The sequence below is a fragment of the Cryptomeria japonica genome, chromosome 1 (genome assembly GCF_030272615.1).
Source record: "Cryptomeria japonica chromosome 1, Sugi_1.0, whole genome shotgun sequence".
Lineage (NCBI taxonomy): Eukaryota > Viridiplantae > Streptophyta > Pinopsida > Cupressales > Cupressaceae > Cryptomeria > Cryptomeria japonica.
In genome coordinates this window covers 275,828,786-275,900,874 of record NC_081405.1, presented here as the reverse complement: position 1 = coordinate 275,900,874, position 72,089 = coordinate 275,828,786, and the positions used below count along the sequence as shown (strand labels likewise).

Below are 72,089 nucleotides of genomic sequence, written 5' to 3'. Positions count from 1 at the left end.
AATCTATCCCTAATCACAACTAACTAGAGTAGAGTGGTTGTCGTGGAAGAGACAGAGTGTCGTGGTGGAACATAGAGTTCAATTCAAGGGAATCTACAGGTTGCATGATTGCATCAGACATTTCTAGATTCAAGGAGTTGAAGTGGGCACACTCTATGAGTGACTATATTGTATAGTTTTGGATTTTGTCAATAATTTTGGTTCGCACAATTCCGATTAATTGCTAGCTTTGTATGTGTTGATGTATCTGAATCGCTGATGATGTATTGAGAAAAGCACATATGGTACATGGAGTATTTAATTCCTAATACCTGTGTCTCTTTGTTCATATTTTTATATTTACTAGCAATTGCATCTTAGTGTGCAATGGGTATGTCGAAAGAGGTGTGTAAGGTGAATTAGGAAAAACATTGGTCTATTTTTTTGCATATAATTCGGTAATACATGAGGTCACTTGTTAGGTCATAATGTTGTTTTTGCAACAAAGTTCTCATTAGAGAAGTGATAGCTTTTGATTAAATATATGCATCCACTTATAGAGATCCAATCATAATTGAAACAAAACCTTTAAATTGAGAAGAAAATCAAGTTTCATTAACAACAACACATGGTGAGAGTGAGAGAGAGGTTGATATAGTGCTAGGAGGGAAAGATAGAGGGGAGAAGAGTAAGAGAGAGATGGAGAATAAGGAGAGGAATATGGAGAGGAGAGAGATATGGAGAGATAAAATAGAGAGGGGAGAGGAATAGATAAAATTGGAAAAGAAAAATAAAGAGAGGGAGAGATATAGTGGTAGAAAGAGATAATGATAACTAGATAGAGTTAGAGGGATAGATTAAAGAAGTTATAGGGAGAGATAGATATAGAGAGCAAAAGAGATATAGATAAATAGAAGTCTAAAAATAGGGAGGAGAGACAGAGAAGGAGAGAGGGAGATGGATGGATAAAAGAAGACATGTCTAGAGATATAGGGGAGAGAGGAAGATATAGGTAGAGATGAAGATAGAATGAAAGAGGAAGATATAGGTAGAGATGAAGATAGAATGAGAGAGGAAGAGGGAAAATAGATAGAGAGATAGAGAGAGGTACAAGGAGATAGAAAGATAGAAAGATAGGCAAATACAAAGGAAGAGATAGAGAGAGATCTGTAAACAAAGAGGGAGAGATACATATAAATAGATGGTAAGATAGACTGAGAGATAGATATCTAAGGACATATGGAGAGAGGGGGAGAGCGAGGGGAGAGATATAATGAGATTGACAAACAAAGAGATCTAGGGATATACAAATAGAGATGGAAAGAGGGTGAGAGAAATAAGGGGAGATAGAGGGAGAGATGCACATATAGTGGAAGAGAAATAGAGAGATGTAGATATATACACAAAGAGAAAGAGAGAGATGGATAGAGATAAGGAGATAGATAAGGGGATAGGGAGTGAATGAGGGATTGAGAGAGAGAGAGAGAGAGAGAGAGAGAGAGAGAGAGAGAGAGAGAGAGAGAGAGAGAGAGAGAGAGAGAGAGATCATACAAGAAAGATAGAGTGAATAAGAAAGGGAGGCAGAGATAGTGATAAATAGATTCAAAGGGAGATACAAATGTGTGGAGATAGAGATAGAGGGGGAAAGACCGAGAGAGAAATAATGTGATAAAGACAAGTAATAGATAAAAAGGTTTAGACCTTAGAAAGAGGGAGAGTGATAGGAATGGGGGAATATAGAGAGATAAAACTGATAGATATAGGAAGGGAGAAATATGGAGTGTATGTTTAGAAAGAGTAGAAGTAGAGAGATATAAAAAGAGGGAGTAATAGGGAGAGAGGAAGAAAGGGAGAGACAACAAAGTTAGATTTACCTTTTGTTTCACTGAAATCAAAGATCAAAAACTCAAGTTGCAAACAAAATTTAAAAGAGTGCTTATAAATTATAGCTCAAATTTGAGGCATTTTGAGCACAAATAGACCTTGTTGTTGTGTTTTGAAGGCCCCAAAAAATCCATTTTTATATAAAGATTGTCCATATTTGGACATGAGAGCCTTTGACAAAAATATTTTTCTAGAGTGGTGTTTTTGCTTTTGGAGCATCATTTTTCATCATATTTTTGATGTATTCTTGTTGTTCTTAGCCACAAATAGTTGTTCCACAACCATACGATGCCCCAAGAATCTTTTTACCAGGTATATTGACTATTTTTTGATTGATATAAGGCACTGAAATCTAGTTGTTTTTTTTCAAAACGTTAAATGCATTTGCAACAAGCTTTCATTCCTCCCATTTTAGAGATTTGGCTTCATTTACTTTGCAGAAGGAGCATTAAATCAATTTGGTGAAGGATCTATTGTTCATCATTGTCTACAACCTGCAATCAGTCCCAAAACATGCCATCTTACCTCCTTGTTCAACACCATGGCAATTTCAATTTTGGCCAATAATAATTTTTTTGCTCTCATATGATGCCAAAATAGTTTAGTTTATACAAAGACATTATTATTTTCTAATTTGTGTAAGAGAAAATTATTTATTTTGAAAAAAAAAATTGTTTTCAAAGTTAATGGTGTAATTAAAAACCTTTTTTTGTTTGTCTATCGAAGACAAAGGGTGAGGCCTAAGTTGGCAAGAGATCAAATTCCCCTCACAATTAACACCATTGGATTCTATATTCCAACCCAATTCCAAATACTGGTTGGAAGGCCATCTTTATTATCGACAAAGTGCAGTTTTTATTGTTTAAAGTGCTAATATATTAAAATAGGCCATTTTATGAGAATTTATTTTTGCTATAACTTTTGATCGGTAGCTTGAAATTGAGTGTCATTTTTTACAAAAGAGCATATTTTTTCATTTCATATATAGTGGTCCTATTTTCAATTGTAAACACACTAACTTATAAAGTGTCAATTTTGAGGGGGGGTCATTTGATTGAGTGAAAAGGTGGGGCATCTAGTGTGCTCCTTTGATCTTTTCTTTCTCTTTCTCTACACAACAACAAACAACAATATTACTTTTTTCATTAAAACGGGACAATTAAAAATACCAATACTCACACCTTACAATTATTTTGATTGGAAGTCTAAGATGACTTGATCCAACTTAAGAAATTGGGGCTACATAGGGTTACAATGGGGCTTGAAATTGAAGCAAATTTAATTGCAGAAAAGCCTAAATGTTTTAACAAATGTGATGAAGCTTATGGTACTTTATGTATGTCTATATCTCCTGAGATTCTTTTTCACATTGAGTCTGCAACAACTCATATGAAGTTTGGACTACTTTAGAAGGATTGTTTGGTAAACAAGATGAATTAAGGGGACACCAATTGGAGAATGAGCTAATAGGGTTAAATCCATGTAATTTTGATACAATTCAAGACTTCACAAAGTTGAAATCCATTAGATTGCAGTTGAATCTGGGATTGAAAAGAAAGACACACAATTGATCTTAAGTATTCTCTAAGCTTGGTCCTAACTACTCAATATTTATTTCTACATTTCATGCCACAAAATGTGCTCTTGGGTCTACTTACAAAATGCATTCTTCATATGAATTTGTTTTTGAACTCACTAAGGAGTAGGATAAACTAATTCGCATGGGCATAGTTAAGATTTATGAGTCTCGTGCCTTAGCCACTAATAAGGGCACTAAAGATTAGAAAGGAAATGAAAAGAAAAATAAGAAACAACATAACCGAGGAGAAAAGAGGAAAGAACAGAAACAAGCTATTCCAAAAGAAGCTAATGTTGCATCTTCTTCAGGCGACAAGCCTAAGAAGAAAAAAATGAAGTGTTCTTATTGTAAGAAACCTAGACAAGATGAACATAACTACCTTAAGAAATGAATTGATCATTTGTCTTATCTTCTTGAGAAGAACAACATCAAGGTACCTGTTTCTATTAAGAATAATTCATCTCAAGAATCTTCAAAGGACATAGATAAAAGTAAGGGGAAAGGAAAGGGCAAAGCCCTAGTTGTTGTTGTTTCACAACCCAATTCTTGAATTATTGACTCGGGTGCTTCACACCACATGGGTTCATCACAAAAGATTTTTTCTTCCTTGGAGTCATGTACTAAGCCATCTATTCTATTAGGTGATGACACTCCTATTGAAGTGCATGTGAGAGAATTTATTGGCGTGGATGTAGGAACATTTTATGATATTATTTGTGTTCCATCTTTGTCAACTAATCTCCTATTTGTCTATCAAATCACTCACACTGGCACTTGTAAGTGGGTTGAGTTTACTCCAGACATAGTGGTCATCAATGAGATACACAATGGGTATATAGTTGCTATGGGGAAGGATGATCATCAGTCTAGATTGTATCACTTTTCTCATTTTAGGACTTTCATTGATGATCTTTCTAGATACAGATGGGTTTTCTTTCTCAAAAATAAGTTTGAGGTCTTTGAGTCCTTTTAGGACTTCAAATATTTTGTAGAGAAACAATATGGGAATCCCATCAAAGTTCTACATATAGATAATGGGGGAGAATATGTCAACCAGAGGTTTGAGCAATTTTGTGTTTTTGAGAGCATTGATCTTTAGTACATCGTTCCCTATAGTCCACAACAAAATGGTGTCACAAAATGTAAGAACAATTCCTTGAAAGAGATGGCCACTTGTATGATTCACTCCAGGTTAATGGCACCCTAATACTCGACAAAGACCATCAACTATGCATGTTACATCCAGAATCAGGTTCCTCGCAAAGTTGTGAAGGGGGTCACTCCTTTCAAGCTTGGACCGGTTATAAGCCCACACTAAAACACTTTCGCATGTTTGGGTCTCTTGCATGGGCCCACATTATAGTAGAGAAACACAAGGCTATGGATTTGCAGAGCAAGCCTTGCATATTTGTTGGGTACCCAAATGGTGTCAAAGGCTACAGGATCCTTCACCTTACCACTCACGAGTTTTTAATCAAGAGAAGTGTTCATTTTGAGGAGGATACTTCCACTTCTCCTACCACTATCAACTTTGAGTCTGTGTGGCATGCTAATAGTTCTTCTAAGGATCTTAATCTTCGTGCTCTTCTAAGGAGTCTTCTTCCTCCACTTCACATGGCGATGATGATAATGAGGATTCAACTTACTCCCCTCCTAGTCATCATTTAGAGGGTGATGATTCTTCTCTAAAATCTCCTAGAGGGCCTCTTTGGGCTCGTCAGACATTGGAATCAACGGTTGATTAGGTTGGTGATCCTTCAAAAAATCGTAGAACAATATCATAGGTTGAGAAAGCTCTACATCTCTTTATTTCTTTAGCTTTTGATCCATAGTACTTTCAGGAAGCTTTTGGTGTCCTCGAGTGGAATGCTGCTATGTAGGAAAAGTTTAGTTCCTTAGAGAGGAACCACATTTGGGATCTAGTCTATCTTCCTAAGGGAAGGAAACTTGTTCGATGCAAGTGGTTCTATTAGACAAAATTTTCCATAGATGGGTTGGTTGATAAGTATTGTTGGGAAAAATGGTGTCTCAACCTTGCATTTATGCGAGGTTACTATTTATAGTAAGTTTTCATTTGAGCACGAAATGGTGCGAAACTCTCCCTAAAGCTTTTGGTTGGCTAGATAAGCATTCCGGTAAAGTTGCGTCGTAAGGCCACAGCTAGTTTTGAAGATATTAAAGTTTTCGTCTTGGAGGGGTGCGATAAAATGTTTAGACTTAATTTTGGGGGCTTTAGAGGCTCCGAAATGCCCTGAAAAGTGGCCGTAACCAGCGTAGCTTGGTTACGAGGTGATAGAGCACTTCGCGAGCTTTCCGACGCTTCAAACGGTTCGTCAATCGGACACTCGGTTCTCAAGTTATGGCCTCCGGAAGTTTGTACTCCTGAAATAGGAAAAATAATTTGTATCGGATACATAAATGAGCTGTAAAAGGGAGCGACACGTGTTGATGTGTGCTTCAACATGTCATAGGGCATCTAGAAGGGAGATAAGGTCGGCTACACCTTATTGGGTGGTTTTAGCCCATGGTTTTGTAATACCGTTTGACGGTTTCTTGTATTGTATCTCCTATTTATGAGGTGTGTGAGATAGAGGTTGGGTGTAAGAGAGTCTTATGGCTATTGAGTTGCCTCTGAATCTCTGATTAGTGGTACTCCTGCGAAGAGCTTTCTCTGCAAGTATGTTGTAATCTGTTTTTGATTGCTGAATAAAATATTGAGCTGCTTTTGGAGTGTGGGGTTTTTCTCCCGAAAGGGTTTTCCCCACGTAAATCACTGTGTTGTGGTATGAATGCTATTATATCTATTTCTATTTTTTTGTAACTGTTGTAACGATCTAAAAAAGTTTTGCATTACCCTCCTCTCAAGGTTAGTGTAGGAAGTTGTTTCCGCTACTTAACTTCCTTACAAGTATAAGGCTCACTTGGTCACCAAAGGATTCTCCCAAGTACCTAGGATTGACTACTCTGAGACTTTTGCACTAGTTTCCAAATGACTTCCATCCGACTTGTTCTTGTTATTGCTGCAACCCATCATTAGGAAGATCATCAGATGGATGTGAAGAGTGCCTTTCTTCATGGTGACCTTTAGGAGGAGATATATATGGAGCAACCATAAGGGTTTGTACAAAATCCTTCACTTTTTTATCATCTTCGCAAGTCTCTTTATGGCCTTAAACATGCCTCTTGGGCTTGGTATGCCAAGATGGAATCCTTCCTTCTAATAGGTGGGTTCTCTTGATGTCATTCTGATCTAAATGTGTATATTATATAGCAAGATGATACTCTCACATTCCTTTTTTTGTATGTTGATGATTTGTTGATCATAAGGAGTTCCTCATCTTCCATTGGAGTAGTCAAAACTTTTCTTCACGATAGGTTTTTGATGTCTGACTTGGGTTTTCTACACTACTTTTTGAAGATTGAGATGACTCAGTGTTCATCTGATATCTTTTTGGAACAACACAAGTATGCAATTGCCATTCTCTCCAGGTTTTTCATGGCTAATTGCAAGCTTGCATCGACTCCAACTATTTGGTTTCAAACTTGAGGCTCACAGTACTCCACCATTGGTGGATGCTACCTTGTATTGCCAACTTGTTGGGAGTCTCATATACTTGATTCACACGAGGCCTGATCTATCATATGTTGTGGGCCTGGTCTCTAGGTTCGTGAAAGATTCGCATGAGCTGCATTGGAAGGAAACCGAGTGGATTCTTCACTATGTATAGGGCACTCGCAGTTACAGGATCCAATATGCCATAGGTGTGGATATCAACTTTGTGGGACACACAGATTTAGATTGGGCAAACAATTCTCAAGATCACAAGTCCACTTCAGGGTATTGCTTCTCTCTTGGTTACAGTCTTATTACTTGGTCAAGCAAGAAGCAATTTGCTATTGCTCTTTCATCTACTGAGGCTAAGTATCAAGGAGAAATTAATGCTTCTACTAAGGCTATTTGTCTTTAGAACAGTCTCACTAAGTTAAAATATTCCCTTTCGGAAGCCAACAATCATCTTCTACAACAACCATAGTGTGATTTAGATCTCTCGCAATTCGGTCCATCATCAACAAACCAAACATATTGAGATCCACATGCACTACATTCGAGAGATAATTTAGGAGTAGGTAATCGATCTCTGGTACTGTTCGACATCAGAGTAGATCACATACATCTTTACCAAACCCTTCACTAAGAGAAATTTCCTTCATTTACGAGATTTGCTTGGGGTGCAGTTGGTGTCCAATTCTGGGGGGGCTTCATGGTCTCTCTTTTTTTCTCTATATATTTTGGGGGGTTTTTTCTTCCTTGCTTTTGGGGGGGGGAGGGCTTCTTATTTATGGGGGTAACTCTTTGTACATGGGTACCTCACCAAGATTGATTTGTCGAGACCCATCTTTTTCACTCACCTAAGCTAAACTTAACGGGGGTGTTAGTGTAAGTTTTCTATTTCCTAGTTGGGTTTTATTTAACCTTTTGTCATATTTTTTTTCTACACTTTTATTAAGCTTGCTTAGGTTAATAAATCATGTTTACTTAATTCAAGTAGGTGTTGAGGTGGCCTCATGCTATGAGGAGGAGGTGCATTTACTATGTTTAAACCATTATGGTGGTCTCTGCTCATTGGCTGGTATTACCACCTCAACCCCTTGCTTGAGTCTATATAAACATGCTACCTAGCTTGTATTTTTAGATGTTGGAGCTATAGATCTCTCTTGATTCTATTGTTCCATTCAAACATTTACATCAAATCTCTCGGTATCACTGTTATGCTATTTCATTTCTTTTGCATGTACAGTTTGATTCTAACTCTTTCAATTCAATTTTGGATTGTAATTTGTTTCTTAGATTATAACACCAATAGCATTAGCATCCATTGGGAATATGAGACTCAATAACTTAGAGCATTGACCATCAATAACTCCCTACCTAACAATACTGAAAACTTGTGCACTAGCACTTAGGGGAAGGGAAAACTAGACTAAAACATTTGTTGCAACACTTAGAGGAAAGGAAAAACAAAAAATAATGTTCCCAACACTTATTTGACAAAACAAATCTATCCTAATCCTAAACTAACCAACAAGATGGCAACTCAAACAAAACCATTGACTAGTTTTTGAAAATAACTTCCTTTGCTTCCCAAATTAGGATGCTTCACATGATTATGGACAAATGCAAAAAGATGAAGAATGAAGAGGTGCATTACCAGTTGTTGCAATACTTCTTCAAGAATGAAAATAAAGTCTCCTACCTCTTTGAGGCAATTGCACAAGCAAACCTCTTGAAGTGGATAGGTGAGTGGAGCTTGGTCCTCTTTAGGTACAATTTCATGCTTAGGCATAAGCATATGGGTTCTCCATTACTGGCCTCCAACCTAATAAGATGTCTAATAGAACATCTTTTTGAAATGACAAAGTTCAAGGCACCAATGTTGATCTCACATTTATGTTCTGCTACTTTATTGTCCTATTTATTTGTAAGTGAATTTTCTACTACCTCATTTAGAAACATGATATCTTGCCCTTCTCCTTAATGTTGTTCATGAGATACCTCTTTGAAAGATGTTGGTTTAGTCCCCAAGCTCAAACAAAATCCTTCCAAATAATCCTACGAAGAATCTTCCTCCAAACCTTCTTTACTTTTTTGCACAATAGGTTTGATTTTGACTTAGTTGCAACTCTTTTCAAGATTTGACAAGGCATCAAAAATATCTTCTTGAAACACATGATTTGATTTGGGAATTTTTTCAACTTGAGTAGCAACCTCTTGCACAAGAGTATCATCATTCTTTGCTTCATAGGACAACCTTTGATCTATCTCTTCTATATCTCCTTGCTTTTCCAAACTTGTCATTAATATTAACATGGGCATATTCTCTTCATCATCAACAACACACAAAGGAAGCTCATTAAACAAATCAAGCATTATTTTATTATTTTGTTCAACAAAGCCAGGTAATTCATTGAACAAATCAACTTCCATACTCAACACTTATTTTGTGCTTACAACCGTGTTTCTCTAATTGGTTATACTCATCATTCACTTGCAGCAGGTCTAATTTTTCATTTTGATCCCCTTGCACAAGTGTATCTTCATTCCTTGCTTCATAGGTCAACCTCTCATCAAATGGAATTGTCAACTCCTCTTTTGCACTACTTCCTTTAAATAAAACAACACTGTCTAACTCAAAGCTTTGTTGTTCTTCCTCTTTTCTATCAAGGTTTTCCTTCAGTAGATTTTGGTCATTAAACTAACTCTTTTTCCAAACAACTAGTCCTCCCAAGAAAAATGAAATGGTATTAGGACAAGAAGGTCCAAATCGTTGGAGAAATGGGTATGTTTATAGGTTTTCTTTAGGAGGAGTAGGTGCTTGGTGCTTGATTGCTCATGGGGAATAATGGACTAATTTTTTTCATGTACAGGTTCTTGCAAAGGAAAAGGTCCTTTGAAACTTGGAATGGGCATGACTAAAGATTTAGGAGATTCACTTTGGATGAAGCTTAGTATTTTGAACATGGTAACCTCTTCTTCAAAAAATGGATTTGGAAAGTAAAGTGTAGATTAGGCTTGTAGCTTTTGGGCAAGCAAAACCTTTCCCTACCCAAGCTTCCTTTGCTCTTCTTTTATAGCCACCCCCTAGCAAGATCTTCATCATATTGCCTCCTTTGTGTATCCAACTCTTGCTCTCGAAGATAGGCTTGGTAAGCCCACTCATCCTGCTGCAAATTTTGAATTCTTGTTGTCTCTTGATATCATTCAGTTGCTTGATGAAGTTCTGTAAAAATTTTTGCATCACTTGACACATTTATTTCAACTCTCTAAGCTCTACAATTTTTTGTTGGGATTTGAGAACACTAAGAGGGGGGATGAATCAGTGTTCTGCCGGAATCAACAATATTTAACTTTCTAAACCATGCATGTATGTACTTGTAAACAGATAAGTATATAACAAGAAGCAAACAAATCATCCACATAAATGAACACCATAACACAAAATTTATACGTGTAAAACCTCAATGAGGAAAAACCACAATGGGATTTGTGACCCACAATATCAGTTCACTGGTCATATGAAAAGATATTACATAAACAAGGGCCTACACTTGCAGGAAGGCATACTGCCTAGAGAATACTACTCACCACTAAAGAGCCTCACTAACTACAAGCTTTCTGCTAAAGTAAATTACTGAAAATGAACTCAAGAATGCATCTGCAATGCTAAATAGAGTTTTGATTCTGGTTCTGCTTTGTACTGGTTCACAATTTTGAACTATTACCGGTATTGCTTCTCCTCCAAGAGTGCTTTCCTAGCTATCTATAGATCATTGCATGATACAATGTTCTCATACAAAAATGATCTCCATACACATATTTTGCATCTCACAGTTCTGCTATATATCCATTTCTATACCATCATCATTATATCTAAATTGACCTAGCAAACTAACTTAAATACCTATTACATATGATATGTCTTATGTCGGCTTATAATGTATTTACAAAAGATATTCAATGTCAGCCTCGACAATAATTACAAAATGATTTATAAATTAAATCTTCCTTGATGTCGACTTCTTGAAGTACTAATGCGGTGTCGGTGTTGATGCCGGTGTAGCCCTGAATGCTTCCAATGTCAGTATCTGTAGGTATATGCCTCCTAGTGCTGGTTTGTGACTTCCATCAAGTCTTGTTGCCTTCTATCTAATCTCGTTCCCATCAATGACAACAAAATAAATCCAATGAGTGTCAATTGCCAACAATCTCCCCCTTTGGCATTGATGGCAACACTCATGTGAAAAATGGATTCCTTGTCGGTGTGCTCCCCCTGAGCAACACACTTCATCTAATAACATATTCCTTGATATTTTTCACAAATGTATATACTCCCCCTTGACATTAATGCCAAAGACTAGTGAAAGAATTAAAAAATGAAGGAATACAGTTAGAGTCATTCAAGCTTAGTCATCTTCAGAATTTCTGGGTATGCTTTTTGCAGCAACTGAAGATATGTGTCCCATCCTGATTTGAAAGTGTCTGATATCGATGCAAGTCCACTGAGTAAGTGGGCAAGTGATTCCTTTTCCTAGGTATCTACGGTGTGGGCTTTGCTAGCATATCCATGCATTATCTCTTGTGAACACCCAAAGAGTCAAGTCTTGGACTCACCAGTCCTCTTAAATTTCTTCCTCTCCTCAATATTTTATCTTTTTCTTTCTCAAATGCAAAAACTTGGTTCTCCAAGGAAAAAATTTGTCCATCAACAGATGTAGTTAGTGTAGTTAGCCCATCAAAAGAATTAGCAATAGTAGCCATTTTGTCATATAATTCTTTCAATCTATCATCTACATTAGTTGTTAGACTTCCTATATTACAACATACTCTGTAAATATTGGTGCATTGCTTCAAACAAACCTTAATAGAGATAAGTTTGTCCTCTATCTTCTTCTTCACAGTTATTATAAGCTAATCAAAAGTTGCTCTTTTTGCAGCAGAGAAATTGTCCAAAGCTTGTCGGTCTGCAATCTGTCTCAAGGATTGATAATTACTTGATATGTGTTATGTTAAAGCTTCAAGCTTATCGAAAGGGCTTGCTCCATCCTCTATCTAACAATCAGCCTTCAGAATCAGAGGTTTGTATCATTGCTTTGATATTTTTGTCAAGTTTTTGGCATTGATGTCAAAGGGGGAGAGATACTGATGTGAAAATAAAAGAAAAGTTGTATACATTGGGGAGAGAGATTTGTTCAGAGCCTTACAGAGATATCATTCACTAGGGGAGAGCTATTGATTGTTGGTTGTCTTCCACAGGGGGAGACTTGTTTGGCATTTCTTGGTTCTTAGATGTTGTTTGGCATTTCTTGGTACTTAGATGTTTTTCACATCTAGTGTTGCCATCAATGCTAAAGGGGGAGATTGTTGGCACTATGGATATGTGTGGCATTGATGTTTTGTCATTGATGTCAACACTAGCTGTTATCGATAGATAGAGCTACACTGACTGATATAGATGGTTACCGACAGATAGGTTACCGGTATAAGCTCTAGTGTTATCGGTAGAAGAGATTATTTGTTGGACACTTCCGACATGTTTGGATCAGTGAAGTATATTGGATTTCATGTGTTATATACTCCATAAGCATGTTTTGGTCAGTTGGTATTGGCTTGGTAATTGGATGTTATCATACACTCTAGTAAACCCTTACCGACACTGGTTTATGGCTTTACCGTCAAAGCTTTCATTGAGGAATCATGATAGGATGCACAATTGGTGTTGGTGCAGCTTCTTCGAGGATTTCAGGATACTGAAGATGTTCATTGATCGTGCTTCAATCGCTTGAAGACATTGCTTTGGCGTGGTGGACCCAGAATAGGTCTGGTACCTATCTAGGCTATGGACTAGTATCTTGCTAGCGTGTACTCTACATGTTACCTGGATGATTCGAGATGTTTTATGGATTTTTTATTATTGTTTTGATCTTAAGCTGACATGGCATATCATTGTAATAAGGAATTATGTAATTGCAATATCTCTAGGTGGCTGACCTAATTGGTTTAGGCCTTAGGGTTTGTATAAATAAGAGGTAGAAACTCTTCGTAAAGTATCATGGTTATTGGAAAGGTCATGGTCAAGAAATGTAATGTGCGAATATTGTAATATCATTTAGGAAGAGGAGTTGATCGATCATTGGTGATCGGATTGGTTTCGGAAGAGGATTTAGTCCTTCAACATTGAGCTTAATCGAGACTATAATCAGGCATAGTAGATGCTATTTCCAACAATTCACTCTATTGGATTGTTGTCCATTTATCTTGAGAAGGTTGTAGCCTCTCTGTAGTTAGTGAGACTCCTTTTGTAATGAGCAATACGCTCTAGGCAGTGTGCCTTCCTACAAGTGTAGGCCCCTCTTTGTAACACATACTTTCTGCAGAAGTATCATTTGATTGTGGGTAGGCTTCCCATCGTGGTTTTTCCCTTTCTGATTTTTCCACATACAAATCATGGTGTTATGTGGTATGGTTGCTTTGCATTGATTATTTGGTTAATTGTTAAGTTGTATTGTTTACCGGTATATGTTTCTACCGACATCTATTTGTGCTTTACCGATACTTGATTTGTTTAAGGTTATATTGTGGATTAAAAGTTATAATCTGTTAACAACTAATTCACCCCCCCACCCCCCCTCCCCCCCTCTCAGTTGTTCACCGATTATCCTAAGATTTTTAGTATTTTGAGGTTGGTTAGGAAGGAAATAGTGCTGATTTGAAATAAAATATCCCTCTTAGGGTTGGTTTTGCGCATATATTGGTTGCCAAAAAGGTTGAGCAAGAGGGGTGGGAGGCAAACATGATGAGCATGCTAGTAAATTGCTATATCAAGTTTGTCTTGGATAAAACCAACATCATTTTTGGTTTGATATGGATAATATGAAGGCTCAAAGGTTGTGTTTTGGCTAAAAGGTGGCAATGGAATATAGTTTACTTTATGATTTGACATTCTATAATTTGAAAGAAGCTTTGAGTTCATTAAAAAATACTTTGAAAAGAGAGAAAATCAAATTTGTTCCTTGAGGAATATAGCATACCAAAACTTTAAATTGTTTGAACCAGTAGATTTGAACTCACAGTCGCTAGGTATGTGAAGATATTGCTTCCAAAGGTAGATATCACTTATATACACACCAATATCAATAATTTATGGAAAAGCCTTGGATTGAAATAGTACAAATTGTCCCATCAGGCATGCTAAAAACTATTGTTAGAAGGATTGCACCCAAGTTGAGTTTACATATAGCATTTTTCACTTAGTTCAATGACAGTTGGGGCTAAGTAGGCAAGTTGAATTTTGACTATCATTCAATCAATTGTTGTTCATCATAGGTGATTTCAATAGCTATTAAGTTATACCCCTACAAATATCCTCCCAAGTTTAAGTAGAGCTCAAAGTGTAGGAGATATAACCCATTTTCATAGTGTTATCTTTGAGTCCTCCATAGTTTATTTGATGAACTAATTTCACTCATTTGTTGATAACCTCGTCCTTGTGAGGGAATCCTATTTTAAGAAGTGGAGCGGTGATTTTGAGACCCAACAACATGCATAACAAAATCATAAACTACTCAACTCATTTCTTAAACACTTTTCCTATCTTGAATAGAACCACATCTATAATTCTATTCCCTAGACTAAATCACATATGTAGTCTCATCCCCAACTTTCAAAATTTAAAACATTATTTTTCAAGGCCAATTCTTTTAAAATATGACTGTTACCAGCAATGTGAACACTTAAAAGTTTAAATTCTATTCAAGATTTTGTATTAAAGGCATCATCCTAAGAAATTTTAACGTCATCGAGAACACATGAATAGAGAGATCACATAAGTATCAAAAGATTATCTTTTTGGAAAAATCTATCATTGACTCACATTTGACAACATCATGCATCCACAACTATCACCAATCAACAATCAACATTCATTATCAAAACATAATATAAAAACATCTATCAAACATAATCACACTTCAATTTATATCAAGCTGAAATAACATTCAATGATTAATTCAACAATATTCATGTCCACCCCACATTGACATCCATTACCACTTATTACCCTTTTTTAATTACTCTTTTACTATTGTTGACTCAATCTTAATAGCATGATTAAATTTTTAAGAAAGTTGCATGTTTCAATCCCTACACAACAAAATTAACACCACTACCACTTTCATTAAATATATTAAAATATATATTAATATGAACACATTCTTAAATATTAAAATCTATTCTCAGAAGAGACGAATTAACATCAATCCAATTTCGAACTACCCTTTAAAATTTTACTTTAACACGTCTAATTCCCATCTCAATCCATTGTTATCTCTATATAGAAAAATCCACGGAACCTAATTATACCACCTATTTGAACAATTTATATATAGACGTCTCCACTTTATATAATAAAAAATCCTTCTAGCTGGCATTGCCACTCATTTTCTGTGGATTTTTCTCGCCATTTTAATGAACACCGAATTTGTAAATGCATAAAATCTTACTGGTTTGCAGGTGCCGATACCCTACATGAATAAAAACCTCTCAGTATTAGATGGATATAGTCTTACGTTCAATTCCAGTGCTCCACATACCCAAATATTTACCCAGGTAAATTTAATAATCTAATCAAAGAGGAAAACAAATACAGAGATTTTCAGTTCAAATAAATTAGAAACATGGCTATAAAAAGTTAAATAATATCCAACTCAAATGCTTTTTGGTTGTTTTAAGTTTGATGAAAAGAGAAAAGAAAAAACTATGAAGCGGGTAGCTGAATTTATGTGTTGCTGAGTTGATAACACTTTCAGTTTCTTAGGATATGTAAATATTGGCAATGCATTGAATCTGTTTTATTTGCTTTCAACTCAGTGGGAAGAATTCCTTTGTTCTGTTCAAAGGATTGCAATCTTCGTCGTCAGTGGCGTTCACGAAGAAATCAAGGTATCCCACGACGAGGTGTTTATCACCGAATAGGGATATCGGGGAAGGCTATGAAGATGCTGATGTTGTTAGCTCAAATCTAAAGGGGGAGTCCCTTGGATTTCAGACTGTGTCAGCAGAAATCACCCCAGTCACTGATCAGTTCTTTTCTAGTGATGCTGAAGGAGACCCAGATCGTCCTTCAGAAGGTTTTTCTTCAATTGAGCACGCTCTTGATTCAATTCGTCGAGGGAAGGTCAGTCTCATGGCCATGTTATATCTACTGTGCTTGTTTCATGTTATTTCAATTGAAAGCATGATTTTTGTATTTCTGCACGATTCATGAATACACATAGGCAGCTCGCAGCAGCTTGGAGAGTAATGATGGTAGGGAAACGAAGAAGTTGTTTAATCTTGGTGTTGAAACATACTTAGAGGCAGGACTGGATTATCCCTTTAAAGCCCTTGTTTTAGTTCCTTTCTACCTTCTTTCTAGGCTTTATGTAAGGCTAAACACATTCTAGTCATAACCGAGAAGATTAAATGCTTAAGTTTTGCAAAATGGTGGGTACAGGAGTATGGAGAATTGGGTTTTAAGGATGGAGAAACTACACATTACCCGGGGACGCGTCCCTGGACAGGGGACTCCTAGGGGACGTCCCCATAATTTCTGCATATACACAGTGAATTTTGACAATGAATTCTATAAGCAATTTGACTTTGACTCTCAATTTGACACAAATTTGCTATAAGAACTCTGCTAGTTCTTATATGTTAAGGTTCTATAATGTATATGTGCATGTTTTATCCATGTTTTCATAAGAATATTTTAAATTTTCCTATATATTTTAATTTTCCCTATTTTTATATAGCCGTCCCTAGCCATCCCCAAAATTGGCAAAAAAAATTACCGTCCTAAAAACACATACCCATCCCGGAAACTTGGGGTAACATAGTGGAGAAACAATGGAGCTCTCGCCTTTTCAAAAGATTAGTTTTGAATTCCACCTTTCTTTGGCCTCTTCAAGTTGAATTTCTAAGGGAAATGCTAGAATATATAAAACCATTGTTTGGATCTTGATTTCAATGTTTATGGTATACCATTGGGTTATATGTATCCTATATGGGTTCTATGTAACTTTCTATGAAGCCTACGCATGTTAAATGAGCGTCATTTAATGATTGGTTAACATGTGTAAGTCATTTTATTATCATATTGGGTTGGCCTACCGTTATGTCATATTTTCGAATGATATATAAATAGAATCTATGCCTCTCACCACTTCACCCCATTCATACTTACCCTTTTTGTTGTGCTTGTGCTAACTCACCTTGAGGTCTTAATTTTTTATATCAAATATTTCATCTTCTTAAGACATCAACATGTCCAAGCTCTGCCACGATAGATACAATCCTTGTGCTGCTTTTTCTAGCCCTTGTGTCCACGTTTGCAATCACTATAATAACTTTTGCTTCTCATCATTACTGTCTCCTTGGTTTTTCTTCGGATGCAAACATTTGTTATGGTCACGGTTTTCCTAGGAATTTTGCTTTCCCATCATGGCAAGCTTCTTATGTTTAGCAACTAACAGAGAGCATATAACATCAAAAGACATGATCTTTCCATTCTATCTCATAGCAGCCTTGGTAGAAAAGAATGTAGAAAAACACATCAAAATGTGACCTCGAGTTAGCAAGAACAATCTCAATCACATCATGGTCCTTCTTGTACTCCTTGTACCACTACAACTGAAATAAAAGATCATTCACACATGACAAATAGACTAATAGTTGTCAATCCTCTCATATGATATTGGATCAAGTGTGGATAGCTTGTGGCTCACATGAAAAGTCTTGACTCATCAATGTTTTGAACAAAATTTTCAGCTTATCGAACATATCTGTTGACCTTTTTTGTCAACTTAGCTGCAGATCCATTCTGAGAAATTTGGGGCAGTTTCGCATAACCTTCGTGTTATGTGTACCAAATTGTCTTGCATATTTTTTGTGTTATGCGCATTCGTGTAGATAGGAGTCTTTTTGCCTTAGCAGCTTTTCCAAAGGCTCCTTTTTCTAATTTTGAGTTGACCGGCCGGAGCGGTCTTTTTTCACTTAGGGTGACCAGCTGATGAGTCCCTCATCGTTGGCGGGCCGGTCTCTTTGTTTGCTTCTACCGGCTGGTAGTTGATGGGCGTGTCGGCTACTCGGGACTTGGCAGGATGAGCTTCCCTCTCCCACTGAGTGCTGAGTTCCCCTTTTTGCGTGTGCCTCGGTGGCGGTTGATGCCGATGTGGCTTGATTCGAGCGGTTGTTGTGTCCTACGTGGCTGGGCGACTCATGCTACTTGAGACTCGGCAGGGTGAGGTTTTTGATTTGCTCGAGTGCTGAGCTCCCCGAGCTCCCTCTGTTTGGTGCCGACGTGGATGCAGTGGGGCCTGGGTGATGTGGAGGTCTTTGGCCTTTTACTCGGGCCTCGGTGGGGTGATCTTTTGTACCTGGGCGAGTGCCGAGTTCGTCTAGGTGGATTTGCAATCTGATGTGGCGATTTCGTGGCAGTTACTCGGGACTCGGTGAGAGCCCTTTTCTCGCTTGACCGAGTTCTTTTGATGGCTGTATGTTTGCTGACTTGGGCGCTCGCTTGTCTTTGTGGGGTCCGTTTTCTCATTTGACGGTTTGCGTGGCATGATCTCGATCGCCCATTTTCACTAAACTCTCATCGGACGACTGTATTTTAAACTATTGTTGGGCCTAATGGGCGACTGTGTGAGGAGATCTCGCACGTCCATCTTCATGTGAATCTCTTGATCGACAGCCAAAATTCAAATCTGTAGTGGCCATTGGCATTTAAACTCCTCTGTGCGCGGTGGTTGTTGACCTGGTGGTCGAGACGTTCTTTCTGCTCAGTCGGTGCCCGATCTTGGATCCCTTTTGCTTCCAACCACCAGGATTTTGCCATTACTCCGGATGCGACTTCTGCAGGCTGATTTTGAATGCCAAAATGCCCTCTTCAATGCGATATGAGGACTTTTGAGGCTCTGTAGGAGTACTAAGACCCTTTCCATGTAGAGATTTCCCTCTTTCTTTAAGGGAGGTTGCTTTCTAGGGGTGCAGAGGACATTTTTACAGAGATTTTTTGCACACCATCAAATCATTCTTTGATCTGATCTCCCTTTTGAGGATTTTTTGTAACTGTTGTCATTTTATGACACCCTTGGTCCATCAGTGAGAACCGATCAGAGATATGTTCCATGGACCAGCGCTGCCCTAGTTTGATCCAAGAGAAGACGATGGAATCATAAAGTATGAAATGTTGTCTTGTTGGAAGTTCCTTTCCCAAGCCTTCTCTTCCTCTCTCTTTCCCGAAACTTCGGAACCCTTCCTAGGTCTTCAACCTCGGAACTCCGGAACCCCCAGGTTCCCAAGTTCCCAAGTTCCTTATTCCTTAAAGCCAGAACTCTAGAACCCCCAGGTTCCCAAGTTCCTAAGTCTTCAACCTTGGAACTTCGGAACCCCCAGGTTTCCAAGTTCCTAGTTCTTCTACCCCGAAACTCCGGAACCCCCAAGTTCCCAAGTTCCTTATTCCTCAAACTCAGAACTCCGGAGCCCCCAGGTTCCCAAGTTCCTAGTTCTTCTACCTTAGAACTCCGAAACCCCTAGGTTCCCAAGTTCCTAGTTCTTCTACCCCGGAACTCCGGAACCCCCAGGTTCCCAAGTTCCGAAGTTCCCCAACTTCAACGACCCAGGTCTCCGAAGTTCGCCCAACTTTAGTGACCTAGGTCTCCGAAGTTCCTAAGTCTTCTCTTCCTCAACCACGGAACTCCAGAACCCCTAGGTTCCCAAGTTCCTAATTCCTCAACCCCGGAACCCCCAGGTTCCCGAGTTCCTTATTCCTCAACCCCGGAACTTTGGAACCCCCAGGTTTCCAAGTTCCTAGTTCTTCTACCTCGGAACTCTGGAACCCCCAGGTTCCCAAGTTCTGAAGTTCCCCAATTTCGGTCTCCCAGGTCTCCGAAGTTCCTCCAACTTTGGTGACCCAGGTCTCCGAAGTTCCTAGGTCTTCTCTTCCTCAACCTTGGAACTCCGGAACCTCAAAGTTCCCATGTTCCCAAGTCTTCCCAACTTCGGTGACCCAGGTCTCTGAAGTTCCCCCAACTTCGGTTACCCAGGTCTCTGAAGTCTTCCAAACTCCTTCTGGCTAGCGACACTTCCGGATGGCGTGATCGACACTCAAGGCTTTAAATGCTCCAACAGTTTTGGTGACTTATGCACTTTCGTTTGTGGAGCCACAGGGGTGCATTTAATGTTTTTGGTAGGATTTCCATCAAGGAAGGTACGGGGCCATGCTTGTTGTAGTGACTTATGTCATGTCTGCATACTTTGACTTTAGAAGGTCAATCAATCCACCCTTCTCAGGGTTGCCTTTTGTGGGTATGGCTAGGTTGCTTGCATGTACAGAAGTCGAGTGCATGCACTTCTCTGCACTTCCAGACTGACATACAGGGGTCATGATCACTCTTGTAACCATTTTTCTATATAAAGGCTGTTAAGCCTCATTGTAAAGGGTTCTCTCCCTGCTGCCTTGAGCTTTCCTATGCTCTTTCTCTTTTCTTGAAGACTTGTAATTGTTTTTGCATTTCTGCAACTGTAAGTTTGGCCTTTGGCCTTTGAATGAATTGAAATTACATTCTTGCCTTCCTTCAACTTATGCATGCTGTGTATGTTTCCTTACCTTCATCGTGGGTGTATGTTTTGTGGCTCTTCTCTCCATATATGCTGTGTTAACTTGTTTTCTGAGTGTGACTTGTGGGAATCCTTCTCCCCTCTTGACACTTAGCAAATTCTAACTTCCATACATGCATTTGGGTCACTCATGCAATTGAAGTTTGTGCATCTCTTGGGTATTTCAGTTGATTCCTTGTGCCATTTTGGGTGGGGAGAGGAACAGTCTCTTATCTTGGTGCATCACCTCCTTTCATTTTAAGCATTTCTCTCTTCCCTTTTCCTTTGTAAGCTGTTAGAGTAGTCTAGAAGTAAAATTTGAGGTGTTGAGTTGGTTCAATATTTGCACTTAGATTGAGAAGGAAGCCGGCCTTCTCCAAATATTCAACCCCCTTGCGCAGGGTCCCACACTTCGGGGTTGTTACCATGTTTCACAAGGTTGTTGAGTTGATAGCTCAGCAAGGGTGCAAGCTTTTGTGATAACAGTTTTTGGCACGCTCGGTGGGACACAATTTCGACATACATGCTAAGGATTCAGTGCTGTTCTTAGTGTCTTAGCCTTTAGAGGCAGTTATCTTTCAAGCACTTGGTGACTCTGCTCAACAAGCCCAGTTTCTGTTTGTGACTAGTTCCTGACTCTAAGACCCGGAACCCCAGGTTCCCAAGTCACCAACTCCAGAATTTCGGAACCCCCCAGGTTCCGAAGTGCCTAAGTCTGGAACCCCGGAACCCCCAGGTTCCAAAGTGCCTAAGTCCTCAACTCCGAAACCCCGAGGTTCTGAAGTCATGCAGTCCTAAGCCCAAGCCAATTGAAGGTTCGGTGTGTTCTTCAGTTCATCAAGCCTTTGGAGGCAACATCTTTCAAGCACCTGGCAACTCTGCAATCATTTGGTGGATCTGTGGTATGTTATTAGTCTCTGGTTGAGAGGGTCCGTCTGTTCATTTAAGCATTTTGTTAAAAAAGCTCCATCTCTTTCAAATGCTTTAAAATGAGTTCATATCATGGGTGTAACTTCTATTCACCCCCATTCTATGAGAATGCCAACCATTTTTCCCCTCCTTACCAACAGGGCCGAACTAGGACTACTCCTAGTTTCATGCCAAATAACTTCACTTCAGCAGTAGGTGGGTACTTTCCTAATGCTTGCCACCCACGCTCAACCTTCTTGGCAGCCCAACTAGCCCCAAGATGACGAAAAAGGCAAATTGCAGAAATCAAAAGTGTGTTGCTTGATTTCACCAAGCAGCTGGAGGAGTTGAAGAGGCAACAGGAGTGGGATTTGCAACAGGATCAACTTATCAGGCTCTGCTTTAGCAACAACAGATGGGAGCCCAAGGACAACATGAGGAGTTCCTTGCAAGGCAGCTTGCCTTTGCTAGGAAGAAAGAAATTGAGCACCTAGCAGCCATAGAGATGCAACTCATATAGGAGGAGGTTTCTGCTCCTAGGGTTCCTAAGTTTGAAATCCCAAGATTCAGGCAGGGGAGACCTCCCAAGCCTTCAACTAACCCCCCTAGTTTTAAAGTTCCAGGTTTCAAGGGAGCTTTAGTTGTTGTTATACAAGAGCCTTCTCCTCAGTGCCTTTTGCAAAACACCCCACCACCTAGGCCCTTTCTTGATGCTATCTCTCTTTTTAAGGGCAGACCTGTTGTATGGAGGACAGATGGTTCCCATCCCCATCATGACGAAGGGCTTCAATCAGCCATTGGTGAGTCTTCATATGCTCTAAAGGAAGAGGAATCAGCAATGCTGCAGGAGGATATTGAGAACAATCAGTTGCAGTAGCAGGTCACTGAACAAGAGGAGTGTGAAGTAAAGAGGAGGACACTGCCCTCTCATTTGACAATCTTCCTTTCTTTATTGATCATGAGGAGAAGGATATGTCTACACCTCCCCCGGTGGTAGCTCTGGAGCAACATGCTAGTCTTGAGGAGGGCACAAGGGGTAATGTTTTTACTACAGATTGCATGGCGGATGGATCGTGCCATGAACCTAAGGTTGTTGCATTCTGTTGCCAGGAGGAGGAAACAAAAACAAAGAGAGAATCTAAAGATTTTAGTTCTTCTTTTGAGGTGTCTCATAAACTTGAGATTTGTGCTGATGAGTTGGATATCAGCACATGTGATTATGATGTATGTTGGTTCTCCCCTGTCCCCGAAAATGATGATGTTGAATATGAGGTCTTCATTCAAGGTGAAGATGTTTCTTTTAGCATTAGGGATGATGTGCCTAAGCTTGAATTTTTCACTTGGGACCAACATGCCAAGTTTGATGACGTTGAGCAACAACATGTTGGTCATGTCGATAGCCTTTTGGTTGCTCAACTTGACAGTATACCCAAGCTTCAAAGTTTCCAATTTGATGTGTCTGAAGAGCCCCCTTGTGCTGGCCAAGATAGAGATATGGTATACTTTTTATCACCATGTGAGTTCGAGGCCTTTTCTTTTGGTTTCAACTCACGCCAAGAGGAGGTCAGCTATTGTTGAAAAAATGATGCCCCCTTGTATAAAAGAGATGCCTTCTCTTTTGCATGGAGTATTTCTTTTGATGCTAGCCAACTCCTAAAAACTCCCCCCTTGCTACTATGTGTATGCTTCATGCATCCCCGGATGTCTCAGGTGGCTATTTTCTATGGCTTCCCTATGGTGTCAAGGTAAATGGTGAAGTGTTCTTTCACCACATGAGTAGTATGTGTGATCTAATGCATGCATAAAAGAGATTTCAACCATTGCAGCTAGATGGTGAATGTAACAATGGTACGAGGGGGATCGACTCCTTCAAAAGGTTCTTTTTTGACAAAGGCAAAAGCATCAGTTACCTCTTATTATAACAATGTAAATATTAGTTAGGTTTCTTGTTTTTCAAGAAGTGCATGAGCACAGGCTGTTCCCCTTCAGAATGGCTGATCTTGATCCTTTGTAGGTTACAGAGGAGAGAGTTTTCTTCTTTCTTGCAGTTGTGACTCTATGCCCAATAGATTACATAGGCTATTGATCTATATGCTTAGCAAGCAAGCATCCCGCAGAGGTCGCTAAAAATGTTGTCATTTTATGACACCCTTGATCCATCAGTGAGAACCGATCAGAGATATGTTCCATGGACCAGCGCTGCCCTAGTTTGATCCAAGAGAAGACGATGGAATCATAAAGTATGAAGTGTTGTCTTGTCGGAAGTTCCTTTCCCGAGCCTTCTCTTCCTCTCTCTTTCTCGGAACTCCAGAACTTTGAGGTTACGAAGTTGCTTTCCTTGGTCTCTTGTTCTATTGCCCCGGAACTCCGAAACCCCGAAGTTCCCAAGTTGCTAGTCTTCCCAACTTCGGTGACCCAGGTTCCCAAGTTCCTAAGTCTTCAATCCCGGAACTCTGGAACCCCCAGGTTCCCAAGTTCCTAGTTCTTCTACCTTGGAACTCCGGAACCCCCAAGTTCCCAAGTTCCTTATTCCTCAAACCTAGAACTCCGGAACCCCCATGTTCTCAAGTTCCTAGTTCTTCTACCTCGGAACTCTGGAACCCCCAGGTTCCCAAGTTCCGGAGTTCCCCAACTTCGGTGACCCAGGTCTCCGAAGTTCCCCCAACTTCGGTGACCCAGGTCTCCGAAGTTCCTAGGTCTTCTCTATTGCCCGGAATAATCATTATGTTATGTTGTTATATTATGTTTATGTTGTCGTCGGTAATAATGAGTTACGGTGGTCAGTTAGTTAGCCGACGGGTAGGTAGTTGGAGTCGCGACGGTTGTGTCGTACCCCTTCGGGTATTATATATTGTGTACCTTTTCTTCGAAGTAGGATCATGATAGTCGTGTCAGATGTAATGTTATAAGCACTTATTGTACATGGACTGTGGAATTAATACAGAGGCTGGTTATTTAATATATTTCCATTATGTTCTGCACATTTACGTTTTGCATTTAACCGTTTACCCAAGAGGGCAAACATTTGGCGCTGTTGCCTAGACGAACTCGGGAACGGAAGACACGGATGGCGCACAGACACAATGGGTCTACCCGTTGGTGAAGTAAACCCGGAGGCCGATGACGCACGGACAGAACTTTACACAGGAGAAGACACGGCAACGCGAGAATTTTCAATTTTGCTCCAGGTAGCCATTCAGACATACGTTCGACGAGAAGCGGCGGAGGCGGAAATCCCACCAGGTGCCGTGTGGACAGCGCTGGAGGTTAGCTCGACAGTAAACCGGTTGATGAACCACCTCCCCCGGTTGCTTGCACAGGCATCGCTGGCACAACAGGCCCGCCTGGAGGAGATTGCCCAGGAAGAGCGACGACAACAAATCCTGCAACGCTACGAAGAGAAAAGCCGACGGGAAACAGAACGAGATGGCGCCAGGCCAGGAGGAAATTGAACCTTTGACTTATGCCCAATAGACTAAATAAGGACAAAAATAAAAAGATACAGAGTGACGAATGGGAAGTGGCACAAACCGCATTGAATCTCAGACAGCAGATAGAATGAAGGTGTAGGCTAAAGCAGCTTGCCGAGGGACAACCGGCCGAGGGGTTGCCCGAAGGGAACCCAGGAGGTGTCACGGAGGTTGCGGAGGCAGAGATAGACGGAGAGAACTACACTGTCTACACTGTTGTAGGGCTGCCAGAAGGAGTCACGGAGGGTGCCGAAGGAGAACTCTATAGTTCGCCAGAATACCACTGTAGGGTAAGAAGCCGCGAAGAGTTGGTGGAACAAACAAGGCGAAGTCTAAACCTGATCGACGCTACCAGAGACTTGCTAAAGAATTTGTCCATTTCAGAAGACAACCGGAGGGAGACAATGGAAGGTGACGGTATGACCGAAGGTGCCAAGGGAGCACAAGGGTACCGTACGGGAGGCAATTTGTTTGGTTCGGTGTCAACAACTTTTTTCGGAGGACCCACGAGTGGAGGTTCAGTTGCAGGAGGCGGAGGATCGACAGGTACAAGCACACAAGGAATTAGAGGAGAGAGACCCAGCGGTGGGATGGCGAGTAAACAAAAATTGCCAAAGTTCACAGGGGAGGGCCAGGAAGACCCCTTACGGCACTGCCGTACATGTGAAACCATTTGGTCCGCCAACGGAGTAACAGACCAGGATGACTGGGTACAGCAGTTCCCAGCCACGTTACGAGGAGTTGCCATAGATTGGTACTCCGATGTGGACAAGCAAAAAGTGGCCACGTGGGCCAATCTACAGAAGGAATTCACGGGGGAGTTTCGGCTGCTCCGTGACGATAATGAAATTGTAACGGAGATATATAGTACCAAACAAGGTACCAGGGAGACAGTACGGGCATACAGTCGGAGGCTGAAAGAACTCTTGGGTAAAATGGAAAGCCAACCCCCAGATGGATTGAAGAAACGATGGTTCGTTGAAGGGTTGAAATCCTCCCTACGGAGGAAGATGAAAATTGTACCCCCGACGTCATATGACGACGCTTATAATAGGGCGATGGACCTGGAGAGCAAACACAAAACATCAAAGAAGAAGAAAAGTAATAAATCCTCATCCGAGGACAATGACTCTTCACAGGAAAGCAGCAGCGACGACGAGGCTGGCAAACGGGTGCAAGCGCTCCAGAAAGACATGGAGCGAATGAGAAAGGAATTCAAAATAATGAGAAGCACTGGTCGGAATGAAGGGGACATATGGTGCACTGAGTGCAAAGAGGAAGGGCACACAAAGGGTACTTGCCAAAAGAAGGCATTCTGCGAGATTTGCCAAGTGATGGGACACTCCACCAAGGAGTGCCCATACAACATGAAAACCCGAGGTACGCAAATGAACCAGGTGCTGTTCACGGAGCAGGCCACAACATCCGCACCAGCGGGTACCAGCCAACATACTAACACAACGACATCATCTGGAGGATATCGGGACAACAGATGCGACGGCGGAAGGAATAGCAACAATAACAATAACGGAAGTCGTATCCAGTATGACACCAAGGGCCGACCAATTATCCAATGTAGGGCCTGTAATCAGTGGGGGCACTTCGCCCGTGATTGCACGAAGGAAGCCACAGCCACCCCTCAGCACCTCTGCCGTTGGTGTGGGCTAGGCGACCATGAGGATGCAAATTGCCCGCAGGCAGGGGTTAATCTCCTCAACATTGAGAAGGCTGAGAAGACTGGTGAGAAAGAAGTATTGGCGATCACCTGCGCCCAGACGAAAAAAGCCACTTATCCCGACCCCCGTAAGGAGAAGGAGAGATTACGGGAGGCAAAGGCCAATATTGAACGTGAGATGACGACCGAACGACGGGACAACGAGGTGGCAAGTACATCATCCCGTACGGAAGCGGAAAATAACATCATTGGGCAAATATTGCAGATGGAGGTGCCGATAAAGGTAAAAGACCTTCTAGACTCTATGCCACAATTGAGGACTGCCATCCTCACCAATGTGCAAAGCACCGCATCGTCGAGTGCACCACAGGTAGGGGTTCCTGCCACCGCATCGTCGAGTGCACCACAGGTAGGGGTTCCCGCCACCGCTTCGAAGAGTACACCACAGGTGGAGGTTTCCGTCAGCCCTTCGACTGACCCGATGTTACTAGCCGTGAGCAGTGGTAGACACCCAGCTGTGGTAGAAATGGGTATCCGTGGGACCATTCTGAAGGACACCATTGTGGACGGGGGATCTGGGGTGAATGTACTACCAGAAGAAACATGGAAGCGGCTGGGGAAGCCCACCTTGTGGTCACCCACATTCAACCTGGTGGGAGCGGACCAACACGGCATTAAGCCACTCGGCCTGTTGATGGCCTAGCAAGTGACAATTGGTACGCAACCATTCTTGTTAGATTTTGTGGTTATTCCCTTGAAGAAGAAAGGCTATGACGCCATCCTGGGGAGAGCGTGGTTGATCAACGCAAGGGTAAACCACAACTGGAAGAAAAATACACTTTCCATAGAGAAGGAAGGGCGGAAATATACCATTGACCTTCACACCCAAGATGTCGGCGAAGAGCTCGCCTCTTCAGACTCGGACTCAGAGGACTCTAATAAAGGGGAAGGGGGTCCCGATGAAAGCAAGGGCAAAAACGCGATGGAGCCGAACAGTGAAGGGGTGCTCGAATTGGAGGGATGTTCTGAAGATGAGGTATGCTCACTTAACGGGCTCTTCCACTGGCAAATGGAGGATTATGAAATGTTCCAAAGCTACAGGCTCGAAGTAGAGGAACCAGAGCAACCAACAGAGGTGTACCTGCCGGAATACAAAGGATATTGGAAGGGAGACGCCCCAAACCCTGGCGACGTAGATAATCTGAAGAGTGTTGGCCACGATTGGAACCCTGTATGGAAGACCGCAATCTTCAAAATCTTTATTATTCTTCTTCTTCTTATGTACGGGAAGGAGACCGTGGTCCCTGTAGAATTTGTGGTTCCAGGTCTTCGGATGGCCATGGAAAATAAACTTGCCACCAATAGGCCCAAATTGAAACCCTACCACGCGAAGCGTGTAGGGGACCCGAGAGGCCGGACGGACACCCGAGAGCTCGAAGGGGGACCCGAGAGGATGGAAGGGGACCTAAGAGGCCGGGCAAGCGACTCGAGAGGCACGGGACAAAAGAAGGAGACTTTTGGGCGAGGAAAACCGAGAAGGATGAAGGGCAATCCCAGAGACAAGGGACCCGAGCCGAAGACTTTCTAGACAATTTTTAAAAAAAAAAAAAATTGTGGAAAAAAAACACCACTGTATGGGGCCGTACGGCAGATGACCGTACGGTTGGAGGAAAAAAAATATATATATAAAAAAAAAAAGAAAAAAAAGAGAGAAAATGGCCACCGTACGGTGGGACCACCGAAGGTGGCATCACCATACGATGGAACCACCGTGCGGTGGGACCACCGACGGTGGAATCATCGTGCGGTGGGACCACCGTGCGGTGGGACCACCGACGGTGGAACCATCGTGTGGTGGAACCACCGTGCGGTGATCACACCGACGGTGGGGCCACCGAAGGCGGTCACCAAGCAGCCGCGGAAGATACAAACACAGCCGACGAAAAACAAAACACCCCGCACAAGAGGAAGACACCACGCCGCACAGCCCGACCACCGCACAACACCAAACACCGCCGCACAGCAAGGGATAAAGGAGGAAGACGCACCGCACAGCCCGACCACACACCGCACGGCCCGATCAACACGCACAGCAAGGGTTACGACACCAACGTGCAGCAGTCGCAAAAGGAAAAAGAAAAAAAGAGACCAAGGCCGCACAATCCACACAGCCACGTAAGGGCAAAACGATTGCCACAGGTAGACCAAGCAGCCGCACGATTGGAGGTGCCAGTGCTGTTGTTGACCGGAGGTGTGTCCGTACGATAAGAAGGGTGACGACTGCACGGGAAGGTAGCCGCATGATTGGAGGTGCCCGTGCTATTGTTGACCGTACAGGGAGGTTGTATGGCCGGGGTGCCATCGGGGACATTACAGTGCCTAAAAAAAAAACAAAAAAAAAAAACGATGACGACCAGATTTAAAATGATTCGCTGGAGTTTGAAGCCAGGACACTGGAAATTCAGAGTGGAAAAGAAGGGTTTTGACATCATAAAATATCACAGAAATGATGCGCGCCATGGACTTTCGTGGGGTTCTGAAGGTTGCAAATTGGTGTTGGCGGTGGGGGCGCTGCCCCTCGACCCCGCTGGGGTGCTGTCCCAGACCCCGCGAGGGGCGCTGCCCCTCGACCCCGCTGGGGGCGTTGCCCCCAGACCCCCAGTTTATTTTGAGCTACAGAAGACCACGGGAAGTGTTGTGGTTGTCCGTATTGTGAGAGGGAAGCCAAAGCCGTAGAGGGAGACAAATTTGGAGGTTGGGAACAAACAGAGTTTGAGGGAAGGCATTGCAGGTCCGCGCAGTTGTATGACACGAGCGAGTTATTCAGTTCAGTTTTTAGCCTTTGGGGATTGTGATGGAGGATTTGAGGTGTCTCCTAGCATTTGTGCCAGCGGATTGTGGCCACCTCCAGGCATGACTGGTACGCCTTGAGGAACTCAGAGTATGTCTCGGCTGGACGTGAGGTTGCCTTGGTGGATGCACAGAGGGCTCGGGAGGAGCTGACCACCAGGTTGGAGGCAATAGTCGGGTGAGACTTATTTCAGCGTACCCAGGAGTTGGATGCCGGGAGAGGAGCATGGGTGGCTATCGAGGACAAATTGGCTAGGGAGACAGTATCATTTGAGTAGCAGTTGGTGGAAGCTGAGATTGAAAAACGTGTTTTGTAGACAAGTTTGGGTTAGGCACAGGAGGACTGTGAGGACGCAGGAAGTGTGTAAGATCCGGGCCCGACTGGCGTCAGTAGTTTCTGCCGTTCATCTCTATTTTGTATTAAGTCGTTGGAGTCGACTTCTTTTCTTGGGGGGGATGATGTTGCCGGGAATAATCATTATGTTATGTTGTTATATTATGTTTATGTTGTCATCGGTAATAATGAGTTACGGCGGTCAGTTAGTTAGCCGACGGGTAGGTAGTTGGAGTCGCGACGGTTGTGTCGTACCCTTTCGGGTATTATATATTGTGTACCTTTTCTTCGAAGTAGGATCATGATGGTCGTGTCAGATGTAATGTTATAAGCACTTATTGTACATGGACTGTGGAATTAATACAGAGGTTGGTTATTTAATATATTTCCATTATGTTCTGCACATTTACGTTTTGCATTTAACTGTTTACCCGAGAGGGCAAACATTCTCTTCCTCAACCCCCGAACTGCGGAACCCCGAAGTTCCCATGTTCCCAAGTCTTCCCAACTTCGAAGTTCCCCCAACTTCGGTGACCCAGGTCTCCGAAGTTCCCTCAACTTCGGTTACCTAGGTCTCTGAAGTCTTCCAAACTCCTTCTGGCTGGCGACACTTCCGGATGGTGTGATCGATACTCAAGGCTTTAAATGCTCCGACAGTTTTGGTGACTTATGCACTTTCTTTTGTGGAGCCACAGGGGTGCATTTAATGTTTTTGGTAGGATTTCCATCAAGGAAGGTACGAGGCCATGCTTGTTGCAGTGACTTATGTCATGTTTGCATACTTTGACTTTGGAAGGTCAGTCAATCCACCCTTCTCAGGGTTGCCTTTTGTGGGTATGGCTAGGTTGCTTGCATGTACAAAAGTCGAGTGCATGCACTTCCCTGCACTTCCAGATTGACATACAGGGGTCATGATCACTCTTGTAACCATTTTTCTATATAAAGGCTGTTAAGCCTCATTGTAAAGGGTTCTCTCCTTGATGCCTTGAACTTTCCTATGCTCTTTCTCTTCTCTTGAAGAATTGTAATTATTTTTGCATTTCTGCAACTGTAAGTTTGGCCTTTGGCCTTTGAATGAATTGAAATTACATTCTTGCCTTCCTTCAACTTATGCATGCTGTGTATGTTTCCTTACCTTCATCATGGGTGTATGTTTTGTGGCTCTTCTCTCCATATATGTTGTGTTAACTTGTTTTCTGAGTGTGACTTGTGGGAATCCTTCTCCCCTCTTGACACTTAGCAAATTCTAACCTCCATACATGCGTTTGGGTCACTCATGCAACTGAAGTTTGTGCATCTCTTGGGTATTTCAGTTGATTCCTTGTGCCATTTTGGGTGGGGAGAGGAACAATCTCTTATCTTGGTGCATCACCTTTCATTTTAAGCATTTCTCTCTTCCCTTTTCCTCTGTAAGTTGTTAGGGTAGTCTAGAAGTAAATTTTGAGGTGTTGAGTTGGTTCGATACCTGCACTTAGATTGAGAAGGAAGCCGACCTTCTCCAAAGATTCAACCCCCTTGCGTAGGGTCCCACACTTCGGGGTTGTTACCATGTTTCACAAGGTTGCTGAGTTGATAGCTTAGCAAGGGTGCAAGGTTTTGTGATAACAGTAACCTAACCCTAGGTGAGGGTTAGGGTTTCTTAACTGGTGGTTCCATTTTGAGTTATGCCTAAATTATAAAGGCAATTTTTGTAATCTTTCTAAGAATCTTCTATCTTTTCTCTTGCAGAAATCTATTCTTCTGCACTTGTAAGTGTTGCCTTGCCCTCATATAAATAAAATTTGCCCGTTTTGCCTTCATTTAGTTCTTACAATTTGTGTAAGGTCTTACCTCTTTGTATGAATGGTTTTCAATTGTTTTCCTTAGCATAGTTGTGTGTGTTGATCTTTTTGTGAATGACATGTGTGAACTGAATCAATTCCTCTTGCCCTCCTACAAATTTCCAACCTCCACTCTTTTCTTAGGAATCTGATTGGGATAGAATTGTGTGCATACTTTGGGTGGTTTTTACTTGTGTTTTGTGTAGTTGTAGGCTGGAAGATCACATTCCATCTAGGTGCAAAACCTTTTCCCCTCTTTCAAGCATTCCCTGTTTCTCCCTTTTCCCTCTTAGAATCACTAGATTAGATCCTATTTCACTCAAGATTGATAGGAAGTTGGCCTTCTCCGGAGACTCAACCTCACTTTTGCGAGTCCCACACTTGGGAGGTTGTTTCCATGTTTCACAGGGTTGATGATCAAGGTTGATCATCATAGGGTGCAACTTTTGCGACAACAATATCCTTAGAAATTTTTCTCTCTTTTTGATGGAAATGCAAGTCAAGCTACATGGCTCAACATATTACAAATAAATTGGTTCACCTTGTTGTAGAATGCATCATTCCTATCTTGGGTAAATGTCTTTCTCATTATTACTCGTGGATGCATCCCCGACCCTTTTTGACGTGTCCTTGTTGCTGGAATGTCCAGGGACGTCCCCTAGCCATCTCCAAAATTCAGCAGATCTTAGGAAATGCCCTAGAAGTACGGGGACGTCAAGGATTTTCAAAGTGGAAGGCTAGATGTCCCTTGACCGTCCTAGTCAAGCACTTGTTTAAAACAAATAAAAACACTCGAATGATTCAAAAAAAATATTTTATTTGTTTTTGGTGGGCCCCTACTCCTCAAGTCGGCCTAAATGGGGGAAAAAGCCCCTTTTCAATGCATTTGAGTTCATTTTATTATTGTCATACACATATAAAGGAACTCGCCAAAATTGGTTTTACACATTCTAATGTGAATTGGGAGTATCATTTAGGAGTGACAGTGTTGTAAAACATGAGTTAGATAGGAGTCAAACCCAAGTTTTGTAAATAAAAATGCTAGAGACTTCACCACTAAGCTATTGTGTCTTCTGTAATGTCCATAACTGGAAATCTTAGAAAAAATGCAAATTTTCTGATTTGTGCAAACTGAAATATACCAAACTCCAATGAATAAGATGCTGTTCGGTAGTATGAATAGCAGCAATTAAATTTAAGAAACCCTTATTTATCAAAATATAATAGATGAAGCAATAGATCTTCATCTTATAGTCAACAGCACTGACATGAATTTGGACAGCCTCAAATATCAAACATTATCAGCTATGGCAGCAGATTTCAACGTTAATGGCTTATATAAACATGGAAACCATTGCACATTTAAATAATGGTCCTAAGTGTCAAGTTGCCTTAGCGTGTCAATTTATCTTTCTAAAGTGTTGAGTTCCAATTTGCCCCAAAATTTGAGCAAAAATGACGAAAATGTTGCTAACTGATGTAAATTTTGTGTGAAAATGCTAAAGTCCCTATAGGAGTCATTTTTCCACTCCTAGGAGGTGAAGCAGGCTCAAAAATGCACAAAGTCCCGATGGACTTCGATTTTCCACCCTTGAAAACTTGGGAAAATTCACAAAGTTCCGATGAAAATAGAATTTCCACTATATGAATTGATGAAATTGGGTAAGTTTGGACTTAAAATGCATGAAAATCAACCGAGTCTTGATGAGGGACGTTTTTCCACTGAGTAGTTAAGTTAAAATCAGCAAAGTCCCGATGGAGGACGTTTTTCCACCTCATTTTGGGCATCAAATTACCTATTCAATGTTAAGGACAAGTAGAGTCCCGATGGAGGACATTTTTCCACCTCATTTTGAGCATCAAATTACCTATTCAATGTTAAGGACAAGTAGAGTCCTGATGGAGGTCGAATTTCCACTCCAAGACTAAGTTTACAAGCAAATGAAGTTGTTATTGTGGAAAGTCCCAATGACCAAAGAATCTCCACTCAGGACACAACAATGGAAATCAAGACAATCTTGATGGAGATCATTTTCCACTGGGCTCACAAGGTGAAAATGTATGAAGAGAGTGTGAGTTCTGATGACCCATTATTTTCCACTCGAGGGAAAAGTGACCAAAACAAGGTAAGTCAAGCAAGAAATTTGTGTCCTGATGGAGGTCGAATCTCCACCTGGGGCATAATTATATGGATATGACCGAATTTCATTGGGAATGAAGTGTCCCAATAGACCTCGATTTTCCACCAGGCTGATATGACATTATACTTATCCCACATTTATTATGGAGTGGAACAAAATGAGGTAAGAATGAATAAACATGCAAGTGGGTGAGGAAAAGTAATGTAAGTGTTTCAAGGATTGATTAGTCCGTATGCCCATCGAATTTCCACTTGAGACCAAACATTGGAATGATAAAGAGAATAACACAATGAAATCAAAGGAAATTGAATTTGAAATGAAATTCAAAGATGAAGTAAAGGAAAGTCAATATAGATGGAGATTAAATTTGTCCTAATGCTGATCAATTCTCCAGTTGAAGGCATGAATGGGAACGAATTATTGCAAATTTAAATTGTCTCAATGCTGGTCAATTTTCCACTATATCATTTTGAAACCATATTTTATGCCACATTCATTATGGTTTTGCAAGAATTGGAGGAAAACTGAATAAGTTGTGAATGCATTCAATGAAACAAACATCAAATAATGAAATTCAAGGCAAAGTTGGCTGGAAATGGAGAAGAGACTCCACCATTAGGGGTGCCTTGCAGCATATAAAAGGAAGACGCCATTTGCCAGCCAAGGCTCATTTTCTTCGGGGAAAATCACATCAGCCCCAGTCATACAAATCCAGATTGCATCAGCCACTTGAATCGCATAAGGAAAAAAAAATCGGGCTGGTCAAAGACCAAAGCCCTATCGATTGCATTAAGAGGACGATTCTAGACTTTGTCTCAGACCTTTCACACTCAGAAATCAGACTTAGGTAGCGAATTTGGTTGCAGCATCATTCCTAATTCTGAGTTGGAGGATATATTCATACTTACAAATCATAATCGGACCTCAAGTGAATTATACAGGGATCAAGCGAATTTTACAAGGACTGAATTGTCCTTATGAGGATTTATTCTCCACCATTGCATTTGGTAGAGGGAATTCAAGAGTACCAAATTCAAAACAAGAAGTGATCTGTCCCTATGACCAGCGAATTCCCACCGATGAGGACTCAGTTTAACATGAAATTGGTCCCCATAGGATTCGATTTTCTGTTAAGGGTTCAAAGCTATTAAAGATCAAAATGAATTAAGGATTTATGAGTCCCTAAGGAAATCAAGTTCCCATTCTCATGTGGTGAAAAGATTGATGGCACTTTCATTCATTTCATAGATGTTTGATTCAATATTTGTTTGTTTTGCAGGTCTGCTACAAGGAAGGGAAGCATGATGATCAAGGCTTGAGGTGAAAGATGATGCAGATTGCAAGGATACCAAGGGCTCAACACTTCAAAGCAACAAATGATGAAGGATCAGCTCCAAGATGACAAGCAAGTGAAATGCAAGAATGAAGAAACCCAAACAATGCTACGAGGAGGAATCAAGGTTCAAATTCAAGAAAAGTTAAAGGTACGATTTGGAGAAAGGACTCTACAAGCATATTGCAAGGATCACATCACAAATGCGAATGAAGAAGATCAACATTTCAAGGATTGGAAGAGGATTTCAAGACAAGGATTTCCAAAAGAAAAGATGAGGACTAGCTCAAAAATGAAGAAAACTTCATGATGGTGAACAAATGAGGGAAAGACAAATCCAAGACATGAGCACAGTGGATTCCACATTATGAAGTAGGAACTACATCAAGGGATCTCAAAGTCAAAGAACATTAAGGAGGAAATAGTTCAAGGAATTCCCTTACATAAGGATGAAATGCAAATTATCACAAGGAATTTCAAACATCATGAAGAATGTTCAAGAGTTGATCAAGTCTACAAGGCAAGATGAGGTGGCATCCTAGTCACCAATCGTCCAATCAAAGGGTACCAAGTCAGCATTCATTCAAGGATGGAACAGGTGACACTTGGTGCTACATCAAATATTATTTATCCTACCTAACCTCATCTCTCATTGGTCAATGTAATGGTGGTTGTAGAAAACCCTAATTAGGGTTTTATCTTGTAATCTTGGCCATTGATCTCGAATCAATCTGAGCCATTCATTGTCATGAGACCTCTATATAAGGCTCAGTTTTCTCATTTGTAAAGGTTAAGATTTAACAGTTGAAGAGCTAGAAATTAGGAGAATAGATAGATTAGAAGTTAGAAATTAGAGTAGAGTAGGAGAAGAAGAAATTGTTGCTAAGAATTGTAAATGAATATACTCTTTCAATTGAAGATATGGTGAAATGTGTTGTTTCAACAAGTTGCATGGTTTCTACTTCTCATTTGCTTTAATGTTAATTAGATGAATGGGAGATTTAGTGGGTGCTTAATGGTGAAATTTGTATAGCCATACTACTAGCAGTTTGCTGATTGTAAACTTGCCTTGTGTGGTCAATTGGAATCATTATTCAAGCCTAACTTCAATTGTTATTTCTTCATTAATATGCATCGTCTTGATAGTGTTTATGTTGGTGATGGTGATTTGAACACCTTATGCTTGCCTTAGAAGATCGCACTAAACTTTGTGGAGTTGTTGCTTTGCATGACGAAGCAAAGGCTAGTTGAGTTTCACCAAAGATTGTCCATCCTTCTTACATTCCTAGGAGTAGATTAGTCTTCCTAAACCTTTCCTCCTTTTGTCCTTTTTTTTCAATTTAAGTTAGTTTAGGAGAGAAAGCATTACAAGATTGCAATATCAAATGATCAAGTTCCAACAACATTCAAGCATTCATGTACAACATAAGTCCCCTTGGATTACCAACAAATATATTCCCAACTGAGCTAATCCACGAGTCAAGACCTGACAATAGAAACCTTGGATTCATCCCATTTGATCTTGCAGTTTAGCATTTGGGAGGATTTTGTTCAAGAGAGGATAGAATACTTAGTATTTTATTTTGTGTTTGAGGTGCATAAAAAAACATCAATAGGATGGCCAACATGAAGAGTGTATAAACCTTTGCGAAACTTGAACAACATTCTAGAAAGGATTAAACACACCAAAATAATGAAAACCCAATCAAAAAACTTCATATTTCTTCATTTTGCATCAATCCCTTGTCACCAAACTCAAGCAAAACTTTGAAATCTCAATTTGAAATTCAACAACCAGCTAGGGTGGATCTTTCACCACTAGAACCAGTAACTAAAGAGGCTCATTCCAATAGCATCTCCTTATCTATGTGAAATTAGAATGCAAGGATGAGACCCCAAACTCCAATTTATAGAGTTGGAGAGAAAATTAGGACAATTCAAATTTAAAATATTTTATTCCCCTCAAAAAACCCTCACAACATCTTTTAAAAACACCTTCTCTCCCCCACCTTTCCTAGGCATCCCCCTTTTAGAGACATATATTATAAAATATATGTCACTTAAGTTACAAAAATAAAGTTACTTTTTTTCGAACACTTAAGCAATAAATATAAAACATTATTTCCATCACCTAAGAAATTTTGCCAAGGCACTGAAATTGAGAACACAATACACAAAAGCAAAGAGGGAAATGAAATTGAGACCAAGTGTCCAAAATAGCACTTACTAAAATTTACCATATGCCAAATATAGAAATGTCATTGAAACACACTAAAACTGCAAGATCGAGCTCTCCTTAGAACTCTAAGTCCCCTAACCAACTTCAAATAGCCTACAGGAACCCAAAAATAGGCTAATGGGAAGCACAACTGACTAGGTGCGAGAAAGGGACATTACACTTTGGGGTTAGCTAAACCATATTTTCCTTTCCATCCTCTTTTGGCTACAACATTGTAGAAGGTTGAACCTCTTTGAAAATGATAGTTCTATTGTACAAAAGTCTTTCAACCATTGGATCCCAAAACTTGTGCCCTTTAACCCCAACACCATAGATGATGAAAATACGCTTAACTACCTTGTTCTCCAACTTTGATCATTTCTCCTTAGGCAAATGGGTATATGCCTAATAGCCAAAAACATGAAGACGATCATTTGTCCAAGCTTCTTTAAGAGTCTTATCCACAAGAGCTGATGTGGGAGAACTATTAATTAGGTAATAAGATGTAGAGACCACTTTTGTCCAGAACTTCTACTCTAAGATGGCCCCACTATGCATACTCCTATCCCTCTTGATCAACATCTTGTTTGTTCCCTCTATAACCCATTTTTTTGAGGGTATCTGGAGTTGTCTAATGTCTTTATATACCATGCTCCTTATAAAATCTATCAAATGTTGTTTAAAAAACTCATTGCCATTATGATTTCTTAAAATTTGAACTTCCTACTAACTTTATTTCTACAGGAGCTTCAAACTCATTAAAATAATTGAAGACTTCGAATTTGCTTCAAAGGAAATATATTTATGTCTTTCTAGAATAGTCATCTTTGAAAGATATGTAATATAAAGATTTTGAGATTGAAGGAGCATGAATGGGACCAAATACATCAGACTGAATCAAGTACAACACCCTAGAAGATTTGTGAGAACAAGAGTTTTGTTAACCCCTCTACAAGATTTTTATTTTTTAGGGTCTTGAGACCCTTCTCACCTATGTGGCCCATCCTCTAGTGCTGTAAAATTATCTTCTCCATAGCTAACTTGGTTTTTGAATCAAAAGCATCCTTAGGTAACCAAAAAGCATGATCATTAGAAGTAGAGGTAATACTCCTTTTTGCTGCTGGTTCCAATGGTGAAGGTGTAGGTTTTCTAGATCTTTTCACTACAACAACAAAGAATTTTGCATTGAATTGTGTGTGCATCCAACCGAAACATGGTGTTCAAACAGACACTCTTAACAAGCACCATAGCTCCTTGCACCATATTACAACTTCCATTAGAGAAAACAACCTGCCTACTCACATCATCAAGCTTGCTAACTAAAAGTAGGGTTTGTGCCAAACTAGGGATATCCAGTACAACATTGATCCTTTTCACATATCCATTAGGGAATCGGTGCAAGTTCATGGTTAAGAATTTTAAGGGGAGAGTCATTTATGAGGTACAACTTCCCACCATCATATTTTTTATTCTTTAAAAACTAACCTTGATGTTAGTTCATGTGGAAGGAAGCTCTAAAGTCTACCTGTTGATGTGTTTTTATGCACATGCGAACACAAAATAAAATACCGAAGTATCTTATCCTCTCTTGAACAAAGTTCCCGACTGCTGAAGATCTCGTTGAAGGATCAGTCGGAGTAACTCCAAGGTTCTGTTATGTAGGATCTCTACGTGTGGATAAGCTCTTTGTGGTATGATGTGATTTTGCTGGAATCACAAGGGGACTTACACTTGACAACCTAAACGTCTGATTTGCTTTGAATATTGCTGGAACACAGGATTTCACTAGCCTAGACTTTTTGAAAAAAAAGGAAAAGGACGAGGGCGAGGAAAGGATCTAATTCTGACACTAAGAATGTAGGAGCAATGAATAACCTTTGGTGAAATTCTAACCAAGTCTTGTTTTGACATCCCAGGACCATCTCCACAAGGTTAGTGCGATCTTCGGAGGAAAGCTTTATGATGTTCAGATCATGGCTACAGGCATAGACACCATCAGGCTGATGCATATCAATGAAGAAGCGACAATTGAAGTTAAGCTTAAGCTGAATGATTCCAGTTGACTACACAAGGCAAGTCTGCAATCAACAAACTGCTAGTAGTATGGAAATACAAATTTCACCATCAATCAAACACATTTCTTCCACTCATCTAATACCATGAAATCAAATTTAAGAAGTATAAAGACCATGCAAATTGTTGAATCGACACATAGATTTCACCATTTCTTCAATGAAGTTTTACAAGTCTTTTACAACATCTTGGCAACAATCTTTGCCTTCTCTTTCTATTCTACTCTTAAGTGCTATTCTATCAATTGACTATCCACTATTAGCTAGCTATTCACCTTCTAACTTACTGACTAACTATTATTGACTAACTATTGACTCCCTGTTCACTAACTATTAGCTTTCTATTATCCTTTACAAATGAAGAGCCAGGGCTTACATAGTGCCCTCAATACCATTTAATGGCTTGGATCAATTTGAGATCAATGGCCAAGATTTTACAATGAAACCCTAATTAGGGTTTGTCACAACAAACTTAATTCTGACCAATGAAATAATTGCATTATTTGGACACATGTCTTCTCTGGAATATTCGACCAATGGATAGCCGGGGTAAGTACATCGAAGTTTGTGCCATCTCCCATGAGTCAGGTACATTGAATTTGGACATGTTGAGGTGGACCAACTTGATTGGAGGAGTGATGACTAGGATGCCACCTTGTCTAACACTTGGTTGATGCTCAATTTGGTGATGCTTTCCTTCAAATGCTGGACTGGAAGATAGATGGAGAAGGTCGTCCTTGTTGATGCTGGATTGGAGGAGGTCGTCCTTGTTGATGCTGGAGGAGGTCGTCCTTGTCCTGGCTTGATCTTCTTTGATGAGGGTCCGCCAAGTAATTGATCCTCTGACTCCGGGGCTGCCATTTGATGCCTACACAAAAGATTAAAGTTAGTCTTTGAGCATCAAACCTTAAAGCATAGAATTTAGGACCTTTCAAGAGAATGATTTAAGATATTAATTTGGAAATGACATGATAAATCCATAATTCTAATTTTTCAAATTAATGGCAATGAAATCAAAATAAATCTTGAATAAGAACTTAAAAATGATTCTTCATACCTTCTCCTTTGAAAGCCTAACTATAAAACCTTGGAAAATGAAGAAAGAAGACCGGATTTTGCTGGACAAGGGTTGAATTGTGGTCTTCCTTTGGATGAGTTACGCCTCAATTAGCCTTCAAAAGCTTCACCTTCTTTAGCCTCCAACATTTAGCAAATTCTGGGATTTAGCCTCCAACTTAGTAAGAAATTCGCCTCCAATCTGCTCCTCAAATTCGCATAAGAAGGAATGAATGAATGATTTGAATTTTGAAACAATACTCCTTCCTTATATAGGGCGCTCACCCTAATTCTTGTTGAGGCCGACTTGACAAAAAGGAAATAAAATGAAAGAAAACCCTCTTTTTGAAGGATGGCCGACTTGGCAAATAAAGGCAAATAACAAATATTGAGCGCTCAACTTAATTTTTTCATTTTTTTGAATTAATTTCAAAGCTTTAAGGGTGGATTTTTACATTTATTTTAAGGCTTGAAAATTAATCAATTCAATTACAAAGGCCTCAAATTATGCGAACTTAATTTAACCTCCCCAAATGTCTTAATTTTAGCAAGTTTGGTGAAAGTTTGGGAATATGGAGGTTTGATTGAGGCTTAATGGAGCTTCCTTTCTCCTTAGGCTTTGAAATATTCAATAGTGATGAAGGTCTAGGTTCACTTCAAGACTTGTTTGAACCCATCCAGGCTTGTTCACTTGATCAAATTGAAATTTTCTCAACCTACATTTTTGCAAATTTCCATGGCTTTGTCTTCACAATTTTGCAATTTGCCTTGGACTTAATCAATCAAGGTTGAATGATAGATTTTTTGATGATTTCGCCCTGGACCCTCTGGAAGGGTCAGGAGCGATTTTTTCATTTTAAGCTTACTCCTTCATCATTTTGTCTTGAATCCCTCACTCAAAGTTAGGCAATGGTTTTCCTCATTTACTCCATCCAAACTTGGTCTGTTTTTGCAAGGCAAAATAGGGGATTTGGAAATTTTGCCTTGGACCCTCTGGAAGGGTTAGGAGCGAATTTCACCATTTGGCTCAATTCCTTCACTTTTCAATGATTTCTAAACATGCCTAAGGGTTTGAATATGCTCATTCTTCCTTTCATGATGCCTTAGACTTCTCAATTTGACCAAACAAGGCAAGAAATACCCCTCATAGAGATTTTCGCTCTGGACCCTCTGGAAGGGTCAAGAGCGAAAAATAGGTTTTAAGCAAAATCCTTCATTCTTCAAAGTTGAAACTTCTTCAGGAGGCAAAAACAAGCTATTCTTCTTCCATTCATGCCTATGCTTTGACCTTTTTCATTGCAACATGAGAGCTATTGGGAATTTCGCTTTGGACCCCTTGGAAGGGTCAGGAGCGAAATTCACCATTTTGTCCAAAAATCTTCATTTCGCATGCTTCCAAATCTTTAAATGATGTCCAATCTTCACTCCAAGAGACCTTGCACATCACAATTTAGCCAAAATTAGTGAAAAATAAGCTCAAATAAGATTTTCGCTCTGGACCCTTTGGAAGGGTTAGGAGCGAAATCTTCATTCTAGGCCAAATTGCTCAGTGTTCAAGTTTCAAACCACTTCACAAGGCAAAATTAGATCATTTTCCAAGTTAGGAACAAGGTTTCAAGCTCAAACAAGGTGGCAAATGAAGTTTATGATGAATTTCGCTCTGGACCCTTTGGAAGGGTCAGGAGCGAAATTCCTTTTCTAGGCTAGAATCCATCATTTTTCAAGGTTTTCAAACATTTCCAAAGTCCAAACATGTCCACTTTTCCCTTCAAAATGCCTTGCAAATCAAAATTTGGTCAAATAAGGCAAGAAATGAATCCTAGGTTGATTTTCGCTCTGGACCCTCTGGAAGGGTCAGGAGCGAAAATCACTTTTTAAGCAAAATCTTGATCTTTGAAATCATCCAACTCCCTCTCAAGGCAAGAACATTCAAAAACACCTCCACACGTGCCTTGGAAACTAGGAACTTGGTCTTGATAAGTGATAAATTGAGGTGTCTAAGGATTTTCGCTCTGGACCCTTTGGAAGGGTCAGGAGCGAAATTCCTAATCTTGGCCAAAATCCTGACTTCATTTTCACAGTTTTCCATCCAAACAAGTGTTTTGCCCTCAAAGATGCCTGGGAACAAGTTGGTTCTAAGTTTGGGTCAAACTAGAATGTCTTATGGAGATTTTCGCTCTGGACCCTTTGGAAGGGTCAGGAGCGAAATTCGCTTTGGACCCTCTGGAAGGGTCAGGAGCGAAATTTGACATTTTTAGACTCTTCGTCAGGATAATTTTATGGAATATAACATTTAAGTATAAGAATTATACTTTAAGTTATATTCCATATATACTTTCAGGATGTTTGAGAGTGGTTTCAGACCTCTAGGAGTTATATTGCAAAATCTAGTTTTTGGAGGATTCTTCAGTTTTCCAGACCTAGTCAAATTTCAGGATCAGGACATTCTAGACTTAGCCAAATTTCAGGATCAGGACATTCCAGACTTAGCCAAATTTCAGGATTAGGACATTCTAGACTTCATCACTCACCAACTTGACCTAACTCAAGCAGAACCTGCTATCCAGGTGATCCCCCTGGCGACACTCGAAAGCTAAAGGCTAACAGACAAAACCCTAAAAGATCTAGAAAACAAACCCTAGAAAGCAAAAAGCAGGGGTCCCCATTTGCAATGGGGCGATGCGTGAATACGTCACAACACTACCAACCATGCACCTTTTGATGCATGCGTTGCCAAGACCGTGACAAAGGCATCGCAATCATTTGAGACTTTTTGGAATCATTATCTGAATTATGTTTCTAGTCTTTTCTGCAATGCTTAGGTTTGCCACAGTTCCAATATTAGATTTGGATCTCCCATGGGAGCTGTACTTAAGATTTTTCTTGTCCTTCTTTCCTTTCTCTTTCAATCTTTCATGAATAGCTAGAGCCTCCTTGGCTGATTCGAAAAATTCTCTGCATCTCCATAAGTATTGATGCAACTACCTCATTCATTTTGAGTTTAGAGGCAATATTCCTGAAAGCCATCACCAAGTGATCCCATGAGGGTATCAAATATTATAATGATTTCGAGAGTTGATATTATTATGTATCAAGCCTAACTGGTTGGTACACTTGTTCATACAATTTGAGTTTATTTATTCTGCAATTTGTTAATTTACTTGGGTTTGAGAGTTCTTATGTTTGGGAAAGATCACAATCAAATCTAAGTAAATATTGATTTTTTATCTATGCATACTTTTGCAGTCTTCATTGACTACTACTTTACTCATGCAATGTTTCTCTAGTTTGTGATTGCTGTAGATGATGAAGATAGAGAAAATGAAGGAGATCTTATCATGGCTGCTTCATCTGTAACCAGTGAAGCAATGGCTTTCATGGTGAAACATGGCACTGGAATTGTATGTGTTGGCATGACAGAAGAAGACTTGGAGAGATTGAGATTGCCACTTATGGTGCCCAAAAATGAAGAGGAGACATTTGTTACAGCTTTCACTGTGTCTGTGGTGTGGTTTTTTTTTAATTCTTATTTTTAAATTTTCTTCTACTTTTTTCCTTATTGTTTACTCATGTTTTCTTTCTTTTATTGTCAAAATTAAAGTGGAGAGCGTCAAATTGATATAGAAGATGATGGTTCATATGTTGGTTATCAGGATGCCAAAGTTGGCATATCAACAGGTATTTCAGCAGCAGATAGGGCAAATACTGTTCTAGCACTTGCTTCTTCAGATTCTAAGGCAGAGGACCTAAGGCGGCCTGGTCATGTTTTCCCAGTTAGATACAAAAAGGGTGGCGTCTTAAAGAGAGCTGGGCACACAGAAGCTTCTGTTGATTTGGTATCATTAGCAGGATTGAAGCCTGTAAGTGTGCTTTCTCAGGTTGTTGTTGATGATGGATCAATAGACCGCTTAACAAGGTTAAACAAATTTGCCATGGAATACAATTTACCAATCATATCCATTGCAGATCTGATGAGGTAAATTTGGTTTCTTTGCCATCTACTATGCAGTAGAGGAAGTATGCATAATTGAAATTTCAATAAAAGTGTGATAGAGTTCAGTTTCCCAATTTACTTACGAGCAAATAATTTTTCTGAGGATGAGAAAGTATTTATGTTTTCCATGGTTCAGCAAACTTGACTTGCTGATTTTCTTTCACCTCAGAGTGGCCTTATTTTATAAATATTGGTCTTGCAAACAAATACAAGGTCCTATAGAACATTGAGGTCATCATATGAAATGCCTGTTTTACATAATTGTTCAATTATAAGGTCAGTTTGATTTCCTGTTTGGAGGCACTCATCACTTGGTGATGTCTGTTGAGATTAAAATTTCACATTACAACTTCTTTCACCTTAGAGTGGCCTTATTTTATAAATATTGGTCTTGCAAACAAATACAAGGTCCTATAGAACATCGAGGTCATCATATGAAATGCCTGTTTAACATAATTGTTCAATGATAAGGTCAGTTTGATTTCCTGTTTGGAGGCACTCATCACTTGGTGATGTCTGTTGAGATTAAATTTTCACATTACAACTTCTAAATAGGTTTGTTTTATTTATAATTTCTTTCTATGAGAATTGAGATTCCTTTGGAACTTCCATCTTATTGGATATTTTGGCAAATTCAGTTGTCAATGTTTCTTAAGCTTAAATTATCCCTTTACAACTTACAAGTTTTCTTATTGAGAATTTCTTTCTATTGGCATTGAGATTTCCTAGGAACTTCTTCTTGGATATTTGGGCAGATTACATTGACTTATATGGTTCATTTACAGACATTCTTTTTTGGCCTAACACAAAATATTGATTGATGGTGAAATCCTTAGATGCAGACTTATGGTTAAAAAAACAGACATATGGTGCAAGGGTGCCATCTTGTTCACTCTTCAGTTTTTCTCTTATTTTTCTTTACTTGGGCTAATGTTTTCATTGGCAGTATTGATGATTCTGTGTGGAGGGTGAACAAAGGAAAACAAAATCCATACTTCATCCTCCACTTCTATTTTGTTTCTTTGAAGATATTAGTTCTATTTCACTGCCTGATAATTCTGCTGCAGCAATTTCTAATGACATCAAGTTGAAGAAGCTAGCTTTGGAGTTGCCTTAACTGTTCATACTTTGTGCAATCCAGATTTTAGTAGAAAATAAAATTTTTCTCTGCTTCTTTGTCTTTGAAGAAAATTTAAATTTCCATCTGTTTGTGTTTGTTATGTTTCCTTTCTAAGAGCATAATTTTAATTAGTTATTTAAATTTCTTCCAATATAATGGGATTTTAAGGTTGATCTTTGTAAATGCAAAACAATATAATGGGATTTTGAGTTGCAGGCAGGCTTGGAAATGGAAACTGAAACAAAATCAAATGAAAAAATTCACTATGATTTTACCAAAAGTATACAACAATAATGCAGATATATCTAGAGAGATATTACAGAAAGGAGAACAAATTGATCAAGCTGAGTATGAAGGAAATGGAAAGCTAATAGGAGACATAGAGAACCCTGAGTCAAACATGGGCAAGATGAAAGGGATCATGGGCAAAATAGAAGAGCTCATTGCAAACAAGGAGGTCACTAAAAAAGTGTCCTAGGAACTTTACTGCCCTACATCCTCACCACTATTATGGTCATCAGAGCTTTATGTAGAAGAGCTCATGAGAATGAAAAATAGACTCGATGTTGTTTGCCCTCTCAGGTGAATAACTCAGAACATACAGATAAAACACGTAATGCAGAATAATAATGCTATAGATAGCACATAAAATATAAGAGATGTTATTCCATTCATAATCGTCCCCTTTTACAAGTTACCTTCTAAGGTATATAAAGGTACCGAGGGGTGCGAGGGCCAACCGTCACACCCGTAACTACCATCCCCCGGTTACCGAACTAACAAAGACAATTACAACTTAATGAACTAGTTTTATTCGTGTATAATATTGCCACCAACATCATCCCCCCCAAAAAGAAAAGTCGTCTCCAGGCGACTTACAACAAAATCGAGAATACATGGGGACTACAAAACCCAAAATAAAAAACTAAGGGGGTGCAGAGGGCGTCCCTGATGAAGAAGGCGCCGGTGGTGGTGTCGCGGTGGACGCCAAGCACCCACGGAGCTCGTACACTTGCTCCGTCCTCCTCTTTAGATCCCGTTCCGCCACCATCTGCCGCTCCATGGCAGCCTTTACCATATAGGCTGCCTCCAACACCTCCTTATCCTTCTTGTCCACACTCTCCAGTGCACTGACCAATCGAGTCTCCAACTGCTCTCTGGATGCCCTTTCCTCTTCCAACTATATCAGCAAGGCAGACTTCTCTGCCACTAAAGTGTCCATTGCTGTTTGAGTCTGTGCCACGCTAGCCTCTAGCTCCCGAAACCTGGAAGTTAGCTCCTCCCGAGCTGTCACTGCTGCTACCCACAAGGCCTCAACTGTGGTTGCCATCTGTTGTGTCCTTCAAAGCTCAAGATAACCTTCGCGGAAGGCCTGCTCCACCTCTCTCACCAACGATTGCATTTGGGTCTCGCCAACCCCCTCAGTGAGGCGCCAAGCCTCCAACATCGCCAGGCTCTCCGTCTCAGGCCACCCGGCACACTCAAAACACCTCTCAAACTCCTCTCTGCATCCGGTGCGGGCAAAGGTCAACAACCTCTCCATCCGCTCAACCATGGCAACATCCGCCTGGAGTGCGACAGATGACACAAGCCGCTGTGCTCCCAGAGTCATCTCGGCAATGAACTACTCCAACTCTCCTGTACCTTGCTGTACTCCCACAGGCACCCCCTCCTCTCTGTAAGGACTGGTTACTACAACCTCAGGGGGTGATGCAGCCCTCTGAAGTGCCCTACTGCTCGGAGAACTCCCTTCCTCTAGATCAATAATATCCAAGGAATGCATGGTCCTGCCTGGAGATAGAGCGACCTCTCTTGCCGGTGCCACAGGTGTAAGCTTGTAACGGCTCAACCAGGCACTGAGGTCATCATGAAGAGCGCCTGCTTCCATCATTGCCTCCTGCATATAGCCTGGCAAACCTGACACATCCTGTCCTGGCACATCCGGCACATCGTGCACCATGGAAGCCTCTGCACTCGCCAAGGTACCCGACCCATCTTGCTGAAGTGAGGCCACCCTGAAGTTTGTCCCTGTTGTGGTCTCGACCCGCGGTGGTGTGATCGCTATCGTCACCCGAGGCTGCCCAAAGCTAGGAACGGGCACCGTGGTGACGACGCTCACTGTCCCGAATGACCGCGGCACCGCCAACTAACAAGTCTACGGTAGGCGTGCTGGTGTAAAGTGGACCTAGTGTGATGCTAAAACGGACCCTTCTGCACCTGTCGATTCCACTACCTCTTCTTCAGGCAACTGATCACTCCCTCTTCCTGCCAATCGAAAGCTCCCTCCGCTCACCTGTGAGGTGTCTGCAGATTCCTCCCTGCCGCTATCTGCATCCTCCTCTGCATCAGACTCTTTTGTGTCGGGCTCTATTTCTGACATGGCGGGCTTCTTCCTTTTTGTGCCGAGTCGTGCCTCCGCGCCATGTGCCAAGACGTCCAAGTGTGACTAGTAGAATATGAGTGGCTGGTTCGGTGCAACATGACCTTGTGGCTCCAATGGCTGTGAGCCTGGGGTGATCTATGTGCAGACTGCATCGAGGAATAACCCAATGGCGTGATGCGGCATGTAAAATTTTTTGTACTACAACGTTATGAACTCGTCCGTCCTATCCGCCAATAGTGATGCCCAATCATACACCACCCCATTGTGCAGCCCATTCATCAACACTATCCGTGCGATAGCTATGTCAGACGCGCGGCTGGCACCTGTGAGGCGACTCTTCACCACGGACAACAGGCATCGACATACTCCCTTGGCCAAAAATGTTTTCTTTACCCCCCTACTCTTGCCTGCACTCTTGAGGCTATCTTTTTCTCCCTGGGTGAGGTTATCGCGCAAAATCAACTGTAGCAATGTGGCACGGTTTTTTGGACTAATTTTCTGTGAAGTGTCAATTTTCTTCCCTTTCAACCCGGGTATGCCAAACACCCTGTTGAACTCGCCTGCCGTGAATGAAATAGTTATCCGCTGGTGTTGATAGTCAAATACAGACTGGTGGCGGTGTCTGTCATAGCTGCCAATCATGGCATGCAAAACCACCTCAAAATCCTTTATGCAGAAAACTAGCATCTGGACGGCCCAGTGTACCTGTGCTTGGCGAAGGGTTTTCTTTATCGGGTCATCGTGAGGTGTCTTCGCCCACCAGTTCCTACAGTCTATTCCATTCAGACCTTCGAACACAATATTATCTACTGTTACCTCATCCTTGTCCTTTGTCGCCAGAGGTTTTGGACGATGCTTCCTGCTTTTCTGGCTGCTGCTCATCCCGAGGCTGCCTGCAATACGCACACCAGATGGTAAAACTCGTTTGCCTGTGTCTGCACTTGATTCTGCAGTTTTTCGCCCTCCTTGTAACTGGTCTTCTAATGGTTGTAACCGTTTTCGCCAATCTGCCTTGTCCTTATTTGTGTCCATTGGTCCCGGATTAATTTCTTTAATCTGCTTTTATAACTTTAAAACCAGCCTGCCACTTTCTGCCACTTCCAACTGCTTGCTGCCACTTTTTGCTTCCAGCTGCCAGCGTTCCCCTTGCTCCTGTCGGTCGGTAGTACGGTGTATGGCGGGGTGCGGTGTACTTGGCGTGCAGGTGTGCGGTGTGCAATCTCCTTCCTCCGGGATATTTTTCTTCTTACCGTTAGTTGGGCGCGTTTTAATCTTCCCGTGGGTCTGCGTTTTTGTTTTCTCCCTTTGGCATTGCGGCACCACCATACGGTGGACACACGGTGACCCGCGGTGCCATTGCACGGTGGCACGCGGTGCCACCGCACGGTGGTCCCGCGGTGCCACTGCACGGTGGTCCCGCGGTGCCACCGGTGTGGCCCCTACCGTACGGTGTCTCTGCTTTTTTGCTTTTGCTTTTTCTTTCTTTTTTTTTTTGTTTAAATTTTTTTCCGACCGTACAACCGTACGGTTTTTTTTTAAATTGTTATTTCTTCTAGAGGGTCCGAGATCAGTCGCCTGTCTCTGTTCGTGGTACTGTTTTAATTTCGACCCATTGACGGCGTCTGGTATCTCCTTCCCGTCGAGCGTCCAAAACTTAATCGCCCCATTGGCATTGACCTCACGTACCTTGAAGGGGCCTAGCCATCGCACTTTAAATTTTCTTGGTTGATTTCGTTCGTCCCATTGAATTTCAACACTAATTGCCCCGAAGTAAACTTTATTCGCCGAAGATGCTTGTCGTGCCAGACTTTCTATCTTTGCTGGGTTGCCTCTTTAGCCCATTGTGCCATCATTCTTTTTTCGTCCAGCTTGCTTAAGGCATACAGTCTCTCCCTTAGGCTCTCCATATCCTTGAGTCTGTTCTCCACTGCAATGCGAAGGCTTGGCACCATGAACTCCGCTGGCACCATAGCTTCCTGCCCGTACATGAGTTGGAATGGGGTCTGGCCGGTGGTCACCTTGTAGGTTGTGCGGTAGGCCCATAAGACCGAAGGCAATTTTTCTTCCCAGTCTTCTCCTTCGACACTGCACGACTTGTAGATCACGCCCACGAGAATCTTGCTGGTAGCCTCAGCCTGCCCATTGGCTCGCGGGTAATAGGGGCTAGACAATGAATGGAAAATCTTGAATTCCGTAGTAAGGAGTTTAATAACGTGATTCACAAAATGTCCACCCCTGTCGCTTGTCAACTGCATAGGGATCCCATATCGTGTAATAATTTGCTCGTAGACGAATCTTGCTGTACTTATAGCCGAGTTGTTGGGTAGGACTCACGCTTCAACCCACTTGGTTAAATATTCAGTGGCTACCACAACGTAGCGACACCTCCTAGCGCGGCTCACCTTGAGCGGCCCGATAAAATCCAGCCCCTAGCGTTCGAATAGTTCTTGAGCATGCGAAGGGTTGAGGGGCATGAAATCCCTTTTCAACGGCCTCCCCGCTCTCTGGCAGGTATCACAACCTACTACCCATTCTCTCGCATCATTATACAATGTGGGCCACCAGAGGCCTGCTAGCAACACCTTCCTTGCCGTAGTGTCCGGTCCCATATGGCCTCCTACGGGCCCCTCATGTGCTTCCCTCAAGATGCTTGGCACCTCTTCCTCCATCACACATCGGCGTAACACCTCGTCGGGCCCCATTTTATACAATAAACCATTAATCAGTTGGAATGTGCGGCTTCTCAACACAAGCTTTCTTTGCTCTCCCGATGGTATGCCTTGGGGGAATACGGAGGTGGAGAGATATTCCCCGATGGCAGTTTACCATGGTGGTAGTACTGCGATCTTGAATAGGTGGGCGTTTGGGAATTTCGTCATTTACCCCTTCTGGCGGCTCTCCGGACTTGATCCGGGACAATTGGTCAGCAATGACATGGCTTTTGCCTGGCCGTACAATTATTGTGAACGTAAACTTCTGAAGTAGCAATAGCCATCTGCTTATCCTGCCTTGGACGATAGGTTTGTTTATCGGGTAAATCAAGGCCTGATGGTCCACATAGAAGGTGAAGGGTGTCGCTACTAGGTAGTGTCGAAATTTCTGTATGACATAGACCATCCCAAGGGCTTCCCTCTCGGTGGTACTGTAGTTCCTCTCGGCTTTCGACATCAACCTACTCGCAAAATAGATGGGGTGATCCAACCCGTGTGCCCCTTCCTGCGCTAGCGTAGCACCAATGGCATAGTTCGAGGCATCCACGTGTATGTGGAATTCTTGGTCCCAGTCTGGATAGCCCAGAATGGGTGCTGCCACTAGTCTCGTCTTGAGTTCTTGGAATGCTTCCCTTTGTGCCGAGATTCCCATATGTATGGTTCGCCCTTTCGAGTTAGTTTGTCGAGTGGAAATGAAAGTTGGGCAAAGTTCTTGATGAACTTCCGGTAGTATCCAATGTGACCCAAAAAGGACTTGACTCCTGTCACATCAATGGGCGACTCCATTTCCACAATTACTCGTACCTTATCTGGGTCAGTTTTCAGTCCAGCTTTACAAACGATATGGCCTAGCAACTTCCCCTGTGGTACCATAAACCGGCATTTCTGTGGATTTAAGGCGAGCCTGGCCCTTCAACACCGTTCCATGCACTCTCTCAGTGCCACCAAGTGAGTGTCTTCGCTACTGAAAATCGACCAGTCATCCAAAAAGGCTTTAAAATTTCCCACCGACATCTTATCAAAGATGTGAAGGACTATCCTCTGGAAGGTTGCGAGAGCGTTGCACAAGCCGAAAGGCATCCAGTTGTACGCATAGACTCCATCTTCCACCACAAAGGTGGTCTTGAGCTTGTCCTCCTTAGCTATCGAAATTTGGTTGTGTCCTGAGAAGCCATCGAGAAATGAGTACATTTCATGGCTAGCCACCTCCTCTAGGATACTATCTGTGAAGGGTATGGGAAACAGGTTCTTGATGGTGACTGCGTTGAGGCACCGAAAATCCACGTAGATGCGGATCTCGTTGGCCTCCTTCTTTAGTGAAATCACAATCGGCGAGACCCACTCACTTGTCTCCACCCGAAATATGATGCCGGCCTCTAGCATCCGTTCGATCTCCTCGTTCACCTTGGCAGCATAGTTTTTGTTCACTCGGTACAACCTCTTCCTTATGGGTTGAGCTCCTGGGACCAATGGTATTCGGTGGACACACATTTTTGGCGGAACCCCCTTCAGATCCTTGGAGGACCACGCGAATACGTCCTTGTATTCCAGGAAGATTTTGAATGCTGCAGCCTTTAGCACTGGGCTCCAATGGTCGCCTACCCAGATATTTCGGGGATTGGCAGTGTCTCCCAGGTTTGTTTCCTTCACAGTGGGGTCTTCGTACCGCATTGGCCTATCTTTCGAAAATTTGTATGCTAATACATCATTTATTTTGGCGTCTCCCTCCTTGTACTTCATGTATTCTGGTGGAAACTCCTCCTCGCCTGACTCGTCCTCAATCTGTAGCATGTGACAAGCCGGATGAAACACTTCATAGTCTTCCATTTGCCAGTGGAAGAGTCCATTCAATGAGGAAGTGTCATCTTCTGAACATTCGCCAAGTTCCAGCACTCCTTCCTCGTTTGGTTCCCTCTCGTCTTTACCTTCATAGGAGTCCCACTCCCATCTGTTTGAATCCTCCGAATTCGAGTCAAATGATGCCAGTTCCTCGCCGACAATCTGGGTCCTCAGATCAATGGTGTACTTCCGCCCCCCCTTCTGCATAGAAAGGGTGTTCTTTTTCCAGTCGTGGTTCACCTTTGCTGTAATGAGCCACCCTTTGCCTAAGATGGCGTCGTACCCCTTCTTCCTGAGTGGGATTACCACAAAATCTAGTATGAAGGGTTGCGTGTCAATGGTGACCGGCTGGGCCATTAGGGTGCCAAGTGGCTTGATGCCGTGCTGGTCTGCACCTACCAAGTTGAACGTGGGTGGCCATAGTGTTGGCTTCCCCAGCTTCTTCCACGTATCCTCTGGCAGTACATTCACCCTCAAACCTCTGTCCACGATGGTGTCTTTGAGGATAGCCCCGAGAATTCCCATCTCTACTACAGCAGGATGCCGACCACTATTTACGACCAACAACATTGGGTCAGCCGAGGGGCTAACTGGAACTTCCACCCGTGTGGCACGCAAAGGTGCATGCGCAGTGGTTTGTATGGAACTAAAAATGGCGGTTCTCAACTGTGGCATTGTTTCCAGAAGGTCCTTTACCCTTATAGGTACTTCCATCTGCAGTACTTGCCCAATGATGTTATTTTCAGCTTCCGTACGGGATGATGTACTCGCCACCTCGTTGTTCCGTCGTTTGGCCGTCATCTCGCGTTCAATATTGGCTTTTGCCTCCCGTAATCTCTCCTTCTTCGTACGGGGGTCGGGATAAGTGGCCTTTTTTCGTCTGAGCGCGCATGATCGCAAGTACTTCTTTCTCACGAGTCTTCTCAATGTTGAGGAGATTAACCCCTGGCTTAGGGCAATTTGTGTCCTCATGGTCGCCTGGCCCACACCATTGGCAGAGGTGCTGAGGGGTGGCTTCCTTCGTGCAATCACGGGCGAAGTGCCCCCACTGATTGCAGGCCCTACACTGGATCATTGGCCGACCCTTGGCGTCATACTGGATACGACTTCTGTTATTGTTATTCTTACTGTTATTGTTGTTATTCCTTCCGCCGCCGCGTCTGTTGTCCTGGTAACCTCCAAATGATGCCGTTGTGTTGGTTTGTTGGGCCATACCCGCTGGTGCGGATGTGGTGGCTTGCTCAGTGAACAACACTTGGTTCATTTGTGTACTTCGGGTCTTCATGTTGTATGGGCACTCCTTAATGGAGTGTCCCATCACTTGGCAAATCTCACAAAAGGCCTTCTTCGGGCAAGTACCCTTCGTATGACCTTCCTCTTTACACTCCGTGCACCATACGTCGCCTTCGGTCTGACTCGTGCTTCTCATTGTTTTAAATTCTCTCCTCATTCGCTCCATGTCTTTCTGGAGTGCTTGCACCTTTTTGCTAGCCTTGCCATCGCTGCTACTTCCCTCGGAAGAGTCATCATCCTCGGACGAACTATCCTTCTTTTTTTTCTTGGATGTCTTGGTCTTGCTCTCAAGATCCATCGCTCTATTATATGCGTCTTCGTACGAGGTTGGTAGAACATTTTTCATTTTCTTTCGGAGGGAGTGTTTCAGTCCCTCCACGAACCATCTCTTTATCAAACCATCTGCTGGTTGACTCTCCATTTTCCCCAACAGTTCCTTGAGCTACCGACTATAGGCTCGGACAGTCTCGTTCTTGCTGTGCTTTGTGCCATAGATTTCGGCTACTATTTCATTGTCGTCTCTGAGGAGGCGGAACTCTATCCCAAACTCCTTCAGGTCGGGCCATGTGCCGACTTTGGCCTTATCCATATCTGCGTACCAGTCTATGGCCACTCCCCTTAAGGTTGCTGGAAATTGTGTTACCCATTCGTCTTGGTCAGTAACACCGTTCGCTGACCATATGGTTTCGCACGTGCGGCAATGGTGGACGAGATCTTCCTTCCCGTCGCCGTTGAACTTCGGCAGTTTCTGTTTACTCGCCATTGATGGGGGTCGTGTCCCCGGAGGTGGCTGTGGCTGTGTCTGTTGTGCCCCTGCGCCACTCCTTTCGGCGCCGGTGGTGTGTCCTGCTTGGGTAACTAGGGGTACAGTGTTTTGCCTGCCGTGTGTCGCACCTACAACCATATGGTTGTCCTCCCCTTCGTTCTCACCCGCGCCCGCTATTGGCTCCCTTTGGTGGTCCTCACTTCGCGGCGTAAGGGATAAGTTTCTGAACTGATCCCGGGTCTTTTCGACTAGATTCCTCCGTAACCTTGTTTCCTCCAAAAACTCTTCGTGGCTTCTCACCCTACAGTGTTCTGGCGATGCGTAGAAATTTCCCTCGGCTTCTGCACCCTCCGTGACACCTCCTTGGTTCCCTTCGGGGAACCCTTCGGCAGGTCATCCTTCAGCAAGTTGCCTCAGCCTCCGTCTACATTCTACTTGTTGCTCCAGAATCAAGGCCCTCTGTGCGACCTCCCACTCCTCCTTTTGTGCTTGCTTATTTCTATCTTTGTTTAATAGGTTGGGCATTAATTCTTGAGCATTTCCATAAATAACAACACATAAAAACAGAACACTCCTTTATTAGTTCATCTCATCAGATACAACTTGTGTCAATATTATGACACCTTTATTCAAATATAGAATGTTCTTTTATCCCTCTGGGATTCAGGGTTCAATTTCCTCTTGGCCTCGTGCCATCACGCTCCGCTTCTCGATGGCTGCTTTCTTAGTACTGTTGGAGGATTTGTTGGCGTCGCTCTTCTCGGACAATCTCCTCTAGGCGAGTTTGTTGTGCCAGTGATGCTAGTGCGAGCAACCGGGGAAGGTGGTTCATCAACCGATTCATTGGGAGCTAATTTCCAGTGCGCTCCACATGGCACTTGTTGGAACTTCAGCCTCCGTGGCCTCTCTTCGGATGTAGGTCTCGATGGCTACCTGGAGCAGGATTGAAAATTCCCTCGTCGCAGTGTCTTCTCCGTTGTAGAGCTCTGTTTGCTCATCGTCGGCCTCTGGGTTTATCTCACCAATGGGTAGGCCCATCGTGTCCATACACCATCCGCTCCTTCCTTTCCCAAGTATGTCTAGGCAGCGGCGCCAAATGTTTGCCCTCTCGGGTGAATAACTCAAAACATACAGATAAAACACGTAATGCAGAATAATAATGCCATAGATATCAGATAAAATATAAGAGATGTTATTCCATTCATAATCGTCCCCTTTTACAAGTTACCTTCTAAGGTATATAAAGGTACTGAGGGGTGCGAGGGCCAACCGTCGCACCTGTAACTACCATCCCCTGGTTACCGAACTAACAAAGACAGTTACAACTTAATGAACTAGTTTTATTCGTGTACAATATTGCCGCCAACAGATGTTCTAGAAACAAAGGGGATGTATGAAGACAGCAGGATTAAAATAGTTATAGAGGCCAATTGTAGACTGGAAAGGGATAATAAAATACTATAGGAACAAATTTTAAATCTGCAAGTTAACATGGAGAGGGGACAACAAAGAATTGGTAACTCTAAAACAGGAGTTAGATCAACTAAAAACAACTGAAAAAAAAAAGCCAAAAATGGAGGGAGGAGAAAACATAATGGAATTAAAGTTGATCCAATCAGCAAGAGCAGACTTGGAGATAAAAGAGAATCAGTTAAGAGACCAGATAGAAGAGGCCAAATCATGGTCACAAGTGGTAAGTGGATCATCGAGTGGGCAGAAAGGAATTCTCTAAACTAATTAAAGCAACCCCTAATCATAGTAAGCTAGGATGGGTAACTTGATATATTGTCTTAACAACCTTTCTCCCTCAATAGAGCCACACTTGATAGGGTTTCTTATCAACCGTTCTCCCTCAATCAAGCCACACTTGATAGGGCGTCTTATCAACCGTTCTCCCTCAATCAAGATACACTGGATAGGGTGTCTTATCAATTGTTCTCCCTCAATCAAGCCACACTTGATAGGGTGTCTTATCAACTGTTCTCCCTATTCTGAGTCAAATTGACAGGGTTCCCTATCAGCTGTTCTCCCTGTTGCAAGTCTTAATAACCATGGTTGATTCCAAAACTCAGATATAATACACATAGGTGATAACATCATGTTTCATCATACTAATCATAATGGATTATACAGTGAGTGCAGGAGATAACACACAATGATTAGACTAAAGACAATATCCTATTCATAATAATATGCAGAGAATATTAACAAAGTTATGCATAGAAACTCCATACCAGAATATTGTCTTGTCCTAACAGTAGTTGCAGATTCAATCTCTTTTTTCTATTCCCTTCCTCAAGGAATGTTTGATCTGATATTATTTTCTTATTCCCCTCATAATGGGATGGCAGATTGGACGAAACCTTTAAAGGAATCCAATAATTTGTAATTAACAAAGCTTGCTGATTACTCATGATATCTCTGCAGTGAGATTTCTTTTCTTATTTGATTGTCTTCCTATTTTCTACTGTTCGATGCCCCTTGGATGATTCTTTTCTAACTCTTAAATATTCCTCAATCTTGTTGGAGGGTTGTGACCCTTAGGCAATTCCCTTTCTTTTCAAGAAATGATATCTCTTCCACGCACCTCTTCATTTATTTAATTGCTGTACTCTTTAAAAATCGCTGCCTTAAATCAGTTGTTAATTCTTAATTAATTCTTATCATCATCGCCATCTTAGGATCGCTATTTTATCTTAATGCTATCGCTGAACATTGCATTGACAAGGCACTAATCTTCCAAAGTGAATTGCTACCTCATTCCAGGCTGTCGTACTTCTTCTACATTGATAGAGGGTGACACGGCATCAAGACTGGGACATGACAGTCCCCACGCATACAACCAAGAACAAGGGTGTTACTGCTTGTAACTTAATAATAGTTCTGATCTGATCTGATTGATGGTGATCCTACTAGATGATTTGGATTCCTTTCTTTTATATCTCTCAATGTGAGGGAGAGGTCACACCTCTTCATCATCTATGCCCTTTGGCAAGAGACACACCCTTTCACCACTAGCACCCTTTAGAAGAGTGCAACTCTTCACTATTTTTGCCCTTTGAAAGGGACACAACCTTTCACAATCAGATCTGCACTTCTTATTTAAATCAGATCTGCATTTTTATTCTCAATTCCCCCACCCCACTCCCCCACCTTGCCCCACTTCAAATGAGTTCTCTTCGCCCTTTTATACCTCTTATTTGAGGGAGTCAACTTTTCATTCCATGTCTTTTGACCATTCATTAACTTTAATCAAATTTTAATCATATTTAATTATATTATTTTATATTTTTAATTTAATTTTAATTTTTTATCTTTTGCATTTCAATTTTATTATTATTATTTATTATTAAATCATATTTCAAAGTGGGGACATTACAGAAAGATAGATGGAGGAAGAGATAGGTATGTAAGAGTCAACTTGAAAAACTTAGAGGATAAGAATAGGATTCTAAAATGCAGAGGGTTACGTAGAGGCACACATATTTACCTAGATAAAGACTTGACCTTTGAGCAGCAAGAAGAACGAAGGAAAGAATGGGAGAACGTGAAAACAAGAAATGAGGGAAAGTGGGCATGGTTGTAGAATGGGAAAGCCCAAATAAGTAATCGTTTTCAAACAAGAAATAGAGAATAGGGGCCCCACAAGAATACCTACAGGTTGTAAGTTGGAATTGTAGAGGATATCCACGGAGAAGAGGACCTAGTTTGGGGCCCATAGCAAAGGGAAAAGGTATTATCATTCTTATAGAAACACATGAACATGATGGCTGCAAAGTTCTAGTTTTTGAAGGTTATAAGAAAGTTATAGTTTGGAACAAAGGGAATGAAACAGACAAAGGTCATGGGGGAGGTACAGTGCTAATAGATGAGAAGTGGCAGGGAATTGTAGAATTTGAAAAAGAAGACACAAATAAACAATACATATGGCTGCAAATAATAGAGAATGGGGTAACTTTCAGATTGGCCGCTTACTACTTTGGTCCAAAAAATTCAAAGTTCTATAAGAAAAGAAATTTAGACAGCAAAGACCCACATGCCTCACTAAAAAAAAATATCTCTATTTTCAGCACACTTGGAGACACAGTATTAATGGGCAACTTTAATGCAAGGACAACTAATAATCAATCTCTTCAATTGAGTAGTGAACAAAAGGGGGAGAATGATCCTTTATGGTTAGAGGAAGGTGGAGGTCAATATTGGGAAATAACATCTCAAGATGGTAATGGCAATGTGACCCCGTTTGGGGCAGAATTACTAGGGCTTTGTAGTTTGTTTGGCATGGTTATTTGCAATGGTATGAGAGATTGGTCAAGGTTAGGGGGCACTACATGCAAAACTTATAATGGTCAAAGTGTGGTGGACTATGAAATTTTCTCTTAGAGTTTTGTTTCGAGATTGCTGGAGTTTGATATTGAGGACTGCTCTATTGAGATGAAATCTGACCATTTACCTCCTCTTGTTAAGCTACACATTTCTCCAATCAGTCAACACAATAAATAGGTTTATCACATGCAAAGGAAACCCTTGCCAGGGGTAAAATCCTCATAAATCAAGAGAATAGAGAAATTTTTAGTGTTGTTTTTAAGCAACATTTTCATGATTAAAAAATAGTAGAGGTTAAACTAACAAGTGAGCTGGGTGTCCACATTCCTAGCAATTTGCTGATACCAATAATTCACAAGGCTTTGAAATTAGATACACCAAGCAACACATAACTAGTGGGCCCAAAACATATCTTCCAGATGAACAACCCCAATGTGGATCTTCACATGCCAAGGTAGGACCCAAAAACAATGCAATGCCTTCTTCAAGACAAGAGGAGACACCCAAGGATTTACCGCAGATTGAAGAGCAACTCTTGTTGGCTGGACCAGAGCAGTAACCTTAAAACACACATTCCAATCACAATGCACCATCAACCAAACCATCTAGCATCATGTGGAGCATACCAGGATGTTCCTTGAACATCCAAAAACATTCTCACATCCTTCCTTCATCTTTCCATATCAAGATCATACTGGCACAACACAACTGACACTAAACACTTCATTCCAGAGAGCCAGTCAAAGGTAGAACACAACTATCATTGCTTGCAAACAACACTAGCTTTTGAAAATTGGATGGAGACATCAAACAGATGTTATAAACATGTCCTCCAAGCCACAACACTTGAAACGTCAATGTGGAGCATTTTTTGGACCAATTTTGACAACCAACTGCAATCGCCAACCATATCGGTTGCAACACCAAGGACCTAAAAACAAAAGGAGTGCAATGTACATAGAGCATAAACGTTATATTCAAGTTTGTAAGACCATATCATCAAATGCGGAGAAATGCGGAGCATTTTTCTGGACACACATCAATACAAATTTCTGCACCAACTTGCTTTATTAAACTTCTAAGAACCAAAGTGTCGCAAAGACATCACCTTTTCATTCAGTACAATATCTTCATTCTTTTGTCATGTATCTAATCCTCATCTTAATATCTAAAGCTATCTAAACCTCACCATGCTATCATTGCCATCAACCACATTGTCAACATCATCAATTGTATCAGCATAGCATACGCAATGTAGACATTAGACACCAAGAAGGTGGACATCCATAGACCATGTGCAACCAATAACCATCTATTCATTACATCAATCTCTTCATATTAGTCATGCATGACACTATGACAACAATTGACAATCAGCTGCTAATAGTCCCCTTATATATTGACAAACATGATCTTACATTTCCATCATCACTTCCTCAACAACTGCAGCAGTTCTGTATCCAACCAAACACCTTATCATCAGTGACAACGACAATCACATATTGTCAGACATCAGGTTGACACCAATGACAACACATATTGCCAACACAACCAGCTGGGGTGGATATTTCACCACCGAAACCAGTACTACTGAAGATGTTTTTCATCCTCAACCAGCAATAAGAGAACTCTCTGAGTTCATTCCAACAACATTCCCTTAATTTGTCAATATCAAAATGCTCAAATGAGAGCCACAACTCATATTTATATAGTGGAGGGAAAATTTTGGGCAGCACCAATTTGAAATTATAATATTTTCCCTCATTTTATCTTTTAAAAACATTTTAATCTTCCTCTCACCTTGGCGTCACCTTTTGGGGCAACATCATAAGCTTTTATCAACTTAAGTCTTGCTCCCTTACGTAGGCGTCACTTATAAACACTTTATTCTCTTAAGTTTATAAAGTGAAGTCACCTTTTAAAATACTTGAGTGAACATTATAAAATATTATTCCTTTCACCTTAGGAAACTCATCAAGGCATTGAAATCGAAGAACACTTCATTCTGAAGCTTAGAGGAAACTAAAGTTGAGACCAAGTGCCCAAAATAACAGCATATTCTAAAAATAGAAACTCTGTTGGAACACATTGAAATCATAGCCTGGAGCTCTCCACAGAACATTGAGTCGCCTAACCAACTCTTCTTAGCCTACAAAAATCCCAGGAATAGGCTAACGGGAAGCCAAAATAACTAAGTGCAAGAAGGTGACATTACAAAAGTCCTTGCTCGTGCTGAAACAGAAAACCATGCCTCCTTAGTCCTCCTTCCTCACTTGCACTGTCAAATCATAAATGTTTGGCATTTGCAGAAGTAGATGCTTATTGTTGAATAAAAAAGTCATGGGATGCCTTCTAAACTTTTTAAAATTTAAAAATAATGATTTAAGTTTTTTTTTCACTGTTAGGGTTCTTTGGGGGAAGCACGAGGAAACACAGGTGGGGCATCTCCTGTCATGGGAAACATATCCGTACCATTCTCTAGTTTTGTAGACGTGTTGCCCATGATATGTCATAGGGGTGGGAGACGCATCTCTTTGCAACATTGCTTATCCTTTTAGGTAATTCATATTGAGATTTTCTAAAATGAGGAGTTTAAATCCCTTATTATGCCCTTGGTTTTTACCTGATCATTTTTCCTCAACCTAGTATCTGATTTGAAAAGTGGATGAAGACTGACTTCATTATTTTGAATCAACATAGTTTATTTGTTGATATAAAATTGCAACATGAGAACTATGTTTTGTATCCTGTTTTTTTTTTCTGCCTTCTGGTTTTGAAATAAGTTTTCTATTTCAAAAAGTTGCCTCTACACTTTATGAATTAGGACTGGCATGATCACAATAATATATGGTGTGTAAATATTGTCGATTATGTTAATGAGATGTAAGCCAAAGTTTGCACAGTATCAAATGTTGTTACCGTGTATTATTTTTGGGTATTTAATCTCCCTAGTTGAGAGATTCTATCTTGAAGCTTTCGCTTTACATGATAATTTTTTCATTTTTCCTCAATTTGAATTTTTGTCAAGAGTTGTTTGAGGCAATCGTTTTAATGCAGACTGTTAGTTTCAGGTTTCATGATGCTATCAGCTCACTGTAATATCAACATTCATTACTTGTGCCATCTGTATGGTTGCTTATGTACAATATTTCCTTTCAATACAAACAAGTTCCAAAATTTTAATCATTTCCTTTTGTCAGATATCAATTCATATTTATCTTATTTGATAGTTTTATTTCTCGTGCAGATACAGGAGAAAGAGAGAGAAATTAGTTGAACAAACTGCTATTTCTCAGTTGCCAACAAAGTGGGGCTCCTTTCAGGTCTATTGCTATCGTTCAAAACTTGATGGAATTGAACATGTTGCCATGGTAAAGGTTAGACATTGCAAACATCAAGCAATTTGAACTTACAAATTGCATTTTTAGAAGTTCCAGTCATGAAAATATGTACATTCTAGTACATGGAAAACCTATAGAAAGATTATTGTACATGGAACTAGAGGGTAAGAGAGTATGAGAACATCTTGATTACCTAAATTTTCTTGGTCTTGGATGGTATAAGAGCACATTGGTGACACAAGATTTATAAAAGCTTTTATGACATCTAAAGCCCTAGAGTATCATCGATGTCATCTCCTTCTACAGTAATATTGCTCATTACATTAAGTCTTACTTGTGTATTTGTCCTAGGTTGCTTCTCTGAACATTTTTAGCACTTATATATGCATTTTAATTGGATATGTATTTGTTTCTTGCTCTTTGTCATGAAATATATAATAATTATACTTTTCTAGACCTGTTTCCCATCGTTAATCATTTGTGAAAACAAATATTTAATTTGATTTATCTAGGAGAACTCTTATTTTTTCTCAAATTTTGGTGACGTTTTAAACAGCTATCTCTAAAGTTATAAACTAACTATTTCTACCTATATTTTTGGCATTTATTGGCATGAAATTTCCAGACCAGTGAATTTTCTCTGCTTATGTTGACTATGGAGTCTTTGCCTAGTGTTACCTTCTTATTAATATTGATTCACACTACTCTCAAATATAAATTTTCATACCCTGTTTTGTAGAAAATATCAGATGATAATACAGTTTTGTAGAAAATATCAGATGATAATACATCAGATATTTGATCGCACTGAAGAGCCAGTATATTGTTGAGTTTTACTAAAAAATCCAAACTTTATCTCCTATAATTTTCATAGTTTATTTGTCTTTTCCTTTTCATTTGACATGTAAGTCTGCATGCTTCCATTGGATAGTTTGTTTATCAGGCTTCTCATTTACCAAACATTTTATCTGCTTCACAATTTTCTTGTTACAGATATAGTTCTAAAAATTCATTCAATCCCTTATCAAAATTGGTTGGTTGTAGGGTAATATTGAAGATGGAAAAAATGTCCTAGTGAGGGTGCATTCAGAATGTCTAACCGGTGACATCTTTGGATCTGCTCGGTGTGATTGTGGGAATCAACTTGCATCAGCAATGAAAGAAATTGACAAAACTGGGAGAGGAGTATTGGTCTACTTACGTGGGCATGAAGGTAGAGGAATTGGGTTAGGTCACAAACTTCGCGCATACAACCTCCAAGATGAAGGCCATGATACCGTAGAAGCTAATGTGGAGCTGGGATTATCAATTGACTCTCGTGAATATGGCATTGGTGCACAGGTAATGAACTTAACTGTTGACATTGCATTATATGTAGTGACATTGATTGCATTCTGATATCTGTATAATGATATGATCAATTTGATTTTAGTGATATCTGATATCACTACATAGAGCATTTTGAGGTTAGATTTTTTCAAAATGATGTTAGATATCGTCTTGTTTTCTAATAGTGGTTGAAAGAACAGTTTCTTTATGATCAAGACATCTAATTTTCTAAAGAAATTCTCTCTTATCTTCCATTCAATGATGAAATTCATTTGCTGTTAGAAGAATTCTATCTTCCAAACATATTGTGCTTTTAGAGATGTTAGTAGGTAGATGAGTAGATCTTGTGCTCTATCTTCTACTCTATTGGGTACCATGGGGTTTTGAGGGTCATTTACAATTAGATTTCGATGAGGTGGGCCGAAAATTGGGGTGATTGTTCTCTATTTATTACGTGTTGTAACCTACTCTTAAAGATCTTTTACAAAAAGAGTGCCACAGACAGTAGATCAAGGTAACTAATGCAGATAGCAATCTTATAGTAGATCTAAATAATCAATAGTATTTATCCTAGAGCTGATTATAAATAGGAAATATGGTATGTTAATTGAATACAATTTCTATAGATCAAGGTTCATAGATCTAATGCTCTTGACCAATCCAGCCTTCCTCTTCAATTTGTCACTAGGTGGAGTGAATATAAATTTGACCTAGATGGGGTTGCTAGCGATCAATGCTGTACAATACCAAGCATAATTCTTATGACTAAAGTTAGCTTGATTAGTGCAAAGTGCTGTAATACATATTTTCATTGACTGAAGCTTGCTATGATTAAAGTGATTTAGAGCTTTCAAGTATGCTAGTGCAATGAGGTTATGATGATTTTTCTTCTTTTCGCATTGGTTTTTTTCATCTCTTTTGAGATTTAATCAGTTTCTATCTAATCCCTGTTAATTTTAGCAATCAGATTAGCAGTAATTAACAGAAAATAAGAATGCAAGGTAAAGTAAACACATAGCATGATGATACCCTGGGAAAACCTCCCTCTTGGAGGAAAAACCCAGCAACAAAGAATCTCAGGTTTGATTAGAATAAGGTAGAGACAGATTACAACCTTGCCCAGCTAGGGCACAAAACATAAGCACCGAAACCCTACTTATCTGAACCTTGATTCTGATCTCAGTCCGATAATGATGCCCCGAATATGATTAGCTGATGAATTGAGCTTGCACTTGGAAGATGTCGCACAGCTAACTCAAGGATTCAATGTCCTGCAGCAGATTCGGTAGCCTATAGAAGGTTAGGCAGCCTAGAATGACTTCAGCTGACCTAGCAAGATATTCGCCCAGCCTGGAACAGTTCGCTGACTGGAAGATCTAATTCGCTGCCTTAGAGATGACTTGTAGATGCTAATCGCTGCTGGAGGAACTCACAGAATCAGAGATGAATTTTCCTTACAACTTAATGCACTTGTGACTACAAGTCACTTTTCTTTTATATACATGCCCTTAACCCTTATGCCTAGGTTGGCTTTGGCACCAAATTACAAATTCACAAGTTACATTATAGGGTCAGACCAATATCACAAGTTACATCGGTTAGGACCTGACCAATAACACTTTACAAGTTACATATTAGGTGTGCCCAAATAGGGCCTGCCCTATTATAATATATTACACAATCGCCCAAATAGGTCCAGTTAAACATATGCCAAATTGCTAAGGCCAAAGGCCACTTAGCACTTAGGTGAACTAGGTCGGCCCTAGAAGGGATCTGACCTAGCTACATAACAACAATCCCAACCTTCTCTTCGAATATTTTTCGGGAGAGAAGGTAATGCCGTCAAACTTGCCTTATCTCTCTTTCGATGAAGTAGTTACATAGGAATCTTGTCTTCAAGGGACAGCCTGCTCCAGTTTCTTCATTGTCATGGTCAATAAACAGTAGCCGATCCCAAAATTTCAACTAGGACGAGTAATGGATTCTATCTCAAAATAGACATTCCTCCAAAAATTGATTGTCCTTTGGAGGAAAGAGGACACCAAATATAGGTTCTCAAAGAAGAGACTCAACCTATTTATTTGTAGGGCAGTATGTTCAAAACCTTGGTAAGCTTGGGTTGGCGAGAAACGGAAAGCTACAAGTTTTGTTGATATGCTTGTTCTTTCTGGAGGGCATTTCATGCCGACTGGTCCTACCAAATTTAGTGAGCTTGTGCTCTTTCTTAGAGTACTGTGATTTTTCAATAAAACTGGCCTTATGAAACAATTGTTTACAGATTTTAATTCTATTAATGATCTTACTATCAATGTGGCTTTTTGGGTTTGTTTTCATTTGCTGCTCAGTATGTTTTGGGGCAAATATCCTCATAGAATTGGAAATATTGTTATGGAAGATATACCTTTATGAGAACTTACTATACAACCTAGATTTTTAAATTATGCTTGAATTTTGTCAATGTAGACCTCAAAATGACTCTGCTAGATATAATTCTCATTGAGTTGGGAGTGATAGAATGGGAACTCGTGGGTTACTGTGATTTCTCAACAAATCTGACCTTATGAAGCAATGGTTACAAGTTTTAATTCTATTAAGGATCTTTCAAGCAACATGGCTTTTGGGGTTTGATTTCATTTGCTACTCGATTTCTAGGGCTAGTTTCTTCATGTAATTGGAAATATTATTGGTGAAAATATAGCTTTGTTAGAGCTTACTCTACAACCTAGAGTTTTAACTTATGCTTGAATTTTTAAATTTTGACCTCAAAGTGACTCCTAGATTTGGAATTCTCATTGGTTGGGAGTGATAGAGTGGGAACAACAATGTAGATTAAGAAGTAATCCTTATTAGATGCAGTTGATGCCATCAGCAAGAGGCTGCTCCAGTTGTCATAAAAAAGCAAAATCCTAAGTTTTGTTCATACATATTGTTTAAGAGAAAAAGTTGATTTTACTTAAGTTTAAAGTTTCAACTAATCATTAGCACACTAGAGAAAACTACGAAAAGAGAGATGTTTTTGTGTTTTTGCTTTCCTAACTATTGCTTTTACTTACAGCAAACTATCTAATCCTGTTCAGAATTTTTCTTTCTTATTTAAATTATGTTTAAACAAAAAAGAGAAAGAGATAGGTAAAGAAAATGTGAATAACAAAATTTTATAATTCAGGAATGAAAAACATAATTCAGAATATGGAAGAGCAGATAAAGGAGAACTTGGAATGAGACCTGAGTAGCTCATTGCCTAGGATGCTAGTATGGTGCATTGCAGTTTGAAATAGGTGCAAATTCTCATGAATCCATATGGCTCTGCACATAGGAACATAAATGTAGTCAGCAAGGAGTTAAGTAAATATGTTATAGTTGACTGTAATAAATAATTTTGTTTTGTATTTATGTGTGTTAGTCCCCAACCGATTGTTAGTTGCCGGATAGTAGTTACTGATGGTTGATAGCCTTAACCAACATTTGTCTACTATATATGTGTACTTGTTATTCGTAGTTGGGGACTGCTCTTATGATATTCTGTTCTGATTGCATATCTGACAATTGGTAATAAAGCTGTATCTTTCTGAGTGTGTTATTTTCCTATTTTCTGTAACTCTATATTCTGTTTATTCTGTAAATCTGTTAACGTAGAATAGGCAAGTAAAAAATAAAATAAAACCAGATATGCAAGACATCTACAAATATAAAGAAATAAGTTTAAACTAATGATTTTAAACAACATATTGAAGTCACAATAGAAAGAGGAACAAGGAATACAAAATCTTCATGCAGTTGGAGTCCTCTTAAGTACTTGCAAGCTGAGAAGGGGTGAAAAGAGGTGGCTACTTAGGAGCTTGCCTTTAGGTCAAGCACCTATTTTGGACTTTGAGCTCCGTGGGCCACGAATGAAACAAGGAGAGATTGGAATATGTGAGTTCTTAAATGTTATGTGTTCAATGATATTAAAATAAATCTATTGATACTAAATCCTTGGCCTATGCGGATAAACACCCTAGTGTACACATGAGATTGGACAAAGCTGGTGATGGTCATCAAGTAGATGTAAATAATAAAGGAGCAATTGCAATACTATCCAAACTTGAATAAAAATACAAGCTTATTGAGATGATATTACTGGCAAGTGAGAGAAGAGACGAATGAGTACTTGAAGAATTCAATGGAAGTGTGGTAGTATCTTTCCACAAAAAGCTTCAGCAATGAAGGGGTAATAAAAAATGTACAACCAAATGGAAGAGAGTTGCATGTGTGGTGTGTTGATTCAAAAAGTGATTTTGCAAGTGGCTCATAAAGAAGTCGAAAAGTCATATTTGGGTGCAGGAGCATTTTTCTTGATGAATGGGCATTATTGTAGGCAATAATAGGTAATTGGGTGGGAAGACAATGGTTTAAATTTTGAAACTTCATGGGATGCTAACATGTTGTGCAAATGTGCATGTGTCATGTTGGCGTCCTAAAGAAGACAAAGTTCGGACAGAACTAAACAATAGTGAGAAATATCATAATATTATGTGCAAATTAGCAAATTGGTGAAGAGGCCAAGGTTGGGCTAAAATGATTCCAATCACATGCTACAAGAATGGACACTAAAATAAGGACAATTTGTAGTGTCAAAATTATAGGGCGTGCAATTTTTGACCTTACATTTTGCCCCCAGTTTAGTAAGCTAATATTACTAAATGATAAGCTATGCTAAAGTACTGAAAAGAAAATTACTAAAAAACAAACAACATTTGAAGGATACAAAAAAGGATATTAGACAATAAAAACATGTGAGGAATGCATGTTCTCAAGCTAAGATCTACAAAACGTATTAGATAATAAAAACCTACGACATAATTAGTATTAGGGACAAAAAACCTGCAAGACAGCATAAACTTGCAAAACCACTGTGTTAAAACATCACAGACATGTATAAGGAAGCATGAATAACGTACAGAATAAAACAACATGAGAGTAGATCATATACAATGAGAAGAAGGCAACAAATAAAGCATTTGGTTTAAGAAAGAATAAACTACTGCACAAGGAGAAAAACCACGCATGATTCAAATTCCAGCTTATTATGTTTCTAGGAACAATGAGAATCAATGAATCACTTGTACTAGTATGCTCTGTTGGTAGGTGACTTGAAGTTTTTGATGGAATTTAGGATTACTTGGACTAGCATACATTGCTGTTTGTGGGTGATCCATGAATAAATACAATATCAAGGAATGCATTTGCTTGCAAACTTTGTTGCTAGGGTCTCTTTATATGGTTGGTCATGTCAAAGTGTACTCTATACTTGGGACCACAAATTGTAGATGCTAAGAAAACATGCCTGAATGTGCAAATGGTAGATGTGTGCCCCTTGTTTAAAATAATTATATAGAAGTGTATGCAATTAATTTTAAGGTAGTTGAAGAGCGAAAGAGAAATGAAAAGACCCTTAGGAAGAACACACGAAGAACATGTTTTGCCGTAATAGGAGAAAGAAATTGTGCTTGCCCCTAGAGAATAGGAAAGGAAAAAAGAGGTGAATATGGTTGTGTTGTAGCTATGATAGATGGTTGCACCTAAGCTGCGCTGCCATGTGTTGTGACATATTCACACATCGCCCCATCGCAAATGGGGACCCCCCACTTTTTTCTGTTTTCTAGGGTAGTGGTAAGAGTCTTTTGCTATTAGTCTTTGCGTTGAAGAAGTGTAGTTGATCAAGATCTAATCAAGTCAAGTCTCTCTCTCTTGATTAAGTGAGGTCAGTCAGTTTTCAAGGCCTAGGAAGCGAATGATTCGTGATAATCATCATCTTTTGATTGCAGAACTAAGAATAAAATGCTAAATTTGGCTAAGGCATGAAAAATTCCTTTGATTGCCTAGATCAACAACTGAGGCATTGACAACACTTCCTTTGCCCAGCCAAGGCATAATACTTTCCACTCCTCCCAACATTGCCAGTGGGTGCCTGTTGACGTGTATTTTATACACAATCATACACAGAATAAAATACCAATAGGCATCTTATCCTCTCTTGAGAAAATAGTCTCTAACTGCTGAAGATCTGCACAAAGGATCAGTTAGGTAGACTCCAAGGTTCTTTTAGTAGGGTCTCTACGTGTGGACAAGCTTTTAGTGGTATGATGTGATTTTCTGTTTCCTCCAAGGGGCCTTACGTATTCCAAAAGTTCAAAGATTTTCTAAACTAAAGAAACTTTCAAAAATAGCAAAAGGAGTAGGGTTTAAAAGAGGTCTAATCTAGCCTAATCCTATGAATGACTTAGTATGGACGAGACTTGGCAAGATTCAACCAACTTCAATTTGGCCATAAGATAACAACTCAATTGAAATTAGTGCGATCTTCTAAGGTAATAAAATGATACTCAATGCATCAAAGATCAAGGACACTACTACGAAGGTACATATCCAAAATACAATAATGATTGAAGATTAAAGGACTCAAAGTTTTCTCCAGTCGACCACGCAAGGCGCTCTTACAATCAGCAAGAAGCTAGTGGTTTGGATTACGAATCCTACCAAATATCAAATCTCATACTTAGTCTTTCAACTTAACAAACTACTTTGATTGAGCACGATTCAAGTAGATCAAACAACCATGAAGATAACTCAAGAAATTTGCAACAAAACACCATAACTTCAATATTTTATTGATTTCCAAGTCATCATGTACAACAATTGCTTGAATTTCTCTCTTCAAAACTCAATCTTGCTACAAAATAAAATTGCTTCTAACTCTAATCTCTCTTACATCAACTATTGACTATTACTCTATTCCTCTATTATACTATTATTCAATGAAATGAAAAATGGGGGTATATATAGCATCCCCAGTTACAATGAAAGGTCCAGATTGAAAGTAAATCAACGGACAAGATCATGACACCTAAACCCTAATTAGGGTTAATTACAAATGACCTCCCTTTTACTGAACAATATTAAATACATAGCCAAATATTAAATTTGGCACAAAAACCTAGGAGGTATCAACCAATGAGAAATAAGATGTCATGTCATTTGTAACAACCTTTCATCTAGAATCTTATTCCCTTTCCAATTCTCTTTCTTAGCATATGTAATGAATTTTGTCACGATTCCTTCGATTTCTGTGATTGGAATCTCGGGAAGATTCTTCATACTCTCCTCTAAGTGGATAACCTGATCGAATGCATCTAGAAGAGCCGCGTCCCATGAAGGTTCAAGTTCCTTCGTTCTATCAATCAGGAGCATGGTGGCAAACATCTGATCATATTGCTCATCTGTAACATCTGCGTCCTTGCGAAAGATGATCTTGATTCTATCCTCAAATTCCTGCATATCCACATCTGTCTCGACCTCGATCCTTCTGCCAAGAATGGTACGAAGTACCTCAAATACTTTGTCCTGGATCGGATTGATCACTTCCTCAAGTTGGCCACATCTAACACTGATGTCTTCGAAGAAAACATTCTTCATATGGAGTAAGGTTGACCACTGGAACAAACTGTGAGAATCACCCTCCAAGATCTTCTCCTGCGCTAAAATTCTTCTTGATGTGTGTCTTATAACTCTCAAGACAGGAATGACAACGTCCTTGGTATGGGCAAATGCAACAACTGTTGTCATCAATTTGTGGATTATCTCAAGAACTTGGATAGCCTGATGAATGATCTTCATCATCCTTGTAACAAACTCTATGGCCACTGTATGAGATCTATCCATCCAACTACATGTACGCTGAACCAGGTTCCTGAATCTTTCTGCTTCATTTATTGATTGAAGTGGCAATGCCTGCACTGGTGATCTAACTGGATCCTGACGTCCCAAAGGTTCATTGATGTGACTGAAATATGTCCTCCATGCACCTCTCTCTCTCTCAAGCTTTCTATTTTTCTCCATTTCTTCTCTAAGCTTGTCCTTCAATGCCTCAAATGTGTCGGTGGCATCATCCATTGTCTGCTCTGCAGTGGATGGTCCTAACTCGATTGTCTGAATTTCATAATCCTCTGCTAGGATCTCACCCTCATATTTGTCTGCTGCCGGTGTAGCTATCTGCAGTTTTCTGGATCCAGTCTCATCTCGAATCATCTTGGACATCTTTGTAGCCTTCTTCTCTGTTACTTCACGTGAACGTCCAACAAGGCTCTCTAAATCAATTGCATTGTCCTCGTCCTCTACTACGATCACCTTAGTCAATCTTTCCTTCAACCAATCTGGGATATTCGATCTTGTCTCTTGAACTTGAATCTCTTTATGCACCATTTCTTCTTCTCTGGGAGGAGATGTCATTTCATTATCTTCTTCTAACTCATAGTCTTGGAGAGATCCATCTGACGAAACATGCTGTGCCTGTCCTTCCTCCTGCCTGTCATTCTGTACCATAGACTCCATGGACTCTTCTACTTGAATTGTTCTATTCTCTGATCTAGAAGAAGTACCTGGTGCTTGATCTTTGTTGGCCCCTTGCTTTTTCTTGGAAGACTCTTTCTTTTCT

The 72,089-nt window shown here is 40.6% G+C and overlaps 1 protein-coding gene across 1 annotated transcript; it reads left to right on the top strand.

The window, feature by feature from the left end:
* Positions 1-15,398: 15,398 nt before the first annotated feature.
* On the top strand, positions 15,399-66,982 carry LOC131065380 (probable bifunctional riboflavin biosynthesis protein RIBA 1, chloroplastic). The gene is made up of 7 exons (XM_057999878.2): positions 15,399-15,605; positions 15,867-16,173; positions 43,802-44,020; positions 44,168-44,490; positions 62,194-62,323; positions 63,332-63,628; positions 66,783-66,982. Exons 1-7 carry the CDS (start codon positions 15,550-15,552, stop codon positions 66,786-66,788), a joined length of 1,338 nt encoding a protein of 445 aa, XP_057855861.2. The 5' UTR covers positions 15,399-15,549; the 3' UTR covers positions 66,789-66,982.
* Positions 66,983-72,089: the final 5,107 nt, after the last annotated feature.

What these genes read in the sequence shown, in the direction of transcription:
- LOC131065380 (XM_057999878.2), top strand. Translation starts at nt 15,550, where the DNA reads ATGGATATAGTCTTACGTTCAATTCCAGTGCTCCACATACCCAAATAT. An exon ending in CAGCTTTCACTGTGTCTGTG is followed by an intron (nt 44,021 to 44,167) that starts GTGTGGTTTTTT and finishes GTTGGTTATCAG; the next exon opens with GATGCCAAAGTTGGCATATC. An exon ending in AACATGTTGCCATGGTAAAG is followed by an intron (nt 62,324 to 63,331) that starts GTTAGACATTGC and finishes GGTTGGTTGTAG; the next exon opens with GGTAATATTGAAGATGGAAA.